This window comes from Lontra canadensis, unplaced genomic scaffold (genome assembly GCF_010015895.1).
Source record: "Lontra canadensis isolate GAN:19392208 unplaced genomic scaffold, GSC_riverotter_1.0 scaffold50, whole genome shotgun sequence".
In the NCBI taxonomy this organism is placed as follows: Eukaryota; Metazoa; Chordata; class Mammalia; order Carnivora; family Mustelidae; genus Lontra; species Lontra canadensis.
In genome coordinates, this window is record NW_022631044.1 from 4577932 (window position 1) to 4650020 (window position 72089).

Consider the following 72089-nt stretch of genomic DNA (forward strand, 5'->3'; position numbering starts at 1 on the left):
CCCAATGTGATGGCACTAGAAGCTGGGGCCTTTGGGAGGTGATTAGGTCATGAAGGAGGAGTCCTTATGATGGGATTAGTGCCCTTTTAAGTAAGGTCTGAGAGAACTCCCTTCTGCCTCCCCCAAGAGAGAGTACAAGAGGTTGATAGTCCACAGCTGGAAGAGAGCCTTCACCTAACCTTACTGGCACCCTAATCTCAGAACTTTCAGATTCTACAATTGTGGGAAGTAGCTGTCTATTGTTTATAAGGTACCCAGTCTGTGGCATTTTGTTATAGCAATGTGAAAGGACAAGGACAATAAGGGAAAAATAGACCTCTTTCTTGTATTTAGAATGACTTCTGAGCTGACAACCTAGCTTAAATTTTCTCATCCAACCAGATGGTTCAAGTGAATCAAGTACTCAACACTCAGAAAACAAAACAACAGCAACAACAACCAAAAAAAAAAAAAAAAAAGAAGGAAGAAAAAAGCACAAAGAAATAAAAGATAAAAGAAATAGAAGAGGAAGAGGCTTATTTATTTAGGTTAATTAGACAAACAGTACAGATAGTGATGGGACTAAATGCTCATCACCTAGAATCTCCTACTTGGTTTCAAGATAGAATATTCTTACCATCTGGGCATTCTTCCTCAGGGTGCCATGAAACACTAATGACCTCCCCTGAACTAAGCCTAATATGCTCCTAAATTCTCATTATCTGTAATTTTTCTGTTTCTTACAGCGGAAGTGAAATCAGGTGGAGTTAGACTGCAGATTGTCTTCTGAACTAGCAAGTCAGGCCCCACATGGAGCTGGGCATATATGCAGAGATTTCCATCCCTCTGTACCTATCTGCCTGAGCAAAGCGTACTCTCCATCAGTCCCTCTCCTGGAAGATTGGAAAAGGGAGTGGAGTGCAGGGAAGCTGAGTGGTAAAGCAGATTCACTTGCTTATTTATTCTCAATATCCAGCCTGAGAAGTAGGGAGAGTGATCTAGCCATTTTTGGCTCAATGATTAAACAATGAGGTCAATGAATGAGAACAAACTTCCAAATGCTGATGTGAACCAGTACACAATTGTTTTTTAATCCATGATATATGAAACAAAGAAACAAAGATAGAAACAAAGCTTGCTATTGGAATTGTTAATATTAGTATGACCTGCACTTTACTTTTCAAAATTGAGGGAGGGGATGGGGGTAGCGATGGGCAATATTCTGCACAGTGATATTTCATACATATAGACCATTATCTGTGATGATTATTTCATCCCAGGTCTTTAAAGGTCACAAACAAGACAGGAGTCTTGTAAACAAACCACCCACAAAGATAGAGGGCTGAATTTCTCCCATCCACTATGCCTTTTTCCCCTCCGTTTTGTCTTGTCTTGTCTTTCTCTTTTCTTTCTCTCCCCATCTCCTTCCTTCTTTTTTTCTTTTGTATTTTAAATTTATAGTCAGGTTACAAGAATAATACAATGATCTCTCTCATATCATTCACCTAGATTGACCAATTATAAACAAAACAGTTGGGGCACCTGAGTGGCTCAGTCAGTTAAGCGCTTGACTTTTGGTTTTGGCTCAGGTCACCACCTCATGGATCTTGAGATCAAGCCCCACATTGGGCTCTGTGCTCAGTGGGGAGTCTACTTGAAGATTCTCTCCCTCTAACCCCTCCCCCACTCTCTCTCTCAAACAAATGGATAAATCTTAAAAAAAATAATAAACCAAACACTTTGCCACATCTGATATCTCTCTTCACATATAATTACTATTATTATTAGTAATTTTTCAGAACTATTTGAGAGTAAATTGTAGACAACATGTCCCTTTACCCTTAATCTAAATATTTTAGCATGCATCTCCTGGGAGCAAGAACATTCTCTAACATAATCACAGTGCAATTATCAAATACAAAAAACTTAACATAGATTTAAACTATTATACAATATAAAATCTATATTCAATTTTACCAACTGCCCCAATAATATTCTTTGCAGAGTTTTTTTTTTTCTTCTTCACTGATTCAGGATATAATCCAGGATCACACATTGCCTTTTGCTGTTGGTCCCTCTAGTCTCTCAATCTAGGACAGTTCTCTTCTTCTTCATTTTTAATCTTTAATGACATGAACATTTCTAAAGTAGAGCTTTTTTTTTTTTTTTTCAAGAATGTCCCTCACTTTGGCTGTGTTTGATATTTCCTGAGGATCAGACTCAGATAATACCCTTATGGCAGGAATAAAACATTAAATGATGATTTGGTCTTAATGCATCACAAAAGGAAGCATATGATGTTAGTTTGTCCCATTAGTGATGCTGAAATAGAACACTTGGTTTTATATCCACCAGATTTAGCTATTGTAAAATTACTGCTTTTAATTTCATAATTCAAAAATAACCTATGATGAAGTGTTTTAAGGTGGTGTAAATGTCCTGCTCTCCATCAAACTTTCACCTAACAGTTCCAGCACCTACTGATGACTCTCACCTGAGTTTATTATTACGAGGGCTGTAAAATAGTGATTTTCTTTTGTTATCATCCAGAAGATAGAAAAAAAGTTCTAGTATTTTACTCTGATTTTAATTGGGAACCTAATTTTATTATACACAATTTGAATACTAAGATCTAAGAAACTTCCCAAATTCAACATCAGAATTTTCTTTTTCTATCAACATTAGAGTTTTCTAATTTCCTTTATTTTAGTGATAATATTGTATGGTGATAATTCCTGTTACAATAAATAATATTTATTAAATGCTTACTCTGTGCTGGACACTAGGGAAAGCACTTGGGGTGCCTCATTTGTCTCATGTCATTATCAGCTCTATTTTTCCCAATGAGAATAGTAAGGATCAGAGAGATTAAATGACTTGCCTAGGGTCACATAGCTAGTTTGTCCTGAACAGCTACTTTTTGCATCGTCCATCATCATTTGTACTGTGAAGTAATCGAATGGGAAGGAGTTGATGTACTCTGGGAATGCGGTCAGTGCCTTTATCTTCCACTGCCAAGGCCACCTATTTTGTTAAATCTTGAGTCTCTTATTGCAGCTAGGAGCTGGAGTATTCACTAGCACTAAGGTGAATTCAGCCTCCTGATGTGAAATAGAGTAACAGAAACTGTGATGTAGCATAAGGCAGTGGTTTTCAAATGCTATCAGGAGGCATTTTTCCCACCCTGTGGCCAGAGTTTTAGATAACTTCTTTTTTTTCTTCTCCTCTCCATTCCCCAATCCCTGCCAGTTTTAATGAGATATAACTGACTTAAAACACTGTATTAGTTTTAAGGGATACAATATAATGTATTAGTTTAAGGCATACAATATAATGATTTGAGTATATTGTATTAGTTTAAGGCATACAATATACTGATTATAGATTATATATATATATCACATATAAAAGTTACAAATGTAAAAATGATGCTCCTAATCGCTTACAGTAGTCCCCATCTTGTCATTAGAGACTATAGTCCAAGACCCAACACCCGTCCCAATGCCTGAAACTGCAGGCAGTACTGAACCCTGTATATACTGTCTTTTTCCTATACATACATTCTTATGACAAAGTTTAATTTGTCAGTTAGACACACTGAGAAATTAGCAACATTAATTAATAAAATAGCACAATTAGAACACTATATTGTAATAAAAGCTATGTGAATATGGTCTCTCAAAATACCTTATTGTACTGTACTTACCCTTCTTTTTGTGATGACATGAGATGGCAAAATGCCTATGTGATGAGATAAACTGACATAAAAGGTGCAGGCATCCTGACATGGTGTTAGGCAACTCTTGACCTAATAATTCATCTGAGGAAGGCTCAAGCACTTCTGGATTGCGGTTGACCTCAGATAACTAAAACCAAAGAAAGTGAAACCATGGTTAGGGGGGGGACTACTATACTACATTTCCAATTAGCAGTTTTCCCTCTCATATTCTGACTATATTTATTAATATAATTTTATGCTTACTGAAACTAATAGTGAAAAATCCGTACTTGGATTTTGCCTATTTTTTCCATTTTTCAATAAATTCATTTTTGCTGTACTTTACAAAGGTACCTTTTTTTTTTTTTAAAGCTTTTATTTATTTATTTGATAGAAGGAGACAATGAGAGAGGGAATACAAGCAGGGGGAGTGGGAGAGGGAGAAGCAGGTTTCCCTCTGATCAGTGAGCCTGATGAGGGGCTCCATCCTGGAGCCACCCAGGTGACCCCAAAGGAATCTTTCAGTGATGAATTAAAGAACTTGTTTCACCACAGATAATTTGGCAGTCCGCCCTAGGCCGTTAATTTTGAGGCAGCCATTTGGGGGTGTAGTTAAGAACCAAGGTCCTGGAACGAGTTTGGCAAAAATAAAAACCTGAACAAAGCTTTAATAACTAACTTTTTTTTTTTCTAGTTAAGTATGCTCAACTTGTATTATAATGGGTGTCCCAAGAATACAAATCTAGCAAAAGGTACCCCCTTCTTGGCCCAAATCCTTCCACAGGTTGGACAGAAGGCGTCGGAAGGTGGAGGGCCAGGGAAAAGGAGACGGGGCTGGGCGAGCGGCGTGAGGTTATCAGAGAGCGACGCCGGCGCTGCGGGCAGAGCCGGCGCCTCTTTGACGTCAGCACCGCCCGACTGCTTTTCCGGGAGACAGGAGTAGAAGGCCAGTGAGGTATTATTCAAAGCTGGGGTTTGAATTTTTCTCGTGTTTCTGCAAAAGTTCGCTTCTTCTGGGAGTCCCCCTTTTCATCCCCGGGCTGACTGAGATGAGCGGGTCGGGCTGCGTAGCCGTCGCGAATGAGTTCCCTCTCACCCGAGCGTTGGGGGCTGCCTTGTTGCAGGACCCCCACTTCGGCTTGTTCTTCGGCTGCTTACCGCCTTTGGCTAACCTTGGCCTCTCACCAATCTCTCGGTCTGGCCTTTAGTTTTTCCTCCTCAGCTCCTCCTTTTAAATATTGGGAGGTGAAGGAGAAATAAAATGACTTCACAGTTTTCAGCTGCCGTCAAATCTTGTTTAGGGACGGAGGCCAAAGTGTACGGTGTAGGGAAGTAACTTTACTATGTTATCACGGTTTATCATTCACAGACGGCCTACCATCAGCCCACCTGTGATGGTAGGCTAATTTCGATTTAAAGTGGAAATCTGTGGTCGATAATCTCTACAAAGCCTTTATGCCTCAGGAAAGCTGGGTGCGATTCAAATTTCTGTTTAAATTATCTTTAATATTCTTCTGTGTGTTGACTGCAATTCAGTTTTGGCTTGATAAAGATGTATATGCCCCGCTTATTAATCTTTTGGACTGTCTGATAATATACTAAACGGAGAATTAACTGTATTTTGACGTTGGATCTGAAAATGATGGATCCGAAAATAAAGACAATTCCTATTGAAATTCAGAGAACCGTTTGTGATTTGTGGACATGCTAGAACTCTTTGTTTTATTGAAAGATAAAATAACGACCCCGTGAACAGTGGTTTTCCAAAATGTTACAGGGTGTTATAGCTGCCTTCAAATAGTTAATGTTGTCTGTATCACAGGTCAGAGGTGGTATTTTTCATATAACTGATTTTAATTTTCAAATGGTTCTTTGTATGTGTTATCTCAGCTAGTGATTCCAGTTGACCCTTCAAGTATGGTTTTGAATAGTCCACACTGGATTAGGGTATTTGGTCATTTTCACTTTAGTAAATTAATAACTATTACTGTAAGCTAATGTATTGAGCAGTAACTGAGCCAAGCATTGTTCTAATAGCTTTACCAATGTTACTCAGTTAACTTTCACAATAGTCCTATATATGGTTATTATTTTAGAGATAAGAATATTGTAATAAGCAAATTCCATGGTTTCCAAGATAATTTTCTGCTTCATATCTAGTTTTGAAAATACTTTGAGTTAAACATTAGCATTAAATAATAGAAGTAAATTAATTATAATCTGATGTAATTATTCATCTCAAATCTGAGCAATCTTTTGTAATTTGTATCTTTATTCAGACTTTGGGATAAATTTGTTTTTTAGAGGTTAAGACCTTTAAAAGGAAAAAAATATCTTTTCTCAGGGATTTTACTGTAAGTTTGAAGGAGAATTAAAGGAGGCATCAATGTCTGCCAAAGGAGCAATATAATTGATAGATTGTTGTATGTGTGTTTCAGCATTATTTTCTAAGATAAATGCAGGGCAAAAAAGGTCGTTATGTAATAGAATTCTGGTGCGACATCCACAGATGTCTCAAAAAATTTATAAAATTGGATTTTTTTTGGCTTAGTTCATAATTGTATATAACTCTACTTAGCATAGGAATGGAAATAGCGCTAGTATGTACCTTATGGTATAGTTTTCTTTTAGATCCATGTATGACTTCCTAATATCTTTAAGTACAAACTCTAATCTGATATTAAGAATCTCAAAATGTGTCGGGAGTTTACTTTCATTGGTTTTGAAGGGGTAACAGTTACTAAGTACCTAATATGTGGCAAGACATTGTGTTAGTCATGGGCAGATGCAAATGTCATGCAACATAAATCCCACTTTGAAGGAATAATATAAAGGATAAATAACCAGTGGAATGTTCTGGGCAGAGGAGTGTCATGATCTGATTGAGGTTTTTAACAGGATCACTCTGGCAGAAATGTTAAGAGCAGATTATTGTAGAGTGTGGTAGGCAAAAACCAGGAGACTAGTTGGGAAGGTGTTGTAATAATTCACATGAGATACAGTGGCTTCATAGGGTGAAAAGAAGTGAGTATGGTGAGAGTTCAATTTTGGATGTATTTTGTAGGTAAAGCTAACAGATTTGTTTATGGATTGACTGTGGATTATAAGAGTGAACTAATTGTCAGGGACTTGAGCAAGTTGAAGGGTGGAATTGCCATTAACTAAGAAGTGAAAAACTAAGGGAGAAGCAGGTGTGTGGGGGAAGATTAGGAGTTCAGTTATGACATGTTAGGTTTGGGATGTCTGTTCGTCATCCAAGTGGAGATGTTGAATCTACCGAGTGTGGAGTTCAGTGGGGCAGAGTTCATTGCTGGAAAAGAACATTTGGGAGTTGTCAGTGAACAGATGGTACTTAAAATTGTGAGACTGGAGATAATCACCAAAGGAGTGAATGTAAACGGAAAAGTAGTATAAGATCTGAGTCCTCAGGCATTTTAACCTTCATAGGTTTGGGGAAATGAAAAACCAGCAGAGGGGACAGAATAGATAGCTAGTGAGGGACAGGGACTAGCGTGGAATTCAGGGCTGAGTAGTGTGTTCATTTTTGTCAAATATAATGAATGAATGGATCAAGTAAAACAAGATTTGACACCTTTGGATTTATTAAGATACATGAGAAGTGGTATGATTGATGGTTATATAATAACCAAGCCTGTGGAGAACCTTGGGAACAAAGAGGAAGAGATAACTTTTGTTTGGACGCTATGGGAGCCTTTATAGAGGAGGGACATTTGGTGCTGGTTTAAAGAATTAATGTTTCACTAGACCCAGAATATAGGGGATGGGGTGTGAAGATGGGGTATTCCAAGCAGAGGGAAAGGCCTTTCTTCTTTCCTTTCAAGGCCATACCTCCCAGTCAGTTGTTTTAAGGCTGCTTTTGCAAGTCCTCTCCTAGCCATTTCCTCATTCTGGATAATTATTCTTGCTCTAGGTCTGAAGAAATTCACAAAGGACACAAATTAATGCTAGTTATCCTCAACCAGGTACTTGCTCAGTTCCCTGACAATTCTTTTCTTTATCCCTACTCCTCCTAGCACATACTCTACAATGCCATGTAAATGAATAACACTTCCTGAGCATTTGCTACATGCCAGGCAGTAAGGATTTATTTATTAAATACGTATTTAGCAACTATGACATGCTGCCATGGTACTTGGAATGTAATAATGAGCAAAGACTTGCCCTGTACCAGGCTTACAGTCTAGTGTGGATGATGGGCATTCATCAAATGATCACAGAAGTATAAAATTACAACAATGACAGGGAGAAACTGGGAGCGCTGTGAGACTAATGGATGTGACTTGATCTGAGTGATGAGGGAGCTGGGGTAAGCAGGCAAAAAAATGGTGGTGACTGGAGTCCTCACAATTCTAGGAGTTCTAAGGAGAGAACAAGGCCTGAGAGGCTTTTGTACATGAGAATAGGGAGAAAAATGGCCTCATGGTGGCTAGAAAATTTTATGTGTAGAGAAGGGAATTTATTCATATAGTTCTTTAAAAGAGCTAAAGAATACAGGTTTAATTTTAGCTGCTAAGTTGGGGGAAATGACATCGGGCATATTTGGGAATACATTTCAAAATTTCAGATAATTGAAAAATTTACATATGTATAAAATATATATATTATAATATGTTATATTTATTATTGTTTTAAAATCTTCCTTCTGAGAGTATAATGTAAAATGTGCTCCCTCACCTCCCTGTTTATTGGTTTTCTGGAAGTAGCCATAGTTAGCAGCTTCTTTTGTATCCTTTAAGAAATTTACATGCAGGGGTGCCTGGGTGGCTCTGTCCTTAAACATCTGCTTTTGGCTCAGGTCATGATCCCAGGGTTCTGAGATCAAGCCCTGAGTCAGTTGCCCTACTCAGTGGGAAGCCTGCTTCTCTCTCTCCCACTCCCCCTGCTTGTGTTCCCTCTCTCACTGTGTCTCTCTCTGTCAAATAAATAAATAAAATCTTTTTTTTTTTTAAAGAAATTTACACGCATATACAAGTATGCCTCCACATTCATATATCTTTTTGCTTAAAAACAAATGGGTTGTATTATATATCTTGTTCAGTTTTTGTTCTACTTAACACTTTTTCAGTGCCTTAAAGTATTTTATTGAATGACTATATCATAATTTATTTAACCAGTTCTTGTTAATGGACATGTAGATGGGTCTCTGCTTTATAGTTTCACTATTTTGGGGCGCCTGGGTGGCTCAGTGGGTTAAAGCCTCTGCCTTCGGCTCAGGTCATGATCCCAGGGTGCTGGGATCGAGCCCCACTTCGGGCTCTCTGCTCATCAGGGAGCCTGCTTCCTTCTCTCTCTGCCTGCCTCTCTGCCTACTTGTGATCTCTCTCTCTTTGTCAATAGATAAATAAAAATCTTTAAATAAAAAAGTTTTAAAGAGGGTTATAGTAGATGTCCTTGAACATTATCTTGTATGAAAATATACTCTTTGGGAAGTAAAATTGCTCAAAGAACTTCAACATACGTAATTTTGAAGCACAGTGCCAAATTCCCATCAACCCCCCCCCATACTCAGTTTACACTCTGCTTCATAGTGCATGAGAGACTGTTTCTGCTCACCTTTGCCCATATTATGTACTATATGTCTTTTTAATTTTTGCTTGTTTGGCAGATGAAAAGTGGCATCTTGTTTTAGTGATTTATGTTTCTTTGATTATAAGATTGAGTAGCTTTATGTTTATTGGTCATCTGGATTACTTTTGTATGAGAGCTTCTGATTTTCTTTGTTCATTTTTCTTTTGAGTTGTAGGTTTTTGTTGTTAAGTTGATTTGTAGAGGTTCCTTTTTATTTGTCTTTGTGTTGCAAACATTTTCTCTAGTTTTACATACGACTTTGACTTGTATTGGTATGTTTATTTATTCAGTTTTGCATGCACACATTTTTAGGAGGGCCAGATAAAGTGTGGGCATCAGGATTTTTATAGAAGGAAATTTATGACATTATTGAAATAATTAGATATTCTGGAATGTCAGCTTTTGTTGGAAATGTTAGTAACATAAACCTCATTTGAGGCCACAGGGTCTTTTTTTTTTTTTTAAGATTTTATTTATTTATTTGACAGACAGAGATCACAAGCAGGCAGAGAGGCAGGCAGAGAGAGTGGGGGAAACAGGCTCCCTTCTGAGCAGAGAGGTGCATGTGGGGCTCAATCCTAAGACCCTGAGATCATGACCTGAGCCGAAGGCAGAGGCCTAATCCACTGAGCCACCCAGGCGCCCCTGTTTTGTTTTTATAAGCTTTGTTCAACAACTATCACACATCTAGTGAGCACACCCAGTAACCTAGCTTCCCTTTCCTCCCAGTTATATTTGGAATCAAAATGGCAGATAATGGAGCTGCTTAAGTATTCTAGACTATTTAGGTGTTCCTCAATTTATGAATGGAGTTATATTCTAAATGTTAGGTTTGTTTGTTAGGTATCTAATTTCACTATAGAAATAATGTGCGTAGGTTCTTTTTTTTTTGAAAGATTCATTTATTTTGAGAGAGAGAGCATACGAGTGCACAAGTGGGGGGAAGGGCAGAGGGAGAGAATCTTTCAAGCAGACTTCCTGCTGAGTGAGGAGCCTGAGTAGGGCCTCTATCACACAACCCATGACATCATGATCTAAGCTGAAACCAAGAGTCAGACACTCAACCAACTGAGCCAACCAGGTGCCCCTATACATATATATATATATATATACACACACACACATATATATATACACACATATATATATATACACATATATATATATATATTTTTTTTTTTTTTAAGATTTTCTTTATTTACTTGGGAGAGAGAGAGAGTGAGAGAGTGCACAAGCAGGGTGGGGGTGGAGAGGGAGAAACAGACTCCCTGCTGAGTAGGGAGCACAATGTGGGGCTTGATCCCAGGATCATGGGATCTTGACCTGAGCTGAAGACAGACACTTAACTGACTGAGTCACCCAGGTGCCACCAACCCCCCACATAGGTTCTTACCTCTATTCTCAAAGTATAAGTAACTCATGAAGGCTAGCTTTTTTTAAATTGTAAAGTCAAGATGTCCTGTAATTTTGCCCTTATGTACTTCAGTATGCATCCTAAAATGATAACATTATATATAACTATGATGCCATTTTCATAGCTGAATTCTAATTTCATAGCAAAATTATCAGTAATCTCTTAGTGTCATCTAACATCTGATCCATATGCAGATTTTTTTGTCTCAAAATATTTTTTTAACACTTGATTTGAATCAAGATCCAAACAAAGTCTACATATTCCATTTGGTTGTTAGCTCTCCCAGATCTCCTTGATCTCATCTTCCTCTACTTTTTCCTTTTCTTAGTTTTTCTTCATTACACTTTATTACAGAAACCAGGTCAATTGTCCAGTGGAGTATTTCTCATTTTAGATTCGTCTGTTTGCTTTCTTGTGGTAACTTGTTTCTCTATCCTTTGTATTTCCTGTAAAATGGAAGTTAGCTTTAAAGGCTCAGTTAGATTCAGATTCAACTTTTTGGGGGAAGTTGGAAATGTTACAGAGATGGTGCTATGTATATCACGTTGCTTCACATCGGGAGATTCATAATGTTTGTGTCCTAAATTCAGTGATGTGGAGATTGATCCCTGGGCTTAAGTAGTAACTGTCTCACTCCTGTGTTGTAAACTTCCCCCATCAACCCTTTATCTGTCAGTGATTGTTGTGTGAATCTGTAAATTCATTAGGGGTTGCAAAATGGTGATTTTTTTTTCAATTTGTCATTCCTTCATATTCGTTAGATGGAATTTGAAGTCTAGTTTTATTACTTGGGAACCTGACAGTTAGGAATACCAAGGTTATTGCGGGGGAAAGTCTGTCAGAACAGAAACTTGTAATGTCAGTAATGTACTTTTCTTGCTGTAGTTCCAGAGGCTTAACGGAGTGTGATGGTTTTTTTTTTGATGTGACAGCTTGCCTAGGCTGCAGCTCCAGATATTCAGTCCAAAACCAATCTAGGTGTTGCTGTAAAAGTATTTGTAGATGTCATTAAAATCTACAAATTAGCTGATTGTAAGTTCAGGAGAATATTCTAGATAATCTGATGGGTTTTATTCAATCAGTTGAAAGGCTTTAGAAGCAGAGCTAAAGCTTTTGTGACAAAAAAGAAATTCCACCTGTGGACAGCAATTTCAGCTTGTAGCCAAGACTTCTAGTATGCTCTTCCTTGATGGCCTGCCCTGTAGATTTTGGAATTACTTAGCCAGCCCCCACAGTTGCTCAAACCAGATTCTTTTAATAAATCTCTTCATATATCTCCTGTTGGTTTCTTGCAGTGAATGTCTTTCAAATCTCTTATTGCTTCAGCTGCTCTGGGTGATCCCTGTCTAGTACCAGGAGCAACTCCCCTGATGCCATTTTGTCACAAAAAGGGGTGGGGACTTGTGGTAAGGGTCAGAGAACCTACATTGTTTAGGGTGACCGTATGATTTATTGCTCAAACTGGGACTCCTGAAAGAGAAATGAGCTGAGTGGATGTCCAATGGAAACAATAGACACAAGCTGGGATTGTCTTGGTTAGATTGAGGCATAGTCATTCTATGTATCGGCCACTGGTGATAGAATATCATGGTGGCACAGCCCCCTCAAAGAGCTTGTAGTCAAAGGGAAGTTAAGTACATAAACAGACAATACCAGATAGTGTTTTAAGTGATATGACAGATTGTAGGTGTGTTTTTCAGAGAGAATGGTAAGGTGGCACTCAGAGAAGTCTTCACTGGCTGAAGCAAAACCTGATCTTATGTCCAAAGTTTGAACAAAGCTAAGTGGGAAGAATGGTTAATGTACAGAGAACCATCTAGGTGAAAAGTTAGAGTGAATGGGTGTGGCACATCTGGAAAACTGCCATTGCGGCTATAGCTCTAGGATTGGAAGAGGGGGGACAATGAAAGATGAGGTTAGACAAGCAAGGGCCACGTCATGGTAGGCCTGGTATCCATACTGAGGGATTGGGGAGCTACTGCACAATTTTAATCAGAGGTGTACCATGACTAGAGTATCTTGATAGAAAAATCATATCTTGTAACCTTCCAAAATTGAAAGTGGAAAAAGTTGACAGAAGGGAGACTACTCAAAGGCTCTTGAAATGATCTAGTCAGTGAGAGTGGAGGAAAGCTTGTGGTGTAAGGACATTGAGGCCAAACTGATGGGACTGATTGGATCTGGGGTCTGAGGAAGGGGTGAGGGGTCACTCTCAGGTTCCTGGCTGGATTGACCTTCCTGAAATAAGAGAATCATCGGCGGGAAGTAGGGGAATGGCTCCTGTTCCTGTGTGATGTTGTGCATCCCTCCTTTTCTGTCTTTATTATGATTTTCCTTACCAGTGAGAGGAGGGATGGAGTGGCAATAACATCCTGTAGGGATTACCAGGAAGGGTTCCCTCCATCTGTGCTTTAGTCTCAGCCAGACCTTAGGATGGAAAGAGGCAAATTTTCTCCTGCACTTTCCCATCTCCACCTCTGCTGCTGGTACTCTAGAAGGAGCAGGTCAAAGGTCGAGAAATGCTTTTAGAGAGGGTAAGGAGCAGAGGAGGTTGAGTTATTTTCTTCTTCCCCTTCTTTGGACATTTGCCATGTACAACTTTGGGCGAGTTATTCACCCTCAAGTAAAGGGGTTAATGTGTATAGAGTATTTAGAACAGTGCCTAGCTCATAGGCAGTGATTTTCAAATGTTTGCTGTTGCTGCTAATACTATACATTTCATGCCTTCATTCTGGGATCTGAGTACCAAAGGGAACAGCGGGAAGTTTCTGCAGCTACTTGTAGCTTCTCCTGTGGAAGGAACAAATACTTAGGAACTGTCTATATAAAATGTTAGAAGAGGGGCGCCTGGGTGGCTCAGTGGGTTAAAGCCTCTGCCTTCAGCTCAGGTCATGATCCCGGGGTTCTGGGATCGAGCCCCGCATCGGGCTCTCTGCTTAGCAGGGAGCCTGCTTCCTCCTCTCTCTCTCTGCCTGCCTCTTTGCCTACTTGTGATCTCTGTCTGTCAAATAAATAAACAAAATCTTTAAAAAAAAAAGAAGAAATCATATGAATTGGAGGGAATTTCTGATAATAGAAGATAATAGAAGAACCATTGTTTTGTAGTCTGCCTTGCCTTTATTTTTTTAGTTAAGAAACTATTTTACCCTCATATTTAGTGAGGGTAATTATGCTTACTGCTTTGCTTTCAGTGTTCACCCTAACCCATTTTAACAATAAATAACTGCTTGTTTATTGGGGCTTAGGGACCAGGAATAGTTGCAGGAAAAATCCCCCATCATGATTCTGGGGAGGAAAAATATTCTCAAATACAAAAACTGGTTGAAAAAAAAAATACACTATTTAAATAAAGGCCTTACTGTGTTTTTAATATTTGTAGTATTTGTTAAAAGCCAAAATACATTGTTAAAATATACCTTTATTTGAGTTTAATGATTTGTTTTTTATTAAAATTTTAGTACATGTTTTTTGAAATAACAAAATTTAGGGGTGCCTGGGAGGCTCATTCATTTAAGCCTTTGACTCTTGATTTTGGCTGAGGTCATGATCTTGGGGTTGTGAGATCGAGCCCCTTTGGCTCGAGCCACTTTGGCTTGAAGCTGGGCATGGAGCCTGCTTAAAATTCTCTCATTCTCTCATTCTGCCACAACTCCCCCCACCCCCAAACTAGCATACGCACACTGGCTCTCAAAAAAAAAAAAAAAAATCATGAAGAATGAAGAGTTAAAAAAATGAGTCTGCTTTGATTCTATTCCCTAATCCTGCCTCTTCTCAGAAAGAATGTCTTTTTTGTATATCTCTTTCCAGACCTTTCTCTACATATCTTCATATATACAGGTCTTTAAAAACAAATGTCATATGTTAGATACATATTGTTTTATATACAATGTTCTATGAATTTTTCACCATTTCTCATTATGTGTTACTATATAAAGATTTACTTATTTGTTTTTAATACTCTTTTGGATGGATGTGCTATAATTCATTTAACTGTTTCCCTATTGATGAATATTTAGCTTAGTCTTTCCAATATTTTTTAGAGGTTTTTCATTAAACAAATGTTTATTGACTGTCAGGTAGTGCTAGTGAACAAAACACAAAAATTTCTGCTCTCATGTGGTTATGAGGTAGCCATACAGTATATGAGTAAAATAAATATGTCATGCTACTGAGCACTGTGAGATAGAGAAGGAGATAGGAGTACGGGAAGTCAGAGGGGGGTTGCATTTTAACAAAGGGTGGTCAAGAAAGGATTACCTATAGGTGACATTTGAGTAGAGATCTGGTGAAGGTGAAGTAATGAGCTCCGAAGCTCTTGGTGCAGGAGAAGCATTCTAGGAAGGGAAGAAGTACAAAGGTCCTGAGGTAGTGGTATGCCCCATATGAAGGGGAAGAGCAATGAGGCTTTTATGGCCGGAGTGGAATGAGCAAGAAGAGGTGGAGTGGGAGGAGATGAGGTCACAGAGGAGTCAGCAGAGGGAAGGCTTTTTGCAGGGAATCCGATGATGGGCTCCATCCCAGGACCCTGGGATTAGGACCTGAGCCAAAGGCAAATACTTAACTGACTGAGCCACCAAGGTGTCTGAGTCCGGGCTTTTTGAACCACTGTAAGAGTTTTGTCTTGGGGCGCCTGGGTGGTTCAGTGGGTTAAAGCCTCTGCCTTTGGCTTGGGTCATGATCCCAGGGTGCTGGGATCGAACCCCACATCGGGCTCTCTGCTCAGCAGGGAGCCTGCTTCCTCCTCTCTCTAACTGCCTCTCTGCCCACTTGTAATCTCTGTCTGTCAAATAAATAAATAAAATCTTAAAAAAAAAAAAGAAAGAGTTTTGTCTTATATTGAACAAAGTGTGGTAAGCCTTTGGAAATTTCCAAGCAGGGTCATGATACAATCTGACTTAGATTTGGAGTGATCACTCTGCTTTCTTGATAGTAAACTGTCAGAATGGAAACAAGGAGGTCATTTAGGAGGCCTGTGTAACAATCTGGGCAACAACAGCTATGGCTTGGACTGACTTGGACCAGGATGGTGGCAATAGAGGTGGTCTAGGATATGGTTGCATTCTAAATATGTCTTAAATATGGGGTGAGAGGGAAGAGTCAAGGACCATTCTGTAATTTTATGCCTGAACAGATGGAAAGGTGGAGTTGGAAAGACTCTAGCAGGCAAGATTTTGGTTTGGGCACATTATATTTGAGAATCTATTAACACAAAACCAGAGTTATTGAGTAAGCAGTTGGAAATGTGATTTGGAGTTCAGTGGGGAGGTCAGAGTTGGAGGTAAAGACCTGGGAGTCATCAGTATATTAATGCAATTTAAAGTCCTGAGTTCACCTGGGGAGTAAATTAGAGGGAAAAAAAGAATCAAGGACAGCCTGTGGGCATATCAAGGATAAGAGGCTGAGGATATGAACGGGATGCAGCAAAGGAGACCAAGAAAGGAGCCATGAGGTAGGAAGGAAACCAAGAAAATGCGATGCCCTGGAAACTAAAGGAAGTGAGTGAACAATGTCAAGTCATGAGAACTGAGAATTGACCATAGAGTTTAAGTTGCCTATGTGGGTGACCCTGACAAGAACAATTTTGAGTGAGAAGGAGGGGACCTGATTGTAGCCAATTCAAGAAAGAATGGAAGGAGAAGAATTGGGACTTAGAATAAGCACTTCTTTCCAAGGTTGGAAAATGGTTTTTTTGCTGGAGGGGATATGAAGTCAAGATGTTTCTTTTGTTGTCAAAAATGGAGAAATAAAATGTGGTAATCTTATGTTTAATGATAGAGCAGAGGGAAATACTGATGTAAGAGAAAGTGGGAGAGACTGAGAGAAGAGTTAAAGGTGTCCATTTTAATAAATTTGTATGTATGTATACAAGGATTTCTGTAAGCTACATTCTTAAGACTTCATGAGTCAAAGGGTATGTACGTTTAAAAAATTTATGCCAATTTATATTCGTTCGTTGTATACCCTTGCCAACATTGAACTTTGCTAATCTTTAAAATTATTGCCATTCTGATGGGAGATATCTGTATTATTTTAATTTATAGGAGTTCTTTATATAATCTAACTAATTCTTGATTATATTTTGGCATATATTTTCTCCCAGGCTGTTTCTTGTCTTTTAACTTTGCGTATGGTATACTTTTACCATATTGTAGTTTTTTTTTTTCCAGTTTTTATGTAGTTAAGTCTGTCACTCATTTCCTTTTATAGCATTTAGGTTTCATTTGGATCATATAAATATTTTAATAATCTTTTAATATATTTATACATTTACCTTTTTAATTCATCTGGAGTTTATTTTTCTGCATGTTATGAAATAGGTATCTCAGTTTTTCATCTTTTTTGTGTGTTCTTAAACAGTTAAGTACTGTAAGAATTAACTGTTTCTTAAAAGGTTTGAAAGAAATTACCTATATCTTCCAGACTCGGAGCCTTTTTGGAGCGTAGCTCTTTGACCTTTAAGTTTCTTTTCTGCGGTTAATCTATTTGGTTTACATACTTCTTTTTAGGTTAATTTTGATAATTGATTACCCCATTCCCCAGCACCTTATTCTTTTCATCTAGATATTCAAATTTATTGGCTTAAAATTCTTCATAAGGAGAATAAACTCTTAAGTCTTCTCTACATTTGCAATATATCCCTTGTACTTAAACCTTTATCTGGGCAGCAGCTGCTGGAGCCTTCTAAGATCTAGAGATTTTGGTTTGGCTGTTTTCAGCCCTCATGGCCCAGTTCTTAGTGCCCTTGTCTTGGAGTTATTTATACATTCACCTTCTCTTTTGTTTGTCGGGGATTGGAGTCCTCCTTGACTCTCTTTCCGATCACCCTGATCCCATTCGCTCTTTAGCTTACAAAAATTTATGCTGTTGAGGTCTGCTGATGTTTCCAACATTACTATGGACTTAGTTTTGGATTCTTCTGTCATTTGGAGAGATTTGGGGAGGGATGAGAGGCAAATACACATTTTTTGTTATCCTTTTGAAATAGGAATTCCTATTTCAAAATGTGAATATATATATACACATAATTCCTTCCTGTGTGGTTTTCTTTTATCATGTCCTTTGTTTAATTGCTGGTTGCACAGTAGTTTAGATAATAACTTTACAGCCCAAGTAGTGATAGTCAGATGGACTTCACTTTTTTTTTTTTAAATGAAACCAGATGTCTCAGCAGAATGTACTTGTTGAATAGAAATGTTGATACATTGTCACTGAATATTCTCCAGCAGTACTTTTTAAAGTTAAGTGACATAGTCGTAACATTTAGAATTATAAGGGACTTTACATATCATTAAGCCAACTGCCTTATTTTATGGATGAAATATTTGAGGCCCAGAGACTTTTAGTGATGTATCTAAGGTGACAAATTCAGTGATCAGGCAAGACAGAAAGCCCAAGTCTCTTTACTTCAATTCTACTATGCTTTGCTCTTTTACACATTCTTGGTTGTTCTACGTAGCTTTGTAATGAAAGAGGTAGTTTCAGCTAATATGTATTTTTTAAACCTACAGATGGTATGTGTGGCTTAGAATTGCTTCTGAAAATTTAGTGTTAGATAGCATATTAAATATGTTGGTGCGGATTTTGGTTTTTCTCACATTGATACTATGTATTATGATATAAATGTGAATTTTAAAAGAATGGTCTGTCAAGATATACTCTAGCCTAAATGAAAATCATATTGTTTATTTCTCCCAGGCAGGTTTCCTCTTTTCTGCTGGTAAATTTTATGTGATTTATGAACTCTCTGAATTTTTTATTAATATTTTAAAGAGGCTTAAAGAACATATATAAATGTAAATACAGGCTTAAAAATGATTTTAGTGATAAATAGTCATAAGCTATTTCAGACCTAGGTTTTCTAATTTTTTAGTTTAATATACTATGCTGCTAGATCAACACCTAAATTTAGAAGGGCTAAAATTTTTCAAAGTTTTTCAAAGAAAGAGCTTATTATTTTTTCAGCAAGCATAAGGGTTAGGATATACTCATCATACTTTCATAGCTTTGCTTAGACTTTAATTTCAACAGGTTTTTTTTTGAAAGTTTTTAAAGTGTGGGATTTTGATTATTGATAATCCATGTTTGGTCTTTTGTTCTTGAAAGGTATTGAGGCTCTGATATGTGTAGCATTAGTGGACTTGGATGCGTTCTCTTCTCTTTCTGCCACCCAAACAATTTGAGGAGGGAAAGTTTGAATGTAGTTGCTCTAAAATTATATTTTAAGAAGATTTGTTTAATTATCTTCAGGTTTTAATTCTTTTAGTACTTTTTAAATACATGATATAACCTATTGATTTTGTTTTTGTAAACTAAAGAGCAGTCTCTGCCTCCCACGAACTCTAAGAATTTAATTTTTTTCCAGTTGGTCATAATGGCAGGTGAAGAAATTAATGAAGACTATCCAGTAGAAATTCATGAGTATTTATCAACATTTGAGAATTCCATTGGTGCTGTGGATGAGATGCTGAAGACCATGATGTCTGTTTCTAGAAATGAGTTGTTGCAGAAGGTATTTTAAAAATGTAATTTCTAAAACGTAATTCATGAAACAGAGTGCTATGTTATGAAAATATATGGAGGATATAGATGACTGACATATGCTCCTTTCCCCCTTAATTTCAACTTTATAAGTTTTTAGGGGGGAAAAAACAAAACAGAACTCCAACCTTAGGAAATACTTACTAACTGTATTTTTATTTTGACTTGGTTTTGAGAAAAAGGAACACTCACAACATTCTTTTTGACAGGCTCTATCTTTGACCTTTTAAATATTACAATGATGTTATCAGGGTTTCTGGAAACCCTATAGGACAAAAAGAGTAAATTGACTTTGACAGTCTAAAACAAATCTCATTATGTTTCTTCTGTCTTTGGTATTGCCTAAGCATTTTAGCCTGCCTCTTATACATAAATGCATCATGTACAGTGTTTATATTGATAAATTACTTTTGACATACAAAACCCAGATCATAACTCCTGAAATTAAAATAATTGAAAAGAATTTTTCTTGGATTATATATATTCCTTGTCTAAAGTAAAGATGATACCCTGAAGTGAAAATTTGTGGGCAAAAATCACCAGTTAACAAAACTTTTTTTTTTTGTAAATTATTTTCAAGATCATTTGGTTATTGGATTATAGGAGGTAAAAGAAATATCTCTTTGATACATTGTATTTGGTAAAAGTTTAAAATAATGTGATGGTGCTCAAAATTTGTATGTATTTCTTTTTTCTTTCTTTCTCTCTCTCTCTCTCTCTTTTTTTTTTTTAATAGTTGGACCCCCTTGAACAAGCCAAAGTGGATTTAGTTTCTGCTTACACATTAAATTCAATGTTTTGGGGTATGTATATTAATTTGGAGTTAATTAGCAAATTATTTATTTCAAAGGTGATTTATTTTTTAAATGCTAGCACTTTATATACAGTTATACTTTATGGCAATTTTAATAGTCAAATATTTATTTCCTTCAAGTCAGAATACCAGATATCCATGAGGCACATAAAAATTTAATATTACGTAGAGGTTGAATAATTTAAGATTTAATTAATGATTTTTTGTGACATTTCTTATTTGTGAGTAACTAGAGTTTCTTTAATTAATGCTCTTAACTAATATGCCATTTTATTCCATGAAATCTTTGTTTTACAGTTTATTTGGCGACTCAGGGAGTTAATCCTAAGGAACATCCAGTAAAGCAGGAATTGGTAAGATTGCAGTGGATTTCTTTTTATTTGGCTATTTGTTGTGGTATTCCTGAAGTCAAACTCACAGTACCTTTATTATACTAGTGATGGAGAACAAAATTATTTAAAGTCCAAATTATGAAAGTGAGCCAGATTTCCTCCTGTCTTTTCCTTACCTTTGTTAGAGAAATAGTGTTCCATATATTATATAAATCTCTGGATGGGAAAATGTTAAAATTCAAGTAATTATTTATAACTTCCATATTATTTTTTCTATAAATTCTCGAAATCCTGTTCATCTCTACAACTGCCTTTTTTTTTTTTTTTAAACTCTTACACAATTCTTAAAAGTATATTCTAGTTGATTTACTAGCAAAGACGGGAAAGTTTCTCCCCCACCTTTTCAATTCTTCCATTAATTCATTTTCTCAGCAGTAAAGAATCCAGTTCAGCAACAAAGCTAAAAGCTTTTTTGGCACCAGTTGTATGTGTACTGTCCAGTAATTCTGCATTAGTGACATATTTACAACCTGTAATAAATCTTCTAGGTTTGTCTTTGTATTCCATTTAGATGTATAAGTACAGTATATAAGGTCTAGTATCATGGAGTTTTTGCTGACTTCAAAAATTAAATCATTCAATATGAAAGAAAAAATTAGAAATCTAACTTATGGTTACCTTCTTGACTTGGCTTTATGAATAAGAATATTAATAAATTTATTCTTTGTTTATAAGATATGAAGTAAATATGTGAAATACATTTGATACTATATTATTTTGTCAAGTCTTATGGTGGTTGATATGTATGTTATTTACAACTTAGAATACTTGATCATTTATTTATAAAAAAATGAATAAACCAGATATCTTGTCTTCATTCTATAAATATATGGACTAAGGCATTGTCTTCTTTTAAAGTTCTTGGGGAAAAAAACAAATTTATTTTTAAATACAGAAATTGTGAAAAATACTTAAAGCAAAAATGTGAAACAGTATGAGGCACAGATCTTTATTTGACCAGTGATACTGACTTTAAAATCTTAAGAAGTATGTCCTGTATCATCTGTTTTCAACTTTCTAGTATGGACTTTACATTTAAAGGTTTCTCATTTTTCCTTTAACACAAAGTTATTTGAGGTGTCTTAATACTTGATTCTGTCATTGGAAATGGATAAAATCATCATCTGTCGATGGACATCTAGGTTCTTTTCGTAGTTGTCCATCGACAGATGATGATTTTATCCATTTCCAATGACAGAATCAAGTATTAAGACACCTCAAATAACTTTGTGTTAAAGGAAAAATGAGAAACCTTTAAATGTAAAGTCCATACTAGAAAGTTGAAAACAGATGATACAGGACATACTTCTTAAGATTTTAAAGTCAGTATCACTGGTCAAATAAAGATCTGTGCCTCATACTGTCCATCAACAGACGAATGGATAAAGAAGATGTGGTATATATACACAATGGAATACTATGCAGCCATCAAAAGAAATGAAATCTTGCCATTTGCGACGACGTGGATGGAACTAGAGGGTATCATGCTTAGCGAAATAAGTCAATCGGAGAAAGACAACTATCATATGATCTCCCTGATATGAGGGAGAGGAGATGCAACATGGGGGGTTAAGGGGGTAGGAGAGGAGTAAATGAAACAAGATGGGACTGGGAGGGAGATAAACCATAAGTGACTCTCAATCTCACAAAACAAACTGAGGGTTGATGGGGGGAGGGCGGTTGGGGGGGTGGGGTTATGGACATTGGGGAGGGTATTGCTATGGTGAGTTCTGTGAAGTGTGTAAACCTGGCGATTCACAGACCTGTACCCCTGGGGATAAAAATATATTATATGTTTATTAAAAATAAAATTAAAAAAAATCATCATCTGTCTTTTTTCTCCGTCAGAACCCACTTTATGGAGAATACATTCATATTCTGAATGATGCTTGGGACATAAAAAGCATACATAAACCCATTCCCCTTTTCTGACCTTGTGACAGACATCACTGATCACAGAGTTAGTGTATGAGAGGAAACCTGTTTGTCATGTATATCATGAGTGGGGAAAGGCACTGAAAATAGTCATTTTTTTTGTTCAACATGATTGAGTGCCTACTGGAAGCCAGGCATTATATCCAAGTGAGATGATTCCTCTGTGAATAAAGCTGTAGAATACCACTGCCCTTGTTGCCGATGCCAGACTATCTAGTGGAGGGAGACAAGCAATTAATGTAAACAAATAATATATATACATATACAGTATGTTGGAAAGTTATATGTAAAATATATAGATATATAATATGTTAAAAAGTTATATGTTATGGGAAAAGAAATAGTATAAGATGAGGGGGATTGGAGTGCTTGAGTAGGATTGCCATTTTAAATGGCAGAGCCTATTAACAAGGTTAACATTTGAGCCAACTGGAAGGGAGAGAGGGGGTGGCTGTGTGGATATTTGAGGAAGATCATTCCAGGCAAGCCTGGGGTCGATGTATGTTGGGAGGACTTGGGCTTTTACTCTAAGGGAAGTAGAGAGCCATGAGAGGATTTTGAGTAGAGTTGTCAGCCTTTCACAGTTAAAAAATTCTAGGGGTTTTGAATTCTTCTGAGTATATTTCTGTAACTATTTTTATTACTTTAATGAAACTTGCTTTTTGTCAGTGATTTATCATTTACTATGCTGTTTTTGGCTGTCATCCCCTTTATTTCTCCAGTGAAAGTAGAGAATAGCCCTTTATTCTGATTAATGGTCTCAGAAGATTCGAAGTGGTATGGCAACCTATTATGTTTCTCACCTTGTAAAGTCTGATTAGAACTGTGTATTTGATTAAAAGTATCATGTGCTTATTGATCAAAACTATAAAATTGAACAAAAAACCTTGTATTTTTAAAAAAAAATTTTTAAAAAAGAGTTTATTTATTTATTTGACAGACAGAGATCACAAGTAGGTAGAGAGGCAGGCAGAGAGAGAGGAAAGGAAGCAGGCTCCCTGCCGAGCAGAGAGCCCGATGCAGGGCTCAATCCCAGGACCCTGAGATCATGACCTGAGCCGAAGGCAGAGGCTTTAACCCACTGAGCCACCCAGGCGCCCCCAAAACTTGTATTTTAATTTTGCTTATTTTAATTGTGATACTAGAAGGTAAAATAAAAAAAAACCAGTTAAATAGTATTTCTTCTATTTTTGGTTTAGAAAAGTTTCAAGAGAGTTTAATTTGTGTGTTTCGTACAAGTATATGAGCTCTATTTTAGATTATAGACTTTGGATACATAAGAGTTATGTGGATTTAGGTTAATGTTAAATTAAAACATGTATAACCACATGTAAACAATTCAAGGATGTCTTAGTCTAGTTCTTTCCCTTTTGAAACACTCCAAATACTTCTGAAATGACTTTTTAATGTCCATTCCCTGCAGACTGTGAACTCCAGGAGAGCATGGAGCATGTTTATCCTATTCACTTGCACTTACTAGCACCACTCAATAGGCAATAAATACATATCTGTTGAATTTAACTGAGGGATAGTATAATAAAGCTTAGCAGTGGTGAACAGCTTAGTAAATTTATTGCCTTTTTTTTTTTTTTATCTTTAAGGAAAGAATCAGAGTATACATGAACAGAGTCAAGGAAATAACAGACAAGAAAAAGGCTGCCAAGCTGGACAGAGGTGCAGCTTCAAGATTTGTGAAAAATGCCCTTTGGGAACCAAAACCTAAAAATGCATCCAAAGTTGCCAATAAAGGAAAAAGTAAGAATTAACCCTTTGGTTTTGATGTACACATATAGAAAAAGTACATCATTTTTTATTGTTTTCCACAAAATAGATGATTATGTGGCAATTCAAGGTTTAAATGTATTTGTTATTGAATTCATATATAATATTTACATTTTAAATTTATAATGCTAAATATTCTTTTCCCTAGAAAGATTAAGTTAATCTTTATTGATTTTCCTATAGAACACAATGAGGTTTTTAACACTGTGATATATTTTATATTTATAGTTTATCATCTCTCTTGAAAAGACTCTTATTTCCTTATATAGGACAATTTTTCAAGTTTTACAAGCAACTTTGAAATTTAAGTTAAATGTTCTTTGTAAACATTTGTCTATTTTAAATGAATAATGACTTTATGAAGTATGCTATCTGAAGGCTGAAGTTATAAATACATCTGTTTTCCCTGTTAATATTAAGAAAGAATGAAATGATTTAAATGTCCATTTTCTTTTCTATGTAGCTACTTCATCAAGTTTTCATGGTTCTGGGAATTTTGCTTTTTTTGATATTTGAAGTGTGAAATTAAGACTTTGAGGTTATATTTTAATTCTTGGCAGTTTGCCTCTTTGTTCCATTTAAGGTAAAATATATTCTCATTAGCTTTAGATGGGAAATGAGGCTGTATATTGATGGCTCAATTTTGGCATAATGGGTATACCTTACCAATAAAAGCTGTAAAGGTTGTATAGCTGTTTATTTTTCTCTTTTGTATAATTTTGCCTCTGAAATTAGGGAGATAGGTTTTAGAAATAATTAAGAATAGAGAAACTCATGAGTTTTTGTTGCCTATGCATTGTGCCCGTAGATCTCTTGGTCTCACTTTTTCAGATTTTTTGATTACATGTTTTCGAGGTGATACTGAGTACAAACAACTATTTTGGAACAACTTTCTATGTTTATATAATACCACAGTTAAGGAGAGGACAAGTCCAAAGGAGATTATATTGTGTTTATATTCTGATTTATTTTTCCAGAATATTTGTTACAGAGAATTCTACATGCTAAAAATTTTTTTAATCTCTCACTCCTTGAATTTTAATTATATGCTATTAATGCTTTCAGTCTGTGAATCCACATCATTATGTAAAGGAATGCCAAGTACAGTAAAGTACTTTAATTTTTGAAAAAGAAGTTGTTAAAATTTTCTGTGTGATTAATTCTCCATAAGTAACCTTGAATAAATGGATTTCTTGATTTATGGTAGAAGATATTGGAAATGGTCTTAAAATGTAATGGGCTTTGTAAAGCATGTTGAACTCTTTCTATGGCACATGAAGAGGAAGTCACTGATAGATGCAGAGAGTCTTCTGGCTCAGATGTCAGACAGTTTTTGAAGTGGAAGTACATATATAGTTGCTTCATTCCTTTTTTCATCCTCATCCTCTCAAATTTCTAGTTTTTTGAAAAAGTAACCTCTTCACAAGAGAAATAAATGTTATTATGAGCAAGTGTAGTGTGCGTGCGTTATTTATTACAAGGAAACTTACAACTTGCATTGTATATTTCTAATTTCATAAAGAAGAAAATGAAAAATATCATTCAGTTGCAGAAAATCATTGGACAAGTTATTGGTTTGTGAAAATCCAACTCTAAATTCTGTTAAATTGGAGTTTCTTAGTAAATAATTTGTTCAGTGTTTTATTAGGAAAAGTAGTAGAACTAAAATGTTAGTTGAGTGTATTGCCTTTTATAATGTAGAATTTGAAATACTCATTACCCGGCACATAATAAGGAACTAAATGGTAGTAGTGCAATGAGTGCTCATTTGTTGTTGTTGTTTATTCATTTCACAAATATTTAATGACATACACATTGCTGAATATTGTGCAGGTTCCAAGGAAGACAGCTCCAGCCTTTATTCTATTTTTATAAAGCATTATGAAAAAAGTAATCTTTTTGTTCAATTCAGTTTTTCAGAGTTACTAGGAAATTTATGACAAATTGTGTTCATTAACCTTAGTCAGAACCATAAAGGGTGATGGGTTGATCTATTCGACTATGGTGTAGTTATTGTTAACATAGTTTTTTCCAAATGACAGTCTGCTCTAAGTTTAGATGTTAATCACATCTTTTATTAATCTCCTTGGGAATTAACAAGTTGGAGAGGTTATAGCTATAGATATTTTTAAGATTAGAATTATAGACTATTAATCTAATACTAAATAATGAGGTTTTGTCTTTTAATATTATGTTAAGTACAATTTTCTTGTTCATAGTTGCAGGATGGGAATTCATTTTAGTAAAGTAGAATATGTTAAGAGGAAAATTGGAGGTTGAATTATGGTTTACATTCCTGGAATTAGGAGGTTATGTCAAATTGATTGGTTTTTAAAATACCCTGCAGATTAAAAAATTATTCTACTTAGCTATTAGAAATGGATTGATATTATTTCTAAATAAGATTTTAAAAATTGACTAGGAAATGCTTCAAAAATGGACAATGTATTGAATATAGATACTTATTTCTTAAGTAGGTCATTGGAGAAAAAGATGCTTTAGGAATCATACAGTTTATGATATAGCTAAACTATAATTTAATGCAGTACATTATCAGAAATTCTGACTTTACAAAGTGACATAAACTGAGAAATAATCAAACAGTGATTCTGACTGTCTTGTAGTAGCTAAGTTTAGTATATAAAGGGAAGAAAAAGAAGCATTGACATCTCATTTTTTCTCATATTTTTGGCCCTTGCCCAAATATATGCAATGGTTCCCTTACCAAATGACCTTGGTAGAAACCTATTTTATATAAAGATGATCTGAATGTACTTTACTAATAAAATCATTTCCTTTTCCCTGTATCCTGGTCTAAAACTCCAGTTTTGGAAATACTACATTTTGTTTATTTTGTCTATTAACATTTTATAGTTGTCATTAACAATTATGTTAGGGGGAAAAGTACACAGGACTTCATAGTAGAATTCTGTAGATTTGTTCTACTTTGTTAATTTGCTGTTATATTGCTTGTGAGTAGGATTTCAAGAAAACGCTTTGAATGTTTTTGGTTAGCAGGTATGTTTTCCTGTCAGAGTGAGCTGTCATAGAGTACTCTTTGGAGTAGCTACCCTCTGACTTGATGTGCCTTTTAAAAGTGTTTATTTTTATGGCATAATTTTTTAATATAGCCAGGAAGGATTAGTTATCTAGAAAAGGGATAGGCAATTGAGGTTTATTTTTAATTCTCTCCCCTCCCCCACTCCGAAAAGACCAAAACCCAAAACCAGTCTAGCTCCGTGTAATTCTTCTGTTCATAAAGGGTTGAGAAAAGATGCTAGCTCCCCACTCTCTCCTGGCCCCCATAAACTTTGAAGTTAAGCAAATGTATTGTGGCAGAATAACTGCATGCAAGATGTCAGTTTTGTAAAGCAATTTATTTCAGACCGTGTACAAAATTTGATGGTGGGGAAAAATAAGCTTTTATAAATGAAACATTTAAGTGACTTTTCTTTTATTATTTGCTTTCAGTTTAGTGTTGCCTTTTAGGTGCACCATTTCAGTTTGGCAGCTACAATAAATGACTGAAGGAAATTGAAGATGATAATTCAGCATTTCAAGATGCTTCTGCTGAAATGAATGTAGACCTATCCAGGGCTTGAATTTAAAGTTTATAGTAATACAGTTTTTTAAAGCCAAGTACCCAGGAAATGATATGATTTGAATGAGATGATTAGGAGAAATAAAAAAGAATACTTTCAATCCCTTGTTATGTGAGCATTATCTATTGAGAGTCTACATTGAAAATGTTAGTGTAAAAAGAATAGAGGCTTGTTATGTACAATTTACTGTAGTATGTACAATTCATCTTGGATCTTGTCCAAAGAGGTTTAGTCATTAAAATAGCAGAAGAATTATTGTCACAAGGAATCACCTGATTTAGTGCTACAGAAGTGGATTACCTATAAACAGTGCTGTAATGTAGCTGGCTGATACTGTTTCATTTAGTGACCTTTGCTCTCTAATAATGCATTCCATGACTTAATTTAAATCAAAATCATTTACTACTCTATTTCTGATACTTTCTTTTCTACTGTCATTCCCTTAAGAAAGGAAATCATTAAAAATATGTATAATAATTGCTGAGTTTTATGAGTTTTGACATTTTTTATTTTTAACATTTGTGATTTTGTCTATTTACATGTGACCTTAGAGTCCATGGGGTATACGATATTTTGCAATTTTGTCAAGGCATAAACCTAATTCCTGCTAAATGCCATGCAGAATGGCATTACTCAGCTAATGATGTGGCCCTAGCACACCTCTCAGCAGCCACACTTTCTTCCCTCGCGGTCTCATGCATTTATTCACTCATTCATTCCACAAATGTTTATTGAGCCTCTTCTGTGTGCCAGTTCCTATTACCGACATGGGAAATTCAGCAGTTACCCAGACAATATGTAGTGATTGAAAGATGTCAGACTTTATCATGTGAAAATGGCTGCTGTGGGTTGAATTGTGCTCCCCCAAAATGCATATGTAAGTCCTAACTCTCAATACCTTGTAACGTAACTCAGAAATAGGGTCATTGTGGGTGTAGGTAGTAAAGATGAAGCCATTAGGATGGGCCCTGGATTAGGGCCCATCTTAATCCAGTGATTAATCCATGTGATGGATGGCCTTATTAAAAGGGGAAATTTGAACATAGACCTGCATAGGGAGAACATCAGATGAAGATGAAGATCAGGGTGATGGTCGTTAAAGCCGAGGAATGCCAAAGATTGCCTGCAAACCACTGGAAGCTACGTGAGAGGCATGGAGCAGATTTTCACAGCCCTTGGAAGGAATGAACCTTGCCAATATCGTGATGTTGGATTTGTAGCCTCCAGAGCTGAGAGAGCATACATTTCTGTTGTATTAGCTACCCAGTTTGTGGTACTTTGTTATGGCAGCCCAGCAAATGAATACAATGGCTATTCTATGAGAGGAATTAAAAAGATTATTCTGCATGTGAAAGTACATCCGCTTTTAATAATGGGAAATTTTAATTAAGTGTAAGAAACTTTATGACATAAGGTGAAAGTGTAATTCTGAGGAAAACCCGGAACCTGTATATATTTACTCGAATATTTTTTAATTTGAGCAAAGATCTCAGGACTTAGACTTTGAAATGTCAAGGGTCTGTTATACTCATTCTGAAAACAAAACGTTCAGACTTTTCTAGCTGAGATTGTCAGTTATGATTGAGTGTGCCATCTTTTAAACTTGGTTTGAAGAAACTCATTTCCCTGAAGGAAAGAAAACCATGTCAGGTTTCCATGGAGAGAATATTTTCACCAAGCCTATTATGTGCTGTGTGGTCTTTTCCTAATATAATTCAGCAGTTAGGTTCAAATAATGAAAATAAATACTTAACACATCTTACTCAAGTTGTGCTTATCCAAGAGCATAAACCACTTAAGAAATCTCCTATTGAATTCAGCTTGATAGATTTTTTTAAAGTCATTTCCCCCCACAAATTCTAAACTGTATAATGTCTTTAGTTTTCGTTCTTTAAAGTTAGGTATTAGAGAACTCAGAAGTGGGTTTTACTAGTTTGGGCCCAGGTTAATATTTTTTAGCATTTTAATTGCTGTGTAATGATGTTCAGCTTTTAGAATCAATCAGTAGATTAAACATGGAAGACAAGAATGTAAACAAAATCCACCTTAACAATGTAAAAGTAAAAGCATACAGAAGTGAGTTTGAAATGGGGGAGGGGGCTGAGGACATCCTCATATGTGGAGAAGTCCAGATGCTGTGTAACACTGATAGATGAATATGGTTTTACGTTTATTTCAGTAGTAAACGTAATAGCTCTATTCTTTAATTCTTACATGAAAAACTGGAAGGAATAAGGGAGACTAGTATAAATTAAATCCTTATTTCTAGGATGGGGAGTCAGATGAGGTCCAATGAAAATTAGCAGTGTAGGTATACATTATGAAGGTAATCACCAGAATTAAAGACAGAAATGATTTGAAAGTGGTAATTCCTCACTTGGAATGGAGATGAAGTGGGAGTATAGCTTTTTTTTTTTTTTTTTTTTTTTTTTTTTAACATGGTTTGGTAAAAAGATGGGAGAAAGTTGTACTAATGAGCAAAACATTTGTTCAAAGAAGCAGTATGACAGTTGGATAATCCAGTGAATGCTAGTTGTTTAGTTTTTGAAATGTTAGGCAATAAGTAAATACCTCAGTGGAATAATGCAAGAATGCTTTAATGTGCATGCATATATTTCATTGTCTTAAAAAGCCCCTCAAACACCTATATATAAAAATGTCAGTAGGTAATTAATAATTTTCCTACATTTGGAGCCAGTTTATTTTATTTATTTAAAATTATTTTTATTAACATACAATGTATTGTTTGCCCCAGGGGTACAGGTCTGTGAATCATCATGCTTACACATTTCACAGCACTCACTATAGCACATACCCTCCCCAATGTCCATAACCCAACCACCCTATCCCTACCCCCCCACCTCCCAGCAACCCTTAGTTTGTTTCGTGAGATTAAGAGTCTCTTATGGTTTGTCTCCCTCCTGACCCCATCTTGTTTCATATTTTCCTTCCCTATCCCCCATAATCCCCTGCCCTGCCTCTCAAATTCCTCATATCAGGGAGAACATATGATAATTGTCTTTCTCTGATTGACTTATTTCAGTCAGCATAATACCCTCTAGTTCCATCCATGTCATTGCAAATGGGAAGATTTCATTTCTTTTAATGGCTGCATAGTATTTCATTGTAGATATATACCACATCTTTATCCATTCATCTGTTGATGGACATCTAGGTTCTTTCCATAATTTGGCTATTATGGGCATTGCTGCTATAAACATTCGGGTACACGTGCCCCTTCGGATCACTACATTTGTATCTTTAAGGTAAATACCCAGTAGTACAATTGCTGGGTCGTGGGGTAGCTCTATTTTCAACTTTTTGAGGAAACACCATGCTGTTATCCAGAGTGACTGCAGAACCCAGTTTATTTTTAATTTTCATTTTAGACAAGTTACATTCCAGATATAGATAGAAAATAAGAATTTTGAAGTGGCTCCCTTTTCTAGCGTGCCTTCCATGTTCTTTCAAAACTTCTAAATGTTATTCAAGATAAAGTTAGATACCACAACAGTAGGGTTATATGTAAGTGATAGTGTGATCTTTGCTTGAATGTTTTAGTAATGCTGAATTGGAAGAGGGGTTTTCTTGTCCCTAATTTTCATGAAAAGAAAGTTGAGGAGAAATGCTCTTATAATTTTTTTCAAGACCTTTTCCCACACTGTAGTTTAACTAGATACATGGAAATAGATTGTTCAGTAACCGAAGTGATACATGTCAGAAGTGTAGCAAAATGTAAAATCCTTAGGATTTATCCTAACAACAATTAAAATTAGGGTTTAAGGAATTGGAGTTGCTAGATTTTATCTACCACTTTTAAAATTTGTAGAAAACACTAACAAAGACTAACCTATTAGTGGTTTTCTTGATTATTGATGTTACTTAAAACCTTAGCACAAGTTGATATTCAAAGTTACCTAGCTACATTATATTGCTTAAATACATAACATTGGCAATAACCTATAATTAAGTTTCATTCACTTACCTAGGCATTTAAGGTAACTTAAAATAATGTAAATATATAGCATTGAAAAGAAATGTTAAAAGCAGCTTTTGGAAATGGGGTTAATGTATATTTTAATCCTCTTAAGGGAAGTACTATGTACAGCTTAATACATGTCTTAGACTATGACTTGTTAAGCTTAATTCTTATGTACTGCCTTGAAATTTATAGAGACATGGAAATAATATCTTTAGCTATGATTGTATATGATCCATTCATTGCTGGTACTCCTCTTCTGCCTTTTATATGATCTTAAATTAATTAAAATTAATACACTTTATTTTCTACAGCAGTTTTAGGTTCACAATGGAAAGTACAGAGAGTTCCTACCTACATACCCCCTGCCCCCCAACATGCATAACACTAATGACGTCCCCCACAAGAATGGTACATTTGTTACAACTAATGAACTTAAATAGACACATCAATATCACCCAGAATCCATAGTTTACATTAGGGTTTGTGCTGGATGTTGTACATTCTGTGGGTTTGGACAAATGTGTAATGTCCTGTTATCTATCATTATAGCATGGTACAGAACAGTTTTACTGCCCTAAAAATTCTCTGTGCTGCACCTATTCATCCCTCCCTCCCCAGAACCCTGGTGACCACTGATCTTTTTGCTGTCTCCATAGTTTTGTCTTTCCAGAATGCTGTATAGTTGGAATCATGTAGTATGGAGCCTTTTCAGATTGGCTTCCTTCACTTAGTAATATGCATTGTCTCCTCCATGTCTTCATGGCTTGATAGCTCATTTATTTTTAGTGCCAATAATATTCCATTGTCTGGATATACCACAGGTTACTTTTCCATTCACCTACTGAATGATATCATGGATGCTTGTAAGTTAGCAATTATGAGTAAAGCTGTTATAAGCATTCATGTGCGGATTTTCACGTGGATATAAGTTTTCAACTCCTTTGGTTTAGTAAAGACCCATATGTGTGATTGCTGGGTCATATGGTAAGAGCATGGTTAGTTTTGTGAGAAACTACCAACTTTTTTCCAAAGTAGCTGTACCATTTTGCATTCCCACCAGCAATGAATAAGAATTTCTGTTGTTCCACATCCTTGCCAACAATTGGGGGTGTTGTAACTTATTTTTAAAGCTTTTATTTGCAGATTCTGCCATACATTTTTGTAGTGGTTCAAAGAAAAAAAATTAAGTGCTCAAAGGAGGTGTAGAAAATCTTAAATTTCTTAATGATAAAAATGGAATGGAGCTAGGATCTGTTTCCTGAAAAGCTAGCAACTAAACTGTATCATTCAGGATGAGAGGTGAGCTTTAATTTATGCTTCCTGACTCATTGGAGAACATTTTCAGTATATTCAAATTTTTACAAGACAAAGTATTGGAATCCTCTTCCATAAATATATATTTTTATCAGAGTAAATAACAAATGCTTGCTAATCTGTAAGTTGGGAAGTACAATTTATTAGGTCTTTGTTTTTAATGCTATCTTTACCAATTGTTTTAAGTCTTACTGCTTTTATCAGGATAAACTGAATATGGGATTGTCATTTTCACCAGGGAACTCGGGCTCCGTGTTTACTATTTTTTTTGTACCAGTTATCTGTAATTAAAGCATAGGTTATTCAATTAAAAAAAAAAGACTACACATGAAAAAAAAAGGATTCTCTAATTATTCCTTTCTGATGAGTAATTGTTCTCTGTGTGCGTGTGTACTGTCGCGCACTGTCCACGTGTGAAAGTGTGCATTTACGGCAGTTAACACCCAAGTCCTCGCCACGGATGATCCAGGCCTCGTGTTACTGCACTTGGGATCCATACAAGCCAACCGGGGTGGGTCATTATTATTTTTTTGTTTACAAGGTGACTGAGGCTCGGAGAGGTTAGGCCTTGTCCAAGATGACACAGTTATAGTAGTCCTCACTTACCTGCAGTTTGGGTTCGGCACTTTCGGTTCCCGGGGTCACGCTGGCGGGGAAGCCGATGAAGCCCCGTCTGACCAATGGACAGAAGGTCGGTAGCAGCTGCGGGCTGTGCGCTGCGTGGGAACGCCACGCCCGTACGTCCCTTCATCTCACGCACGCATTTTACACTCTCCGGCCCGGGGAGGGGTAAGTACAGTCTATTGTGTGAGAGAGGACCTGGTTCCTGACATTCATGCAACGTTTATGACACTAAATTGTTACAGTTGTTTTGTTATCAGTGTTGTTGATCTCTTCCCCTCCTTTGTACACAGAACTTTATCAGAGTTTCTGTGCAGCCGGCCTCACTCTGCGAGGGCTGGGCGTCCACTGGCGACCTGACATGTATCCCCCTAGGGATGAGGGGCCCCTCTCGTAGCGAGGCTGGGACGTGAGTCGGTTGGGAGACTGCACCTTCACGGCTGTGTTGGCTCTCAGCTTTATTACCCGCTGAAAAGCTCATGACGAGGAGGCTTTTTGGGGAGAGGATCTGGCTCAGTCATGGGTGCTGTTTTCGGAGCGGCCAGATTTGCTCTGAATTTTCAAATATTGTGTAGCTGGTGTCAGTTTTGGTTTATGTGGTATTTGTTAAATTTGGAAACCTACTTTTAAGCAGGATTTGGAGCTATGACAAATTTCTGACCTGTGCTGAGTGGCCAGTTGCATAATGGGAGAATCATTGTTTTTTTTTATTTTTTTGTTTGTTTGTTTGTTTGTTTTTTGTTGTTGTTGTTTTTTTTTTTTTTTTTTTTTTTTTAAAGTAAGCTCTATGCTTGAGATCTGGAGATCAAGAGTTCCGTGTCCTTCTGACTGAGCCAGCCAGGTGCCCCTATCACCCTGAATTTCTGACCAGGTCTGACCGTTTGTCCTATAGTTCAGACCTTTGTAAAACTATTCAAGAAGCCCACTACTGATAGACTAGCATATTCCTCAAAAAGAATTCTTTCCTTAAGTTAATTGATTTAATTTATTGATTCCTCCTCCCGACCATGTAAAACATGCTCTTTATAGAATTTAAAGAGAAATCTACCCCTTCACTGACCGAGAAATAATTTACTAACAAAGTATTTTTTTTCCAGCCTATTATCCATTTACATTCAGCTGCAAATAGTTTATGCATCATGTTTTTATTTTATCACTTGATTAATAAAAATTTTAGTGAAACAATTTAAAAATATAATTGGTTTTAAAAAAATAAAGATACAGTTGGTTGAGATATATAGGTGTTTATTGAGTGCCTACTCTAGGCTGATGCCTGACCAGCCTGACACTAAGTACCCCGACTCTTGCTTGAATTTATGAACTAGGTGAGGTTTGCCCTCCATATTTATGCAACATAATTGAACGCTTTATTATGTAACTATCCTCCTCAAAATTTATCTCTTTTAATAATTTGAGTTTTCATGCTTTGGGTTTTCTTAAAGGCGTGCTTTAGGTCTCCGCGCTAGTTGTCATCATTGCGTTTACCGCTCAGAGCCACTGGGTGGCAGCAAAAGAACACAGAAGATTTTCTATTTTGCTGTTCGCGTACACAAAAAGGAAGTGAAAGCTATTTTTTGAATTTAATGGGTGATGGGGAGAAAAATACAGTGATTAAAGCTTGACATGTAACTAAAGCAGACTAGACACCAACACAGCTCATCACTGAATGTATGTTACTATAAGTAAAAAATTAAATGTGTGCTTTATTGTTACCAAAGCCATATTGTAAAATTCTCCTTTCAGTGTCGTTTAGTCATGAACATATCTTTCAAGATTCCTATGCAATTACTTTTCTATTTATAAAGGTGAAGAGACAATCCACGCCAGATGCTAAAAAAAGCTTGTTTAGTAAGAAACTTGTGAACAGAGATTTCGAATGTCAAACAACAATGAAGGGAGTCATTTTCTTGACAGTCTGTTTTAAAGAACGTTCTTGGAAAATTTGAATTTGGAGTTTTTGTTCATAGGCAAGAGTTTGTTTTACCTTTTCTTTTTAATAATCGCTTAGCAAGCAGATTTTAAGTAATGTGAGTCTCTTTGAAGATTTTGTCCATTCCTATAAAGTTACAAATGGCTAAGTTCCAAGCTGAGTATAACTTACATATGATAGACAGCTCCAGCTAAAAATGTGAAATGGTCATGAGGCAGTGACAAGGTAACAAACACTTGTCTTGTTTTTATTTTTTATGCAAATATTTGAAATCTGTTTAGGTAAAAATATAGCTTCTCTTTTCTCCCAAAAGTTTTAAGACATAATACTTTAAAAGAATCTTGTCTTTTAAATTTTAGACAAAAATATATTTAGCTTGTCTGGAAACTTCTAAATGAGTTATACAAAATATTAAGTGCAGAATGAAAAGTTTGCTTTTGTCCAGAGAGTTACATGTTGAGCAAGACAGGGTATCATTCTGGGGCTTATTCCCAGAGGGTTATGGAAGAACAGTGTTTATGTTTCTTCCCGTTGAGCTTCGGACCTTCCAATTGTGCTTGGAGCCTGAACCCTTCTTGATTTTATTTCTTGTTGGCAACATTACCATTGCCTTTTGATGTATTTATGATATAGATCAGTGAACCTTATGTTATTTGACCCTTAGTGGAAATGAAGTTTAGGAAAAATAGGAAAGTTTTTCCCCTGTAATAAGTATATCGCCATCAGAGTCTCAATGTTCACTTTTCTTTAACACTCCTCAAATGAGATGTTCCAGCAGTATTTATAGGTGCTGAAACCCCAATCTGAGACTATAGGTGATAACTCTCCTGGGCTTGGACTCTGGCCATCAGTGTCTGCTGTGAACCCAGAACAAGGACAGAGAAATAATTATTTTCACTACTTCCTTCTCTTGGAGCAGTTTTTTTGGGGGTGGGGGGGTGGGGAAGGGAAAGCATTTGCATTGTCCCAATGCAAGATAGATTTGTGTGAGATGTATTTTGTTTCTTTTTTGGAAACTATGTAGAGTCGCTATGATGAGAGAGTTATTTTAAAAACAAGGAATACTGTTATGCTAAAAAAAAAAAATTAAAAAAAAAAAAAGAGCTTAGGGGTGCCTGGGTGGCTCGGTGGGTTAAAGCCTCTGCCTTCGGCTCAGGTCATGATCCCAAGTTCCTGGGATCGAACCCCGCATTGGGCTCTCTGCTCGGCAGGGAGCCTGCTTCCTCCTCTCTCTCTCTACCTGCCTCTCTGACTACTTGTGATCTCTGTCTGTCAAATAAATAAATAAAATCTTTAAAAAAAAAAGAGCTTAAAAATGAACATAAGATTCATCTGAATCTGGGAAATAATCTGAGGGTTTCAGAGGGGACAGGGTGTGGGGATGAGGTAGTCGAGTGATAGGTATTAAGGAGGGCATGTGTTATGATGAACAGTGGGTGTTATATGCAACTAATGAATCACTGAACACTGTGTCAAAAATTAATGATGTAGTATGCAATGGCTAACTGAAAAAAAAAAAAAGTTCCCTTCAAAAAAAAATTCATCTGAGCCATCTCAGATACTGCTAAATTTCTTAGCTATTGACACAAAATGAAAGAAATATTTTATCCAACTTGAACCAGAACCCACTCAATAATTGCCACAGGTTTCAACAAATTGGTAGTTTTTCTATCCTGAAAAAATAAAAAAAAAGAGGAAAATAAACATTACTCAAAAATTCAAGTAATGATATTAAGTCGTTTGTACATGCACACAAACAAAAACACATTCTAAAGGCAACTGTTGTAGAATCTAGTCTCTATTTCATTATGTGGACTTGGGAGATAGAAATTCTGAACTTGAGTTGTCCCTGGCTAACTGGGACCTTAAACATTTCTTTTGTTCTCACTTAACTTCAGTTTCTTTGTTTATAAAAAGGAGTTGCATCTATGATTCTGGCAAGCCAGAGATCTTATTTGCTACTTCTACAATCCTTATCTACTTCTGAAATCAACCCTGCTGTAGAGATTTGAAGTTCCAATTAACTATAGACTTGCTTTAGAAAAATTCCAACCACAGGTAATAATTTTTGCTTGGTGAGTAAAAAAGAATGTTGATGTCATTTACTACCAATTGTATTTGTCCCTTTTTATGAGGAAGATAATGCAGACATTGGATTAAATTTCAAGGCTGTCTTAGACATATTACACAGAGAACTGGGAAATATCCTTTTCATTGATTATATTATAGACAGTAATGTTTAATATGACACATAAATCATTAAGTACATGAACAAGAGTCTGACATACTTTAAAAAAGAATGTACCAATAAACTTATATATTTAATATACAGTTGATACTCAACAAATATTTGTTAAATGTGGGTGAATTTGAAAGGTTGAAGAGCAGTCTCAAATGCTAATTTGAAGAGGTGTGTTTTTTTGGTTATAAAATAGGTTTCTGATTTGGATTTTCCTAAATTGTTAAAATTTGCATTCGGCGAAATGGGCAAACATCATGGGGAAGAAATGGCAATTTTTAATTAGTGCTTGGGCTAATAACTTACATAATCATTTTGAAAAGTTAACAAAACTTAAAACAAGTTTTGGAATATCTTTAATCCATTTTATTAAAACTATAATCTCAATGAACAACTCCAAGTCTGTTTTTCCTGTGGGATATATATCTAGTTATTCCTATGGTTTTATCAAGTATGATAAACTTTGTAGCTATGAAGCACAGTTTTATTAAGATTTTGAAGAAAGTGGGAGTCTTTTTATTCTGATTAATTATTTAAAATTATTATTTTAATAATAAATAAATTTATTAATTTAAATTAATTTGTTAATTTAAAATTATTTATTTTAGTTATTTATTTTAAATATAATAATTTAAATATTTAAAATATAAATAATTTTACAATTATTTAATTAATTATTCTGATTAATTCTAATTATTCTGATTAATATTCTGATACGACCATTTGTTTAAAATAATACTTTTATTTTTTAAAGATTTTATTTATTTATTTGACAGAGAGAGAGAGAGACAGTGAGAGGGTACACAAGCAGGGGGAGAGGGGAGAGGGACAAGCAGGCTCCCTGCTCTGCACCTGGGCTCATGACCAGAGCTGAAGGCAGACACTAAATGACTGAGCCACCCAGGCACCCCTTGTTTAAATTAATACTTTTAAAAAGACATTATTTTGGTCAAGTGAATATGTTGTTTTAGGTTAAATAATTATAAATTAAGGAACCACTTGGGAATAGGATGAATTAAAAAGCTTTTTGTTTTCCTAGCTCCTCTTATTTAAGATTAAAAAGAGGGGAAATTATGTTTAAGTGTCTTCTGTTTTAGTAATGGTGGATGGAGTCATTTGGACTGACCCTCCTGCTGAGTGCAACTTGAACAGCTGGACCCAAACCAGCAAACAAATAGACAAAAACTGTGTTAATATCCCAGAAAGTGAACAAAATAGAAAAGAATTCCAGTGCCAGAATCTAGAGATAGGGCAAGACGCAGAGGGTGGTCTTGGAGCCGAGTCTGCTTTTCTCCTATTTCCTGGAGATGGGAGGCTGAGAAGTCATGTGGTCAGACAGTAGTTTTGATGCTCTGTGAACCTAATGCATCAGTGTTTGGTGTCCAAGGCCCATCAGGGTTGAGAAAGAGTTATAGTGCCTCCTTGTCCTATATTGATTTGGGACTACAAAGCGTTACACTCTAGAAGCAGAAAAAGGTGAATGGGAAGTTGGTCCGGGGTGCTAGTATTCCTAGGCACCCAGTGAAGAAAATATAAGTCCTTCCTGGAGAAGCAATATCATTATCCAATGCCTCAAATTACTTCTAAAAGGAATTTTGCAAAAACAATATTTAGGGCATAATAAAAAATATATAGACAGGAGACATGAATGGAAGCCAACAGAAACAACACTATGGAAATAGACTCACAAGGGCGCCAGATGTTAGAATTTTCAGATATAGAATTCAAAATAAATATACCTACTTTGGTGAAAGTGGTAAAGGACAAGATGGAGAAATTTGGCAGATGTGGAAACTATAAGAAAAAAGACCAAATAGGAAATATGGAACAGAAAATTAATGATGAATTTGTAAGATCTCAGTAGTTGAGTGTGACAGCAGATTGATACAGCTGATGAGAGAATTAGTGAGCCGCCTGATGGGCTAAAGACAATCTCTAGAGTGAAATTTATAGAAACAAAAGAATGGAAAATCAGAATAGAGGATAGAAGACATGGAAGATGAAGTGAAAAGCTCTAACTTATGAGTAATTGTAGTTCCATAAGGAGAGAAGAAAGGGAATGAAGTAGAAGCCAATCTGAATAAACTAAATGTAAGAATTTTTCATAGATGATGAAATTCTTCAGCCCACAAAGATCGCCTACAAATCTGAAACAAGATAATATAAAGAAAGGCACGTTATGGTAATATTACTGAAACTGAATGTTAAAAAAAAACAAAGCCAGATTTTAAAAATCTAGATTGCCTTCAAAGAAGCAACAATTAAACTGAAAGCTGGCAGAAATAATGGAAACTAGAAGACAATAGAATCATATTTTAAAGTGCTGGAAAAAAGACCATTACTGACCTAGGATCCTAAGCCTTTTGAAAAGATCACCCAAGAATAAAAATAAAGAGATTTTATTTTTAGGCAAGAGCTAAATTTAGAGAATTTGTCAGCAGATTCATGCAAAAAGAAATTCTAAAGGATTTCCTTTACGCAGAAAAAAATTAATTCAGATGGAAGTTTGGGAAGAATGAAGACTGTTCCTCCCAAAAGAAAGCATATTGGCAAATATAAATGAATATTAACTTATAAGACAATAATAAAAATGTCTTGTGGGGAAATAAATAAATAAAATAAACGATATAAAATACATCACAAAATGGCACATAAGTTGTTAAGGTAAGGTAGATGGAATTAAAGTATTCTAAGGTATTTTGTCCAACAGAGGATAAAAGCAGCAATTAATATTAGATTTTGGTAAGTCGAAGGAGGCAGGTTGCCATCGAGAGTCACGCTGAAAGAGTGTGTTACTTCTGAACTAACGGGCAAGGGAGTTGGAATAATAAAAAATATTTAAAAAAATCAAATCTGAAAGGTAGGAATTAAGGAAAAAAAGAACCACAGAATAGACAGGACAAGGAAAGAGTAGTTTGTAAAATAGTAGACTTAATGTAAAAGAATTGGTCATTACATCAAATATTAATGGACTAAAATCATCAATTGAAAATATCAAGAGATCATCTAAAACATAAGGATATAGAAAAGTTAAAAGTAAAAGGATGATAAAGTCTTTGATGTACCTGAAGGATGTAACAATTCTCATTTTGTATGTAATAACATAGTATCAAATATATAAAGCAAAAATGGACAGATTAGAGGTAATAGAGAAACTGACACTCTTAGTTACTGATGTTAACATATCTTTGTCAGTAATTGATAGAATAAACAGAAAAACAATTGTGAAGGTGTAGAAATTTTGAGTAATGTAATTAATAAACTTGACCTAATTGACGTACAGAATGCTGCACTGAATATCCATAGAATTCTTTTAAACCCACATGGAACATTTTTTTTAACTGATTATAGGTCATAATGCAAATTTCAAATACTTGAAATTAAACAGAATCCATTCTCTGATCTCAACATAAACTTGAAAGGTAACTAGATAATTAACTAGAGAAAGATTAGTAGAAATTTCCCATATATTTGGAAATTAAGAATTACACTTCTAGATAATCCATGAGCCAAAGAGAAAATCATAGTGAAAATCAGAAAGTATTCCAAATTGAATAAAGATGTGATATAATGTATGGAATGCAACTAACATAATATATAGAAGGAAACTTATAGCTTTATGTGTTTATATTAAAAATGAAGAAAATCTGAGCCAGTAATCTAAGCTGTTATCTCAAAAAGCTGGGGGGAAAAAAAAAGCAAATTATACCCAGAGAAGAAGAAGAAAAAAAAAGATAATAAAGAGCAGAAATCTATGAAATAAGAAATGAATGTATAATAGAGAAAAATCAATGAAAAGAATTAATAAAATTAATAAAATCTTTAGCAATAAAGACCAAGGAAAAAATAAGTAAGTTGCAGATAACCAATGCGAGGAATGGAAAAGAGGACATAACCATAGATTGTCTCAGTAGATGCAGAATAAGCATTTGATGAAATTCAGAATCCATTCATGATAAAATCTATGGGTAAACTAGGGATAGATGGGAACATCCTCAGTCTGAAAAGAGTAATTACTGAAAGTCTGCTTAAGCATTATACTTTCCTTTTGAGTTTGGGAAAAAGGTAAGAAAAAAAAAATAAAAGGTATAAGGGCTGAAAAATAAGAAAAACTACCTTTATTTGAATATGGCAGGATTATGCATATGGAAAATTTACAAGTATCTTCAGCTAACTATATTTTATAAATCACTTAAAAATACCTAGGAATAAATGCAGAAAATTCATTGCAAGTCCTGTTCTGGACTGAAGGTTTGTGTCCGTCCACCCCCTCCCCTGCCAAACTCATGTTGAAATCCTAGCACTCCCCAGCCCTGTGGCTGTATTTGGAGATAGGGCCACTAAGGAAGTAATTAAGGTTAAATGAAGTCATATGGTTGGAGCCCTGATCCAATAGGATTAGTGTCCTTATAAGAAAAGACACCAGGGAACTCTCTTGCTGTTTGCTCTCTCTGTTCTTTCTCAGAGGAGAGGCTATGTGAGGACAAAGTGGTTGTCTGCAGGCCAGGAAGAGATTCTCGCTAGGAACTAAGTGGGCTGCACCTTGATCTTGGACTGCTAACCTCTAGAACTGTAAAAACATAAATTTCTGTTGTGAAGGCATCCAGTCCATGGTATTTCATTATGGCAGCCCCTGCTGCACAATGTAGCCTCTCTTTGGAAAACTATAAAAAATTATTGAGGGCCATTAGGGTGGAGACATAAATAGGAGTAGTATAGCAGTTCATGGTTTGGAAGATAATTCTCTTCAAAGTGATCCACTAAACTACTTCTGAGACTTTACTATGCACACAAATGATCAAGACACCTTATGTAATGAGGTTTCTGATTGAGGGAGTCTAGCATGTGGCTGAGATTCAGCATTTCTAACAAGCTTTTAGGTGATGCTGAGGCTGCTGGTCACTGAACCACACTGACTACCAAAGATGTATAGATTCACTGAAGTCCCACTCGTGTCCACGTAATTTCCCCCTTTCCTTCTCTGTTCTATCAGCTGATGAAATAACTTCTGCAGTTCTCAGCATATGGTCTACTTCATTTCCTCTATTATCCCTTCTCCCTTCTGCAGTGGATTATTTGAAGTAAAATTAGAGATTGTATCATGTCATCTGTAAATATGCAGTAGAAGTCATTTTATTTAAAAAAAAATTTTTTTTTTTTTAAAGATTTTATTTATTTATTTGACAGAGAGAGATCACAAGTAGATGGAGAGGCAGGCAGAGAGAGAGAGAGAGAGAGGGAAGCAGGCTCCCTGTGGAGCAGAGAGCCCGATGCGGGACTCGATCCCAGGACCCCGAGATCACGACCTGAGCCGAAGGCAGCGGCTTAATCCACTGAGCCACCCAGGCGCCCTATTTTTTAAAAAATTTTTAAAAAACTTTATTTATTTATTTGACAGAGAGAGAGATCACAAGTAGGCAGAGCAGCAGGCAGAGAGAGAAGGGAAAGCAGGCTCCCTGCTGAGCAGAGAGCCCGATGCAGGGCTCGATCTCAGGACCCTGAGATCATGACCCGAGCTGAAGGCAGAGGCTTAACCTACTGAGCCACCCAGGCACCCCAGGAGAAGTCATTTTAAAGCATAACTACCATGTAGTTATCATATCTAAAAAAATTGACACTACTTCTCAGAAAGATCAAATATATAGAAAGTTTTCAATTCTCTCTTGTTTCTCATAATTTATCAAGAAACTGATATACAGTTTCTCTTTTCCTCCATGATGTTGTTTAATATGTTCCTCTGTAAAATAGTAATTGACTTAGATGAAGCTTGATGAAATTGGGCTGGGCTTCAACTTTATTTTTGCGGGAACACTTTAGAGGTGGTCGTGTATCTGTCCTATGGTACCCAGCAGAAGACACATGACTTCTATTTCTATTTTCATGACATTAAGATTGATCAGTTGTTCACCTACTGGTTTAGCTGCCATTGGTGGTAACTGCCCACACACATTATTTCATTAGGGGTTGCAAAAGGGTGATATTCTAAGTTTATTATTTCTTATTTATTAGGTGGAATTCCTCTTCTCCTAAAGAGGATATTCTCTCATTACCTATTGTTACCCTGAGGTATAGTTTGTATAGAAAGGCAGAAGAAATACTTAATTTCTTTCCTTTGTTTTTCCGCCTTTAGAATAATGAGTTGATTCTCTAGCAGTTTTAAGAGGCAACTAATTTATTAAAAAAGGTATCATTATCAACTCTGGGTTTTTCACTTTTACTGTGTTTCAGGTTTTTTTTTTTTTAAGTATTATCTTTTGATATTTCCAGTTGTTCCATCTTTGGCCAGTGGGAGCCTTTTCAGGTTTTCTGTTGCATACCTTTTTTTTTAATAGAATTATTTTCTTTTAGAAATACATCTTGAAGATTTTATGGATGAAGTGATATGTTTGAAGTTTTAAAAGATTTAAACATGTAAACATATAATGTATGATTTGTTTCAGGGGTACAGGTCTGTGATTCATCAGTCTTGTACAATTTACAGTGCTCACCATAGCACATACTCTCCCCAGTGTCCATTGCCCAGCCACCCCATCCCTCCCACCCCCCTCCACTCCAGCAGCCCTCAGTTTGTTTCCTGAGATTAAGAGTCTCTTATGGTTTGTCTCCCTCTCTTGTTTCATCTTGATTCATTTTTTCCTCTCTTCCCCTATGATCTGCTGCCTTGTTTCTCAAATTTCATGTATCAGTGAGATCATATAATAATTGTGTTTCTCTGATTGACTTATTTCACTCAGCATAATACCCTCTAGTTCCATCCATATCATTGTGAATGGCGAGATTTCATTTTTGATGGCTGCATTATATTCCATTATATATATATACCACATCTTTATCCATTCATCTGTCGATGGGCATCTAGGTTCTTTCCATGGTTTGGCTATTGTGGACATTGTTGCTATAAACATTGCAGTGCATGTGCTCCTTCGCCCACTACATTTGTATCTTTGGGGTAAATACCCAGTAGTGCAATAGCTGGGTCGTAGGGTAGCTCTATTTTCAACTTTCTGAGGAAGCTCCATGCTGTTTTCCAGAGTGGCTGCACCAGCTTGCATTCCCACCGACAGTGTAGGAGGGTTCCCCTTCTGTTGCATACTTTTGACATGACCCTAATAAGTCTGCAGCTTCAGCCCGCTTCACTGCTTAGCATTTATATTCTTTTGTTGTCCACAGAGATTTTTTTTTTTTTTTTGGATTTTGGCTTTTGAGCTAAAGTTTATATGTTTTTCTGTTTTTACACTTTATCATTGCTTTCTTTATGGAGCAGGGGGGTGGATCAAAGCATCACCTCCCTGCACTACCTTGAGTAAAAAGTCTAAAAGAAGTTTTGAAATGATCATCCATTTATAGGATGTCTTAAACAGATAAACTAAAACTTTAGTGCATTGGTGATATAGGACAAGTTTCATGATCATGAGATACACATAAGGAGATAAAAGTTTCAGAAAGGGTCAGGCTGAAGACTTGGGGTCTTGACCACAGTGGTAGGAAGGGGAACCAGATATCAGAATTCCATGTTTGCTCTGTACATTTCTCTCCAGGTCACCTATAGAAAAATGTTTATTATTCTCATTCTCAAATGTGAGTTTAGCCATTCTCAGCAAGTTCTGTTTTGCTTTCTTTAATTAAGCTTTAGCTTAAAGGACTCTTTCTGGTAATGTTTATCCATAGATTTTTGGGTGGGGTAACCCATATATCTGGTGTTAGGAATAAGCAAAAGCAGAACTGTCCTCTGAGGCTTATTTTTGTTGGAATGTCTTTTTTACTATGCAGTGACATAGCTGATACTTTAAGTTCCTGAGCTGATACTATAGAAATAATCTACTCATGTTCTACTTTTTAAGAACTTCTTTAGTTTTTATTAATTATTGAATAGCTATTATTTCAAGAAAATGGGTGTTTCTAGTTAAAGTGATACACATTTTGTGCTGAATGAAAATGTCTGAAATATGTTTATTAATTTAAAAAGATGTGTGTGTGTGAGTGTCTGTATGTGTGTGTGTGTGAGTGTCTGTGTGTGTGTGTGTGTGTAAAGTATTGTTATGGGTTTTACTAATATCATCCTTATCTGGCATCACAAAAATCTCTGCTCTTTCTCTTTCCCAAATGTTCATGATTGACCTTTTCAATTGGAGCTAAGTAGCAAATAAATGTATATATACATAACTAATTATTGTTTTCTGAGGTACTTTTGAAATCTGAAAAATGTCTTTAAACTACTTTTTAATTAAGTTTAGAATAACTGATAACTGCCTTTTGGTAGGAAAGATGCTACCATTAATCCTAGACTGATACTGAATTTTTCTGAATAGTATTATAATTTAAATTAGTTCACCCTGTGTTAATTAATGCAATTGAAACAAGTTTAGTTTCTTTTATGAGTATTAGTGGAGGTTCAGACTATTGGGTGTTAAAAAGTAATGTGGAAAAAAAAAAGGTGACAAAGTATTTGATGGTTGATAAGGCTTAGAGTTCCTAGATACATTGTATTTGAATCCATAAAACAGCAGACTTTGGAAAGAGGGATCTGCTCAAATGAACTGGGTAGCTTTAGTGCTCCAATGATGACTGCAATCAGTTAATTTCCCTGTAACATTTTTGTCTCTGCTTGAGTTACTTTGCTAATAAATTTTTTAGAAGTTGAAACTTGGGTAATGCTTTTTATAAGTTTGAATTTTCAAATTTTAGCCAGGTGATCCAAAGCCAGGCACGAAGCTTAGGCAACCAGCGCCTCTGTTTTGGCTTCCTCATGCTGTTGAGTCCAGGAGCTTGCTGTAGTCACTAGGAATATGACTGAGAAGACCCTCTGATTCGGAGCTTTGTGGCACTTGAGAGGACGGATCTGCCACGATGGTGCTACCAACACTGCAAAGTAGATCACCTCCATCTTATGTTGGGTGAAACATGATTTTGAATTGCCTTGTTCAAATTGAATAGCTTAACTGAAATCAAAAGCTACATTTAATCCCAACTTTTAATTATACTTTTTGCATTCCCTTCCGGTATTGTAGGTTTTAAGTGTTTTATTCTTGCTACTGATGTAATAAATCCTCACTGTAAATATCCAAACGTGAGAGAAATACAATATAGAAAATGGGCACACCCAGCAATCCCACTGTAGTAGATGCATCCTTAGTGGCTTAGGCCTGTGAGTTTCGAGCACACCAGCCTGCCTTTCAGCTGTCAACACCTGAGAATCTGAATGAGGATGTTGCTGGAGGGCTCACTGTACCTGTGTCTGGGCCAACTCCAAGTGCTGGGGAGTCAACTGTGACTAAGAGGATGTGTGAGTAAGTAGCTCTGCTTTCTTGCCTCTCAGTTGGGATAATTGAAGACGGGGTTCTAGGTTTCTCTCAGCGTTCCCTGGTGGGATTAAGTTTCTGTTGTCTACAGTGGTAACTTGCTTGATAACATCACCTTCTGTTGGCTTCCTCCCCTTCCTATCTTCTCTACTCCCCTACTGAGTTCTCCTGGGATTACCTCCTAAATGAACCATTTGTACTTGTCCTTTCTGGGAGGACCTAACTTAAGATACCCATCGTCCAAGGATGATGCCATGACTTCAAATTCTCATTCTTTTTGTGTGGATATAAAGAATCAATGCTGTTCTGGATGCTTTCTTGAGTGCTGTTAGGGTGAAAATTTAGCCAAAGAATCTCCTGTTTGTAGAAGAACCTGTTAACCCTCCTGTTCATAGAAACTGAGTCTTTGGGAGTGGGGTTGTCCATTCCCTCTTGGCTTGGCATACTTCAGAGAAATGGTATTGCCTAGGAGGGGCACAGTAAACCTGTTTCTACCTGCTAGGCTTCCAGTTTGGTGCAGTGGGAAACTCAAAACCAGACGCAGACAGGAAACCAAGAATTTTTTGCACAAACAAGAGTCAATCAAATTATTTCCTAGAGCAACGTAAGGGTGGGAATTGAACAGGTGTTTGACATACTTTGTTTTCACACCAGGTGTCAGAGATAAGATAAGACTGTCCAAAGTCAGAGAGAATACTGGGGAAAAAGGGATAGATTATCATCTAGTTGATTGTTTAGAATTCCGACCCCTCCCGCCATTCTAATTCTAGTTCTCAAAAGCTTGACAATTTCTTTCATATACCTTGGGAACATATTCTAAACATGTCTGAGCTGTACTTTTACTTACTTAAAATATAACGAGATATGACTTCTAGTTTTCAAAGTGACTCCACCTTTTCTTGTGTTGAAAGCTACCGTGGCTGATTTTATCCTCAACTTGGAATCTTGGGGGAAGGTATAGGTGTTACTGGAATGTCAGTCTTTTATAAAATTATTGGACTGTTAAGGGAAATAAGCTACTGCAGTTTCTGTTTCATGGGCTACATTAGTGATTCTCAAAGTGTAGTTCCAAAACCAGCAGTATCACCATCATCTGGATACCAGTTAGAAATGCACATCTTAAGTCCATCCCAGAGCTGCTGAATCATAAACTCTGGAAAGTGGGGCCCAGCAATTTTGGTTTTAACAAGCTCTCCAGGGGATTCTGGTTTACAGTCAAGTTTAAGAACCACTGGCCCATATTATGGGGGAAAATACAAAATGAGGATGCCTCAACATCTAGTTACAGGCTCCCACCTAGATTCTCACACCCAAGGAGGGTCCTTGTCTTTACTTGACATGAGGCGCTGAGAAAGACTGTCCCTCCCAGTAATTCTGACCTCTCTGTAGCACCTGTGATGTGGATATAGGGAATGTGGGTTCCTGGGACCAGGGAGCAAGGCCTGGCTACCTTCCAGTAAAAGACAACAAATTCCCTTGTTGGAAATGCCATTGCAACTGGTTGCCAAACACAGCCCTGGGTGAGTAGTGGTGCTGGCTTATAGAAATCCTTCCTCTGCTCACTTCCGAAAACAAATAAGAATAAGAAAAACGGTCATCTTTAATGAGTTCCTGTCACATGCCTGGCACTGTGGTAAATTCGTCTTGTGTGTGTAAACTGCCTGGAATCATCACAGCCCTCTGTGGTAGGCACTTGCTATGACCTGAATGTTGTGTCTCCTCCAAATTTGTAGGTTGAATCTGTAACCAAACTCAAGGGGCTTGCCATGTAGGGTGCATCAGATAACCCAAGGCAAAGTTGAAAGCAACATTGCTTGTCCCAAGTAAAGAGATAGAGAGACAGCTCTCAAAGCGCTGTTTCCCTGAGGGAATAGTACAGGTAGCCTGTATTCAGTGCATTAGGCCGTGGGGGCAGGCAGCCTGCTTAGGCACTTTGGTTCAACTGTGCATGTCTAGCATGTCAACATGCTAGTGCATACATCATATGTTCAAAAACTGGTGGAAAGCTCCACCCATAAGAGGAGATCTTAGTATTCTAATGAGCTAAAGGTAACTTCAGGACGACTGCAGGGGGCCTTCTGCACAGGTCCTCAGCTCCAGTTCGGCTCAAACCGGCTCATGTAAGGGGCTACCAGGTGAGACGCCTAGTGAGGGGCTATCCAGTGAAAAACATACTTGGGCATCTCCTTGGCTGCGACTGTTGGTTCTGCAAAATGAAACACATTCCTTACCTACTTTTGTCCCTTCCCCTCCTGCTGGTAGCTTTCAGTCCTCTTATTTGAGTGACTTCCTGTGGCCTCCAAGCTAACAAATCCCTGACACCCCCATGTGATGGTTTTGGATGTGGGCCTTCGGGATATGATGAAGGTTAGATGAGAAAGGCCATGAGGTGGGCTTAGTGCCCTTATAAGATGAAAAGACCTGTGCTCACGTGCTCTCTTTCCACCATGTGAGGACACAGTGCAAAAATGGCTATTTATAAGCCAGGGAGAGGTCCTTCCCCAGAACCTGACCATGCACGGTGATCTTGAACTTTCAGCCGCCAGAATGGTGAGAAACAAACTTCTGTTTAAGCTTCCCTATCTATGGCATTTTTGCTATGGTGGCCAGAGTTAATACAGTATTATTATAACCCTATTTTATAAATGAGTAAACAGGTTCAAAAAGGCTAAGTAATCTGTCCTGGTTAACCCAACAGGTGAGCAGCAGAGTAGATTAGGTTATGGCCTATGTGATTCTGTCCTTGTCAACCCAAATTTCCTGGTCAGCTGAGGGTGCAAATCCCTGCTTTTGGCTGGAACCTTAGTGATGTGGCCTCCTTGTCTTAGCAGACATGCTGGACTTCAGACCTTCCTCAGTGATCCAGGCCTCAGTTTTCCTATACACCACCTTCTGACTCCACAAAGCTCCCCTTCACTGTAGGGAGGAGCTATATTACCTTGCTCAAGTTCAAATGCACTATGAGGCCCCTTTACAGGTCTCAGTTCCCTCCTTCTTTCTTGCTCCAGCCCCAGGAACCTACTTTCTCCTCATGACTTGAGGTACCAAACTGAAGACTCTCTGTTCTAAGAAGGCACTTTGCTCTACCTTTCAAGACTGCTCTCCCATCTCAAGGCTGCTTTTATTCACTTTAAGCAGACAGTTGACTTCTTCTCTCCTTTAAGAGGTGGACTGCTATTTCTTTGCATGTGTGTAGTTTGTGTTTGCCTTGCTTCCCTGGTAATCTTGTCCCTTTTTAGAGCAAGGACAAAGGGCACCTGTATGGCTCAGTGGGTTGAGCCTCTGCCTTCAGCTTGGGTCGTGATCTCAGGGTTCTGTGATGGAGCCCCACATCAGGCTCTCTGCTCAGCGGGAAGCCTGCTTCCTCCTCCTCTCTTTCTCTCTCTGCCTGCCTCTCTGCCTCCTTGTGATCTCTCTTTCTCTCTGTCAAATAAATAAATAAGAAATCTTAAAAAAAAAAAAAAAAGAAGGACAACACTGGAACCCCTGTGTATTGCCACTCTGTGACACTAAAACAGAATTGTGAAGAGAAGGTCCAACTGGGTAGCTTTGTGACTGAGGAAAGGCAGATGTGTTTGTGTGTGTGCATGTGAGTGTGTGGGTGTGTGTGTTGGTGGGGATGGGGATGCTCACTATTGGCAGAGAGGGAACACTGCTATTCTGAATGTATCTGTGTTTGTGTTGACATTTCATATTTGCAAAACCTCACAGCTTGATGTGTTGATCCAATAAAATCATAAAGGGAGGGAAATAAAAACACCCAGAAGATCAGTGGACAGGAGAGCCGACTGTGTGAAAGGCGCCAGAAAACTCTTCTTGACACACAAAACGTTGCTGGAGGGAAAAAACAACAACAACCAAAAAACAGTCAAGGAAAAAAGGTCCAGCAGGCAATAAGTTGATGGCAGGTGCTCTGAGTTTGCCTTGGTTCTCTAATCATAGACTTTTATCCTATTAGAGTTGACTGACACAGAACTTATTAACAAATTAAGAAGTGTTCATTCCTTGAAATATATTTGGACGTTATACCAACTTTTTCTAGTGGGTTGTTGAAAGCACTCTGTTATGTTAGGTTGGCTCAGAACCCAGGAAATGAGCTGGCACTCTTCAAAGTTAATAAAATATCATTTGTCATAGGATTTGCAGGTGTGACTCAGTTCTGTATTAAAATATACAGTAAAAACCGAGGGCTGAGGAGCCAGCCCTTTGCCAAGCCTACTGAGTCTTCCATAAGTGGCATGATCCAAGCTGTCTGGAATATTCTGTGTGCTATCTAGGTTTGATATGTTTTGTGTGAGGATCAGGCCTCATACCCTCACCCACACATAATCCCCTCTGGCCATGGGGCTGAGTGCCAGAGAACCCCTTGTTGTTTCCTAGTACTCGTTGGAGGTTACTGTACAGATGTGCTTTGGCACTGGGTGACTTTTGCATTTGTGAAGATGGGAATGTTATTGATTTTGTTTATTCACCCATTTGGATGGGTTTGTGGAATGGGCAGGGGTCCCACAGTGCCCCAAAATGGAGTCTTTTTCTAGATGAAGCGGATCTAGAGGTAACTAGAAGTGTCATTGTGAAGTGTGGTTGTGTTCAGAATCTCACCCTCCCAAGCCATTCATTGCTTATGGGATCCTTCCCCTGGGGGAGCCAGAGTAGGCTGATAGCCCAGGGTGAAGTGCTCCCACCCCAACTTATCTCCCTTGCCTTTCCCTATGTCTAAAATTCCTTTTGAGGGTGATGAAGTATTCATACTTCAGGTGGAACAGCATTTTTCAATCCTTTGGTTGCAGGGTCCCTTTGTACTTATATATTAGTGAGAATTACAAAGAGCTTTTTTTTTTAAAAAGATTTTATTTATTAATTTGACACAGAGAGAGAGATCATAAGTAGGCAGAGAGGCAGGCAGGGGGCGGGGGGAAGCAGGCTCCCTGCTGAACAGAGGGCCTGAAGTGGGGCTTGATCCCACGACCCTGAGATCATGACCTGAGCCGAAGGCAGAGGCTTAACCCTCTGAACCACCCAGGTGCCCCACAAAGAGCTTTTAAGTTGGTTGTATTATTGATATTTACCGTATAAGATAGGAGTCAGCAAATTATGGCCCATGGGCCACATCTAGTCCATGTTGTTGTTTTGTTTTTGTTTTGTTTTGTTTTGTTTTATTTTGCAAATAAAATGTTATTGGAACACAGCTGAGCCCATTTGTTTATACATTGGCTATGGCGGCTTCAGTGCTACAATAGAGCTGCTTAGTTGTAGCAGAGACTGTATGAACCATGAAGCCCAACATTTTTTATTATCTGTATCTTTTTTTTTTTTTTTTAAGATTTTATTTATTTATTTGACAGAGAGAGGAACAGTGAGAGAGGGAACACAAGCAGGCGGAGCGGGAGAGGGAGAAGGAGTCTCCCCAATGAGCAGGGAACCCGAAGTGGGGCTGGATCCCAGGGCCCTGGGATCATGACCCGAGCTGAAGGAGACACTTAATGACTGATCCACCCAGGTGCCCCTATCTGTATCTTTATAGAAATGTTTGCTAATCCCTGATACAAAAATTAAAATGAGAAATGTTTAAAATATTAATTTATTAATTCATTGAAAAATATCAATAATAAAACCATTACAAGAAAACAGATTACATTTTTAATTGAAAAAAATGCCTATACTTTCCAAAACAAACAAAACAAGGAAATGTTTGCTTAGTGAGACTTAGAATGGCATTGTTTTATACTTTTGCAAATTTCTTTCATGTCTGGCTTAATAGGAACAGCTGGATTCTCATCTTCCTCTGCATTTAATCTGTTGTGGTATTTTGCTTTAGTTGAAGTGGGTGAAGAAAATCCAACTTGTAGAAGTATGTAGTTAGAAAAGGGAGGAGTATTTTAATAGTCATTTCAGATATTTATGGATATTCTTGTTTAACACTACAACAAATCTTGACAAGTGGTAATTTCTAGGAGGTTGCATATAGAATCTGAAACCATAGCAATGAAAATTTCATACTCTGTTACATTTAAGTACACTGGTCTAAATTACACTTTGAATGGAGCTTATACCCATGTAAGATTTTGTAACATCATGCATTAATTATTTTGAAAATATTCACTGAGTTATTCAGTTCTCCTAAATGTTGACATATTTCATTTTGTATCATATCAAAATATCACATTTGTTAATGTCACCATCAAGCTCATTAAAAGAGTCTTTAAGCTGTCAAACTCATGGTGGTACATACAAATTTTCCAAAATTCTGATTTTGCTTGAAAGCTCAAGTTTTATAATTGACATCAAACACTGTCAGTTGTTTTCCTTGTCGAGATATACTCATTTCATTCACTTTCAAGAAAATGTCTGCCAAATAGCCAAATCTGTATAACCACAGTTTGTCTGTCAGTCAAATGGAATGGTGTCCCATTAAAAAAAGAGAAAAAAGACCAATTCAGCTTGCAACTCAAATAGTTGCCTGTGAGAATTTCCTAGAGATAACTATTGTACTCAGTATGCAGTAGAAGTGCAGCTATACATATATTTCTCATTTATTTATACAACATGTTTAAGATAGGTATACTCACTGGCTGTGATTTAACATGATTAGGGCTTTCTTTGTTTATCAAGGACATTACTTAAAAGCGTTTTCTTTCTTGGGAGTATATGGCAGTAAGGAGTAGGATGACCATTAGCATCGCGTGAAGCCACTGCTTTGGTCTATGCTAAGGCACCATCTGTTTTACACTCCTCCTCATTACTTTTGTACCATCAGTGCCCATGTCAACACAGTGAAGACAAATAACCATCTTGTTATGATTATGAACAGAGTTTTGACTTCACAGATGCTTGAAAGTGTGTCCACGGACTACACTTTGGAAACCTTCTGAAGTGGAAAGATAACAAATTGAATTAAATTCCATTGGTTCTAGTAGATGCTTCTGGGGTAAAGGATTTTATGATTAAGGCATGTTGGGAAAATGTCATATAGTATATCACATTGTTGGAATTTCCCAGTGCTCATTAAGTTTTAAAGGCTCTGAGAAGTCCTCAAGAAAATAAATATATTTTTTAAAGATTTTATTTTTAATTAATTGTTACACCCAATGTGGGGCTCGAACTTACAACCCTGAGATCAAGAGTTGCGTGTTCTACAGGCTGAGCCAGCCAGGCACCCTGAGAATAAACATCTTTTAACTTTGGATTTCCCAAACCAATCTTGGGGGGGGATCCCTTTTCATTTTTTTATTTATGTGAATACCCTTTGGGAAACCATGACCCTTAGGGCATAAACATGGCTCTTGGGATCCCTCTGGAAAGCAGGTTTTGATGTGCTGAGAAGCTGAAGTCCGTGTATCAAAAGGGCTGGAGAATAGAGGGGAGACTAGGGCCCTCAGGGACTGACCCTTGGCCAGAGGCCACTTCCAGGTCCTCTTCTCCTTTCTGGGCTGTGTTGTTGACAAGAAAGCCAGTGAGTCACAGGAGAAAAAGCCAACAGCAGTAATCCTCCTGGCTAGCTCAGGGCCCCTCCTAACCGCTCCTTGTGGAGAATGCCAGCAGATCTGCATTTTTCACATTGCTGGATGGATTTTATAGAGCTGAGCTAGGCAGAAAAGGCACGGCATCTGCCCTGGAGGGTGTGGGTACACTGTAGGGGGTGCTTGGCAGCAAGTGGTTTATTTCTCTCTTCCAGACCCTGTTATGTTTGTGAGTCTGGAACCTCACCAGCCTGGCCTGTGGTCTTTGAGGTAATTAGGTGCACCCCTTATTAATTTTGACTTGCTGGCCTTGGGAACCTCTGAGATGGGCAGGTCTTTCCAGAAACCATTCTCCTGGGGATTTACTCTGTATTGCCTATCCTTAGATAGGAAAATCCCCTATCTGGAGGGAAAACACCAAGGAGGTGGTTTTGTCCTCAGTGAAGCTGAAGTTTTGAAGCCCATTCCCCAGTTCCATCCCGCCCCCCCATAAACATCTCCCATCAAGTGATACACACACCCCCTTAGTGGGTTCCTAAATCTGTCCTATGAGTCTATGCCTGCATAAGTTTAAACAGATTCATTTCATGGTTTTTCCTACAGATAGTAATAAATCTTGCAAGAGAAATGTGTGGGCCATTTCTCTTCAAAGTCCTTCCAAATGTGCCCCACCCACAGCAGGTATTTTATTCCCTCTGTCCCCAATCTGGTTGATGCCACCAATGTTGTGTTGTTCTCAAGTGTCTCCAGTGTAGGGAGAATGAAGCAGGAGCCAGGGGAGCCTCAACCTATGGCTGTAGCTGGGGAGACAGGAAAGGAGCACTTTGAAGATCCCAGGAGGTTGCTTGGAGAAGGTAGCATTTCTTTTGGACAGTGAGGGTTGGTAGAAAGCTGACAGGACAGGATTTGTTCAAACCAAAGAATCTACTGCTTGAAAAATACACTGAAAATCACCCGGCAACATACCTGCTAAGGTTTCTCTCATCTCTAAATGTATTCCACACTTCTACGTAATCTCAACTTCCTGATATTTTCTGGGTATTTTCTTGTGTTTTCATGCATTTGGCCTTTTGTTCATTATCAGTGACAAGCTTCTAGAAGGCAGGAGCTTCTGTATAGTTTTGTTAAGACATCCAGCATGGGTGTATACACACACCATCAGTAACTATCAAAGGAGCATTGGTGGCAGTGCTCTGACAGGCTTCTTCTGTCCCACGGTTTAGTGCTTTCCAAAACTGGCCAGTAACAACATAAAAGGTACAATGAAAATGACTCTGACCTGCGAAGGAGACCTGAGTTCTGACTCTGCTTGCCACGTCTTAGCTCTGGGCCTGGGACCATTCACATAGATTCTCTTGTTCCTGGTTTAATTTTCAGTGAAATAAGGGAGTTGTTCTAAAGCCATGTTTCCCGAATGTGGGCCATTGAGAACTATAAGACCACTGTAATGTGTCCAGACTATTTTGTAGATTATTGACTGAATACATAATGTCTTGCATATATGTAATAATTTTTCCAGTGTATTTAGAAGTGGTTGTGACTTAAAAAATGCAGGTTCATTTTGAAGTGTTATTGAGTTTGTAGTGACTATTAATGACAAACATAGTAAAGACTAATATTTATTAAATGCTTGCTAAGTGTAAGTTATAGTAAGTCTCTGTCTCAGGTTGGATTTCCAGTTCTGGAGAAGAGGATTTATGTACAGGGGACTTATATAGCATTTCTCTGAGAACTGGAAGAGGCAGAAGAGAGAAGAAGAAACCAGGCAGGGGTATAATTTCAGGTGAAGTCCGAGCCTCATCCTGATCAAATGAGGGGCTCTGGAATATAAGTGACATCATGGAGTTTGACCTTACTCATGGCAAAGGACCTGGGCTTTCATACTTCTGCCCTGGTCAGTTGCTGGCTAAGGGCCCCCTCAGCAGGATGAAGGTGATATTGAGGGACATAAACTCTCAGGTATTTCTGGCTTTTTGAACCTTACCACAAAGCAGTTTAAGTAGCCTTCAAATAGCTCTCTGATAAGAATTACAGCAGTTAGAAGACAAAGGAAAAAAAAAATACCCTGAACTACTCCATACCAGGAGTGGCCAGGAGCCAGGGGCACAGATACCATGAAAGTGCTCCAGGGTGGTCTAGTGGAGTGTTGGACCTCCACCAGTACCTGCTACAGGGCTTAGCTCTTTGAATCCTCACAATAGCCTTAGAGGGAGCATGTTATTAGCTCCATTTTACATTGGGGAAACTGAGGCTCAGAGAAGTTAACAAACTTGGCTCTGGTCACAGAGCTGGTAAACAGATCCAAGATTCAAAGCAAGAAGCCCATACTTTTACCACCATGTTTCAAACTCATCACTGCTTCTCCAAATGCAACAGCTATCATGTGTGTAATCAAGACACTTTTGGGAATAAATGAACAAGATATTGGAGGTGCTGTGTGGTGGTCTAACATTTGATGACATCATAATCTCTTGCCAGTGTTGTGCTCTGATTTCAAAGCAATTTCAAGGGCAGTTTGGATTTTAGTTATTTTCTGTCTTGACAATCATTCTGACTTAAGCAATTTTAATCAAAATCAAAAGATCCAACTGCAGTTTGTTAATAGCTAAGAAAACCATGGCCAAAGGTGAAAGAGTTTTAAAGAACTACAAGGCACTTCTGTTGGCAGAATAATTGAGAGATGGCTGTTGGGGTGGGAAACAATGTAATTTGGATTTCTATTTCAGCAAAATTACTTAATTGGCAACACATGCTTCCTGATCATCAGAGAAGAATGGGAGGGCAGCTTAGAAGTGGAGGACATATGGGAGTGGAGCAAGATGGCAGGTTCCTAAACATGGAACAGGGAAAAGTTTTCCTTCTATTCAGTGTTAACTTCTTGTCATGATGTTTGTCCCTTCTGTAATCCTGTGTTCATGAGAATAGTGATGCACAACTCCATCATGGGTTGCCCTGAGAATTCCATGTGCTGATAAAGCACTATACAACTGTACCGTGTCTGGTGCGTAAATGGTTGAGGGAACTTGGGGCATCTTGACTTGGACTCACAGTGGTTCTCAGTCAAGGAAAGTATCCCTTCCCGCCCCAAGGGTTTTTAGAAATATGGGGTGTGGGGGGGGATCTCTTGTTGTCACAATGAATAGGTTGTCACAAGCTGAGTGTATGTGGGCTACTGGAATTTAGTTCCTGGGGGCTCAGTGATGCTAACTGTCCTACAATGCCCACGATGGTCCCACTTGAGGAAGAAGTCTCAACTTTATATGCTAATCACACCAACATTGAGAAACTGGGAGAAGTGATTTGAGAAAGATAATCATCTTCATATATGAGAAACAATGGCCTCTGAAATGACTTTTACTTTTCCACAGACCCTCTAGAAAACCACATGTGAAATTAGAGGAAGACAGAGCATCTCAGCAGTTAAGGCTGTTCAGAATGGAGTTGCCCTTGTCTTTGGTAGTGAGGTCCCTGTCACTAGAGATATTAAAGAAGAGGCCAGAAACCACATGTAAGGGGTATTGTTAAAGGGATACCCAGCCTGAAAGAGAGGATGGATTAGATGATCTCTGAGAGGCCTTTTATGACTAGGATTTTAGGATTCTGCTTACTCTTTATTCTCAGAATTCCAGGTGAGGTTGGGGAAGCCAAAGGAATTAAAACTGGAAGTCATGCACATATGTGAGGTTTGGTTGGAGAGACAGAGAGGTTGGGTGGAAAGAACATGAGTCAACTATGAAGGAGAAAGTGCATCATCATACTGGAAAGATCTTTAGGTTAGTTGTCAACAAGCTCTAATGCCTGTAGCTACTACTAACTCACTGGCTAGGGTGGCCTTGGGCTTATCATATTTTCTCTGCTTCTGTCGGGTGAGGGTGCTCAACTGTTCATTGCTCAGAATCTGTGATTCTGTTGTTTGATAGTATGCCATGTTCCTTGACATAGCTCTGCTGTGGCTTTAGATAAGTGCCTTCATTTATTATTCTTACCCAACATATGAATAAAAATAAGCTCTATTTGCCTTTTCTCATTCACAAGGAAAAAGGTAGGCTAAAGTAAACTTGAATGCTAAATTACCTCAAAAGTGACAAGTATAGTAACGTAAGTGCCATTTTGAGATTTTTCTTCTCTAACACCATCCTACAAATTCTAGTGCTGGTGGGTGAATGGATCTCGGGAAGCTGTTTGAAGCCCTCACAGGTCCTAGATACCCTTATTATGGAGCCCTGTGCCCCATAATATCAGACTTACTAAAATAGTCTCACATTCCCCATTAAAGAAAGTGTATATATAATAACATGTTATTTATTCTGATAAAATGTTTTATAAGCACATAATTAAATATTAAGTTCTATATCTTAGAGACAGTAAAACTTTTTTTTTTAAAGATTTTATTTATTTATTTGACAGAGATCACAAGTAGGCAGAGAGGCAGCCACAGAGAGAGGAGGAAGCAGGCTCCCTGCTGAGCAGAGAGCCCGATGTGGGGCTCGATCCCAGGACCCTAGAAACATGACCTGAGCCGAAGGCAGAGGCTTTAACCCACTGAGCCACCCAGGCGCCCCTAAAATTTTTTTTAAATTTAAAAATTTAATCTCAAATATTTTTGGTAGTCCCTTTAAATCTCATAGATCCTAGTCTCTATAACTATTAATGCCTGATAAACATCTTTAGAGAAGAGACATCAGGTCAAATTAAGATCTGTTAATAATTGGTAAAAAGAGAAAAGTTCCTTTCGCATAGCTTCCCTCTGTTCCCTAATAGGATAGCCCTTTTAGGTCAAGACGGATCTCAGTTCAGAAACGGAGGGCATGGGGAGTCATGAGTAATGACCAAATGGTGGCAGCTAACTTGCAGGTGCCTGTGATGAGTAGTGAGGATATTTGTGCATGTGTGTGTATGTCCATATGTGGTAGTGAGTAACAGATGAGGGTCTGGGGGTAAAGGGACATGAGAGAAAAGAAACCGCAGGGTCAATGGTAGGGTATTGTAGATAGAATTCTAAGGTGGCCCTCCAAATACCCAACCCATGGTGTACACACCCTATATAATGCCCTCCATCAAAATGTGGGGGTCTCTGGACATGATGAATCATGTTATATGAGAAGGGGAAGGGATTTTGCAGATTTAATTTAGGTCTTCATCAGTTGACTTTAAGTTAATCAAAAGGGAGATTATCCTGGGTGGGCCTGGCCTAACCAGGTGAGTCCTTTAGAAGGTCTAGAGGTCAGAGATGGAAGAAGTTATGACACTCTCCTGTTAGTCTTTGTTATGGACTAAGTGTTGCCTTCCTACACTCCCCTCCAATTCATATGCTGAAGCCTTAACCCCCGATGTGATGGTGTTTGGAGATGGGGATTTGGGGAAGTAATTAGGGTTCAATTAGGTAGTGAGGATAGGACCTTAATGATGGGATTAGTGCTCTTATAAGAGACATCAGAGAGCTGGCTCTCTCTAAATGAAATGAAGAAAAGGTCATGCGAACACATAGAAGATGGTTGTCTCCAACCCAGTGAGAGACCTCTTATCAGAACTTGACCATGCTGGCACCTTGATCTCAGACTTCCAGCCTCCAGAACTGTGAAAAAATAAATTTTGTTGTTTGAGCCATCCAATCTATGTACGTTTTTATGGCAGCCAACAGACTCCTACAGTCTCGAACAAGCAAGCTGCCATGTGGTCAGGGGCCATGCAGCAGGAATAGCAGATGGCCTTTAGGAGCTGAGGCCCTCAGTTCTGCGGCTGCAGGGGTCAGAATTCTGGCAATAACCAGTGAACCTGGGAGAGAACCTCAAGCTCCAGGTGAAAATGCAGGCTTGTGAGACCCCAGGCAGAGAACTCAGCTAAGTGATGCCCAGGCTCCTGACCCATGGAAACTGTCAGGTGATAAGTAGGTGTTGTTTTAAGCTGTTAAGTTTGGGGTAATTTGTTGCATTACATAGAAAACTATTATATAGTGCCTCCTGGAAGTCTGCCTTTGCTCTGGCACAAGACAAGATTTACAGGATGGGTAATAAGTTTCCCTCACTTTTCTTCTTAGTGTTACTCAACTGAATTTTTGCATCTATATGATTCACATTATATTTATCTTAGGAAAAGCTGACTTGGCTTTATCATTTAAAGTCCAGTGAATCATGTACTTTGTGTGTGGTGGCATTTCTGTGGTGAAGCGCTTTGCATGTTTTCCTATGAAGGTCGCCTAGGATGGGATTCCTTAGGACCTGCAAAGCAAAGGGGTTAAGAAACTTTTATCAGCCATGGCTTAAAATAAAGGAGCAGTGCCATAAGAGACCAATAATTTCTTTCCAGGTGATGTTTCCAGTTCTTTTCTCCTATTGCTGACAGTTAACTCTTTGTTTGTTTTCAAACAAAGCCAGTGGGCAGCCAAAAGTGTGTTTTGTTCTCAAGAGCTTGTCTGCCCTTCTTTCTTCTTGGAGAATGGAAAAAGCTGGAAACCTACCTTGTTACACTCCAGTTTCTGTATTTTCTTCACTCAGCATTAGGTGGAAAGAAAGCTGACTTTTGATAGAAAAAATTTTGACTTGTCCCTCTTTAGGGTTAGAGAAAGAAAATGTTTCTATAAACTGGACCCTGGTGGGGGTGAATTGTGCAGAAGGAGGAAACTGGGTCTTGTGTCTTCCCCATTGTGCTCTACTTGATTCAGGATTATTTCATCCTGCTGAAGTTGTCTCTTTCCCTCATGACTCAGGGCCTCTTCCTAATCCCTCTCTGAAAACCTCTTCCTTTTCATTACATGGTCATAATTATTTCTCTGTCGAGTGCATAACCTAACACCTCTCCATGTACAGTGCCAAGGTTTGAAACCATAATAAGCGGAATGCTCACCTTTGAAGCCATTATTTCAATCATTAGGACACAGTTTATTCCTTGAGAGGACATTAACATTTGAAAATGTGTCAACCAGAGTAAGAAATTCATCATGATCATAGACCACCTGCCAACTGATTAAAATACAATGTTCTGATTTTCCTGGATTTTTTAGCTCTGACATCAGTTTACGTTATTATGGTGTCTTGGTTTAGTTCCTTGTAAATTGCTTATGAACACCAGAGAAGTCTGATTTTCAAACAAGAAACTAGAAAAAAAATGCAGTCAGAAAAGGGCAAAGGGATCTCCTGGGAGCATCAGGGTTGATGGGAGAGATTGCACCTCTCCCTAACCCCCCACCCATCAAGAAGCCATTTTCATCCTAGCAGGACTCGAAGTTGGAATGGCCTCTGCATTTGGACACCTATAATTTTGAGCAAAAATGAGTCTGGTTGCTGTGCTGAATTTCATAGATGACTTTAATGAGATCATCTCTGCAGTTCAATTGGTAAGAAGTAAAGGACAAATATTCCACTTTTGTCTAGCAAAAAGCCACATTTCATCATTAATACCATTGAAACTGTTGCAAACATCTAGCCAAGAAAAAAAAAAAAGATAAAAGAAAAGGTGGGTTTGAAAGTAAAATATAAATTCTCTGGAAGCTGGAACATGGGGTTAATATTATGTCAACCCAGAGATTTTCTGGATGGCATTTGTCGTCAAGGTAACACTACTTCTTTCTAAAGCTCAGAGAGGGAACCAGCAAAGTAAGGTGGTGCAATTAGAGTGACCTTAACCATTCACCTTTCAGCTTCTGGAATGTATTTGAAATGACTAATGTTTTTCGTTAGGTATTTCAGTGGACCCAATCATTTTCTGTTACCTAAGGCTTTATAACAAACTATCCCAACTATAATGGCTTGAAACAATAACATTTATTTTGCTTATGGATGTGTAATTTGGGCAGGGTTTAGTAGGGACAGTTGGGAAGTCAGCTGGGATAGCTTGAAGGCTAGGGTTGGAATCATCTGAAGACTCATTCACTCACATATCTGGGGATTAATCCTGGGAAGACTGAAACAGCTGAGCTAACACAATTGGGGTTCCTTGGGCATCTTTCTATTTCTTTGTGGCTTTTCTGTGTGGTCCCTCCAATGTGGCAGCTTCAGGGTAGCCTGACTTCTTAATATTCAACTTAGACTCCCAAGGAGCACATTCTAGGAGAGAGCAAGGCATATATTATAAACTTCAAATTTTCTTGAGAGGGCAGATCTCATGTTAAGTGTTCTTACCACAACAAAGTAAAATAAAAAAGAGAGAGAATTCCAGGCAGAAACTGTTTATAATCCAGTTTATATAATATATAATATACATTATATTATATACTTATACAACATAATATATATGGCATATATTATATATAATATTATATATATCTAACAGTTATATGATATAACTGTTTATAATCACATTTATAATCCAGTCTTGGAAGACATCACTTCTACTGCATTCTCTTTGTTAGATGTGTGTCATTAACCTGGCTCACATCCAAGGGCAATGGAATTTGACTCCACATTTGAGGCTCTTTGATGCGTAAGGGTGCTTTCTGGTTCTGAGCATATGTGGACTGGTGTAGTGAAGGGGCAGCTGCTTAGCTCAGGCAGTTAAGGAATAGAGCCAGCTAAGTGATAATCCTCTAAGAAGTGGTCTCTACTCCTAATAAAGATGATTGTGCCCCCCTCCCTATCAATCAGCCATGTGGCATGGGATTCTCTTCCCATTTACACAGCCCTGTAATGCTGAACTTTTGCTACATGTTTGTGTACCCAGCTAGACTGGAAACATCTTGAGGGCAGGAACTGGATCTTTTGTTCCCCTCAGTTCCAGGTATGGCACCCAGTTGAGATCTGTGAGTTGGTTAGTATCCTGACATCCTGTGTTTTCTAATTCCTGCACAGTTCTGTGAGTCAGGAACCTTTAAGCTGTAAGTAACAGAAACCTAACCTGAGCTAGTGTAAGCTACGCGGTCATTGAAAGGGATCACTGGCGCACCACATCTTTCTCTCTCCCTGTTTTCTATTGCCTCTCATTTCTGCATGTTGATTCATTCTTGGTACAGTACTCTCCTATGGTATAAAGATAGTTATGGGAAGTTCCAGATTTATTTTCTCACAGTTTTTGATTAATCCCAGAGCAAAAAGACAATGTATGTTTCTTGGAAGCTCTGGCTGTAGTCCTCAGATGGCCATGATTGGCCAGATTTTGGGTTGTGGTCTTTCCTCTGAAACTCTGAATCTTGTCCTCACACCAGTTATAGGAGAATCAGGGCTGAGTGGTAACCAGCCCTACCAGACTAGCAGGTCAGTGCTCACAAAGGGAGAAGAGCATGCATTTATTACAAGCTGTCTCAGCAGTGAGGGAGGGGAGAGTGGCTGCAGAGATCCAGGGGTCTCAAAGGATAAATGTAAGGCAAGGAATGAAGGGCAAAGAATCTCTTCTTTTATCGAGTTCTCAATATATGCTGTAAGCAGTAGGCTCTTCGCAGGTTCTGATCTCATTTGACTCCTCAAGAATTCAGTAAGGCAATTAGGATAATTTTAAGTTAAAAAAAAATCAAAGCTTGATGATGAAGGTAGGATTCAAATCCAGAAGATTTGGCTTCAAAGGCCCTGTGCTTTCCTTTAACTTTAATTAAACTTTGATTTAACTTTAATTTTAATTCAACCTCAGCATTATTGTCATTTAGGACCAGATAAATCTTTTTTGGGGGGAGTGGCTGTCTTGTGTATTGCAGGATGGTTAGCAGCATCCCTGGCCTCCACCCTTTAGATATCAGTAGCATTCCCTACCCAGTTGTGACAACCAAAAATGTCCCCCAACATTCCTAAATATCTCTTGTGGGGGGGCAGGCGGGGAATGGTCCCAGTTGAGAACCAGTGCTCTAAACCAGGCAGTTGAGCTAATACAAAGTTGTGGAGCCTGAAAATCAATGTACCTGCCACTGGGGAATACCACTGCAGGTCATGTACTTATATTTTCATGTGCTTTTGTTTGTTTTAGAAAACTTTGGCACTCACATGAGTATTTTCTCTAATCCAGTGGGAGACAATAGTGGTTTGCCATATAGAGTAATTTTTGGTGTCATTGGTTCACAGAAATGCTTTTTGATTTAGAATGCACATTCAAGAATCAGTCTCAAAATCAGATAGAGCTTCTGTTACAAAATAAAAAGAAAAGGTGGTATTAAGGAGGGCACACGGGTGTTATACACAACTGATGGGTTCTTGAACACTGTATCGGAAACTAATGATGTACTGTATGTTGGCTAATTGAATTTAAATAGAAAAAAAAAAGAAAAGTCACTACATTGGAAAGTGTTCAGTTCTGTCTGCCACAGTCTAGGTAAAATGAAAGTGGGGAGCATGTCTGTTGTAACTGTCCCCAAAAGCCATTTGGTTTATGTACAAAGTTTTGTTTCCGAGAGCGGTTGAGATGCCATTTGTATGTGGAGAGAAGTGTTCGCAAGGCCTGGGTGGACAGAGCTGAGAGAGGAAGTTGGCACAGCCCCTGCTGACTTCATCCCTCCTGCCAGTCTGAACTGATTTGTAAGGCTGTGTTTGGTGCCAGGGATGGAGTGGGAAAGGGGAAGTAAACTCAAACAAAAGAATGCCCCTGAAGTGTCTGAAAAGAGGCTTTTAGCACCATTCTTTTAGTGCTCTCAAGCAGACTGAAGGTGCAAAAATTTAAAAAGCTGCCACAACCACTTTGGAGAATGGGATAGTGTATCCAACACAGTGATATTATCACATCTATTTGTTGGACAAAGGTCTTCATTGTATCATAAAATAAAACATGTTTCTCCTTCTAGTTCCCACTTTTTTGATGAATCCTCAAAAAGTGAACTTATGAAGGGACAGCCTGGAAACTTGGCAAAGGTTGTTTTTAGAGAAATGCCTTCCAAAATATCTGATTGAAAGGGTTTTCAGACTGTTTTCCTGGCATGCTGTACAATTTGCAAACAATCTTTTTTTGGGTCAGTTATGGGTGGGAAGGATTGATAATAGTATTTGAAACTCATTTCTAACATTTACAGACAAATCTCTTCTAAGTTTATTAATTTCCAGCATGTGTAACAACTGAACATTCTTGTCATTAATTATGGAGTTCACATCTGGACCCCTAAGCATCTTAAAGAGTCTCATTTCAGGGTCATTACCTGCTTCTCCTGCCTTCCTGCCATTCAGGATACCTCGTGGATACCTTCCAATGTCCTGGGAATTCTAGAGGTGAAGCCTTTTATCTTTAGACTTTTATTAGATTCTCAGATTTCCTCGGTAATGAAACAGTCTAAGTGACCTGAATATGGAATTCATGCTCCTCCGTAAAAATCTGGTCAAGACATTCTCCTTAGTGAGAAAATCCAGGGTTGGGTTGTAAGGCCTGTTTCTCATGAGTGTAAAACTGCATAGCTTATCTCTAAAGGTTGTATACAATATGATTCCATTTGTATAACATTCTCAATGACAAAATTATAGAGATGGGGAGTAGATCAGTGTTTGCCAGGGATTAGGTAAGGGAGGAAGGGCATGACAATAAGAGAATAGCATAGAGAATTTTTTGGGATGATGGAACAGTTCTTTCTTAATAGTGGTGGTGGTTACACAAGTCTACACGTGGGGTAAAATGTCACAGGATTATTCAAGGATATACTAAAAGAAGAGTCCATGCAAAAGTAAGTGAAATTCAAGGAAGTTCTGTTATTCAGTTCATCGTATGGTACCAGTGTTGATTTCCTGGTTTTGCTAACGTGCTATCAATACAGAAGATGTCATGATAGGTACACAGAATCTCCCTGTATTATTTTTACAACTTCTTGTGAGTCTATAATTATTTAAAAAGTTAAAAAGATTCTAAAAAAATCCATCCAAACTTTATGACTTTATAGCATTTAGCATGGCAAAGATGGGATGACCCATAGTAGGTTAAGTCATAAATGAGATGAATTACTAAATGAGCAGAAGATTTTTTTGCATTATATTAATAGAAGTTTAAAAGAATAATGATAATAGATGATGTTTTTGAGTACTTAACATGCATCAGGGGTTGTGCTAAACATTTTAAACATTATCTAATTTAATCTTAATAAGAATTTTATGAAAAAAATTTTTTTCCATTAAAAGAAAACTCTACATATTTGGTAGCAGTATAAAGAGAAACAAGGAAATTATTAATGACAAAAATAGCAGGATAGTAGTTAACACTGGTTGGTAGGAAGACCAATGCTGTCACAGGGTTGGGGGTATGAACAGTGAACATACATGGGTATTTGTTTCATCATCTTTTAAAAATTATACATATTCTTTATATATTTTCTTGTATGAGTGCTGTCATTTATATATGGTACATCAGGTGAAGAAAATATATAAGTGTGGAAACAAAACAAAACAGAGCTAAGGGCAATTGTTGGTGTGATGGGAGTTGTTTTATTGACAAGGGCAGACCAACCAGAGCTACTCTGTCCCAGGTTGGGGACACCTGGCTCAGATCACTGGGTGTGACTGCTGGCCTGGAATACCAGACCCTCATATAGAGGCCTTAGCACAAACTATTGGAGATGTGTCTTCCAAATGAGTAGTGCTGTGTGGGAAACAAAAATGCTTTTTTTGTGTGTGTAAATTCTGATAGCAGACTGATGATTCAGTAATTCTTCATCAGCTCCTGTCCCCACATTGACACCTAGTCAAATCTCAACTGTCTGTGTTGATGAAGGGAGCCAAGTATTCCCACTTTTCTATTGTAGCACCTGTAGGACAGGGAGATAAGTGAAAGCACAGACTATGAAACATAAATGTTAAGAACTGGAAAGGGTCTTGGAGAACACTGGGCTAGCCTATGCATTTTGCAGATGAAGAAAGACACGTGCAAAGAATCTAGGATTGTTCAAGATTCTGCAGCTACTTGGAGGACCCAAGTGCACTGCATCCTAGGGGTGCACCCTTGGGACCTTCTACGGTTCACAGTACTTACTGGAATTCTTCTTAAGAGTTTAAGGTACTCACAGAGATATATGCAAAACACAAAAACACACACATGGGGTGATGGGAAAATAAACTAGGAAAACAAGATGAATTTTGGAATAAGGTTTTTGTTTATTAAGTGTATCTTTTAAGCTCTTTTCACGATGCCATGTGATTTTAAGTGCCTTACCTGAATGTATGTGAGCTCCAAGGAAAGGACTCCTTCTCAAAGCTAGCAACAGAATGGGGAAACTTGGAGATATTTGATCTTAAATTACTTACTTTATTTTTTATTGATTTTATTTTTTTCAAGATTTATTTAGTTACTTTAGAGAGAGAGCAATAGAGAGAGAGTGAAAGCGAGCACGAGTGGAAGGGGCAGAGGAAGAGGGAGAGAATCTTAAGCAGACTCCACAATGAGCGCGGACTGACCCCAACACAGGGCTCAGTCCCGGGACCCTGAGATCATTACCTGAGCTGAAACCAAGACTTAGATGCTTAACTGACTCAGCCACCCAGATGCCCCTTAAATTACTTCAAAAAACTGTAGAAGTAGTTTGTGAATACTTGCTCCCTGTAAAAATTCCAACAGTACAGTTGTATTTAGAATAAAAATCAAAGCACCTATTGACCTCCTTCATGGATGCTACTCTCTTCTCTCTTGGGGAGCACTGCTAACACCTTACTTTGTATCATTCAGACCTTTTGTGTGCATTTATATACAGGTATAAAAATACATACATGTTGCTTGAAAAAAAGACAAATCCAGCTATCTATATTCTATAATTTGCTTTTTTTTCTGAACAAAGTATCTTAGAAATCTTTTCTGCCTGAGTAGCATGGCTCTGCCTCCCTTGTCTTAGTGGCTGCACCACAGGCCAAGGGGCATAGCTATTCTCTAAGTGATGGACATTAGGGTGAATCCAAATGAACAAGGATCAATGGATATTCCAGTCCTTGTGGCTTGACTTGGGCCATACTATGAGTGGTTTTGTAAGACCCGTTTCCTGAACTGGAAGAGCCCAGTGTCTGCATGTTTTACTGCATACTATCAAGGTGGCCACCAAAAGACATAATGAGTTCCATTTTCCCCCCAAGATATGTTTGTCCATTTTGCCACATTCTTTCCATAAATAAATATTGCCAATCTAAAAATTTTCCCAGTCTGAGAGGTGACAAAATGGTATTATTATATTGCTTCGATATTTCTTTCTGTGGTTCCTAGGAAGGTTGACTATGCTTTCTCGTGTTATTTGCCATTTGTTTCTTTTGTTAAATTGCCTAATTGTATCTACTTTCTGTTTTGAAAAAAAAAAAAAATTGTCCTTACTGATTTGTAGGCACTGTTTCTGAATGGGTAGTGACTTTATGATGGTGCAGATAACTCATGTTGGTTTATTGCTTTTCTTTCAAGTTTGTTTATGGTGCTGTTTGCCTTAGAGATGTTTTAAATTTGTGAGATGTCAAATCAGTAACCTTTTCTTTCTTGTTTTATATGTCTTGTGTTTTATTTAGAAGAACATTCTCTAAGCTTATAAAGTTATTATCTTAAATTTTCTTCTGATAACTTTTTAATATTTAGATATTTAATATAACCAGGATTTGTTTTGCACATAGTATAAGAATCTAATTTCATACCTTTTTTTCTGAATGGATAGCAATTTGTCCTGATACAATTTATTGTCTGGTTCATTCTTTCTTTGTCATATACTAAATTTGCATTTGATTTCTGAAACTGTCTACTCTATTTCATTGTGTAGTATCTTGCCAAGATCACATTGTAAAATATTGTCATTTTTTACTGTGGATATTTTTTGTGTACTTGTTCTTCTATGTGAACTTTAGATTCAGCTTCTCAAGTTCCATAAAAAACCCTGTTGATACTCTGACTGACATTTCTCTGAGTTTTAAATTAATTATGAGAGAGTTGATATTTTATAAAATTTAGTCATCTCATTCATTTGGGAAATTTTTTTTAGTACTTCACTAAAATAGTTTTTTTTTAAAAATAAGATTTATGTATCTCTTTATTTGGTTATTTTTAGGTATTTCATAGTTTTTTTCCCCCTCTGGGGATTTAAAAATTTCACTGCAATTTATGTTAGGCTTTTTTGGAGGGATGTGTCAAGCTATTGATTTTCTATATATTGATTTTGTAATTGGCTACCTTACTGAACCTTCTTGAGTCTCTGTTTTTTGGTTTATTTTCTTTGTTTTTTTAAAAAATAGATAATCATGTCATCTGACAGTAATGAAAGTGTCATCTCTTTTCCCCCAATATTGAATTTTATTCACTTTTCTTACTTAACTGCATTGATTAGAACCTCCAGACTAATGCTAGAAACAGTTATCAGTTATCAAATATCAGTCAAGAAGACAAAAAGTAAGTGTTGGCCAGGATGTGGAAAAAAGGGAACCCCGTGCACCATAGATGGGAATATAAATTGTTTCAATTACTGTGGAAAACAGTATGGAGGTTTCTCAAAAAAATTATATATAGAAATGTCATATGATCTAGTAATTCTACCCTGGGTATTTACCCAAAGAAAACAAAACACTAATTCAAAAAGATATATGCACCCCATGCTTATTTCAATTTCAATAGTAAAAATGTGGAAGTAACCCAAGTGTCCATTGATAAATGAATGGATAAAGAAGATGTGGGGGTGCCTGGTGGCTCAGTTGTTAAGCATCTGCCTTTGGCTCAGGTCATGGTCCTGGGGTCCTGGGATCCAGCCCTGCATTGATTGGGCTCCAGGCTCAGCGGGAAGCCTGCTTCTCTCTCTCCCACTCCGCCCTGCTTGTATTCCCTCTCTTGCTGCCTCTCTCTCTGTCAAATAAATAAATAAAATATTTTTTTTTAAAAAGAAGATTTGGTGTATTTATACAATGGAATATTATTCAGCCATAGAAAAGAATGAGATCTTGCTATTTGCAACAACATGGATAGACTAGAGGGTATTATACTAAATGTAGTAAGTCAGACAAAGACAAATATCATATGATTTCAGTTATATGTGAAATCTAAAAAACAAAACAAAGGAACAAGAAACAAACAACCAGACTCCTAAACATAGAGAACAAATTGCTGGTTGGCAGAGGGGAGGAGGGTGAAATAGATAAAGGGGATTAAGAGGCACAAACTTCCAGTTGTAATTTAAACAGGTCACATGGATGAAAAGTACAGCATAGGGAATATAGTCAATAATGTAGTAGTGTTGTTTAGTGACAGAAGGTGACTGTATTTATCAAGGTGAGCACTGAGTAATGTATAGAATTGTTGAATCACTGTATTGTACACCTAAAACTAACATAACACTGTATGTTATGTTTCAATTAAAAAAACAAAAAAAGATGGTAGATTAAAATAACTTATAAAGTGGTAGAACTTATTTTGAGTTAGAGAATAAATTCCACTAGTTTGATATTTACAAGAGACAGCAGATGAAATGACACAGAAAGATTGAAAATAAAGGAATGGTTAAAGTTATACCAGATAATTTATAATCAAAAACGATAGATGAGACAATATTAATTTCCAGGAAAATAGATTCCAATGTGAAAAACATTTTATAGTCAAAGGGGGATATAACATGTTGTTCAAAGATAAAGTCCACTGGGAAGATAATTATTATGAACTAAAAAAATTATTATGAACTATGGTGACTACAGACCATATTAATCTAATCTAATATTCATGCACTCTCTGGTTTCCCAGACCCTTGTAGTCAGATGTGTCTGAGAACTAGTTCTGACCAGTGGGCTCTTAGCAGTGCCACTATCAAGCTAAGCATTTAAAAACTGGTGTGCAACTTCCACTTCCCTCTTAAAAATTGTTTGAGGGGCACCTGGGCGGCTCAGTGGGTTAAAGCCTCTACCTTCGGCTCAGGTTGTGATCCCAAGGTCCTGGGATCCAGCCCTGAGTCAGGCTCTCTGCTCAGCAGGGAGCCTGTTTCCCTTCCTCTCTCTCTGCCTGCCTCTCTGCCTACCTGTGATCTCTGTCTGTCAAATAAATAAATAAAATCTTTTAAAAAAATTGTTTGAGGTTAACAGCTATGCTATTAAATTTATTTAGCCTTAACTATACATTTATAGTTTACCTTTACTCACAAACTCTTTTTTAAAATAATGCCTTCTCTTTTTTAGATTCATTTTCCATTTTAATGTTGTATATATTCATATAATTTGTTCAGAAAAGTTGTCTAAGTTTTAAAACATTTGAGTATTCAAATAGTATCTGAAAATGTCTTTATTTTGCCCTGACACTTAAAAGATAGCTGAATCTAGAGTTTTGGGTTCATAATGGTATTTCATAAAAACATTGAAGACATTGCTTCATTGTGTTCTAGTTTCCAACTGCAGAAAAGACTTATGCCAGGTGGATTTTTGTTCTTTTGAATGTAGCCTGTGGTTTTTTTTTTTACCCCCTTGTCTAGTGATTGTTAAGAATTTTATTAATCTCTAGAGTTCAGAGATTTCTTAGACATGCTGAAACCATCCTTTTGTTTTCCTTATTCCACTTCCCTTCCTCTCTCCCTTTTTTCTTCCTTCCCTTCATTCTGTTAGTAACCCATTTCTTTTTAAAAAAGATTTATTTATTTATTTATTTATTTATTTATTTATTCTGGGGAGAGAGGGG

General features: G+C 37.3%; 1 protein-coding gene across 1 annotated transcript; it reads left to right on the forward strand.

The window, feature by feature from the left end:
- Positions 1 to 4555: 4555 nt before the first annotated feature.
- On the forward strand, positions 4556 to 25612 carry C1D (C1D nuclear receptor corepressor). The gene is made up of 5 exons (XM_032873757.1): positions 4556 to 4652; positions 19063 to 19209; positions 19975 to 20041; positions 20350 to 20405; positions 23981 to 25612. Exons 2-5 carry the CDS (start codon positions 19072 to 19074, stop codon positions 24143 to 24145), a joined length of 426 nt encoding a protein of 141 aa, XP_032729648.1. The 5' UTR covers positions 4556 to 4652; positions 19063 to 19071; the 3' UTR covers positions 24146 to 25612.
- The last annotated feature ends 46477 nt before the right edge of the window (positions 25613 to 72089 follow it).

Excerpts from the sequence above, each read along its gene's own strand:
- C1D (XM_032873757.1), top strand. The coding sequence starts at position 19,072 with ATGGCAGGTGAAGAAATTAATGAAGACTATCCAGTAGAAATTCATGAG. Across the intron at positions 19,210-19,974 it reads GAAATGAGTTGTTGCAGAAG|TTGGACCCCCTTGAACAAGC; the intron begins GTATTTTAAAAA and ends TTTTTTTAATAG. Across the intron at positions 20,042-20,349 it reads ATTAAATTCAATGTTTTGGG|TTTATTTGGCGACTCAGGGA; the intron begins GTATGTATATTA and ends TTTGTTTTACAG.